This window comes from Euphorbia lathyris, chromosome 10, assembly GCF_963576675.1.
Source record: "Euphorbia lathyris chromosome 10, ddEupLath1.1, whole genome shotgun sequence".
NCBI classification, from domain to species: domain Eukaryota; kingdom Viridiplantae; phylum Streptophyta; class Magnoliopsida; order Malpighiales; family Euphorbiaceae; genus Euphorbia; species Euphorbia lathyris.
In genome coordinates, this window is record NC_088919.1 from 46106824 (window position 1) to 46178912 (window position 72089).

Consider the following 72089-nt stretch of genomic DNA (forward strand, 5'->3'; position numbering starts at 1 on the left):
TCGGACTTTTAACACTGTTCAACAGATGGACCAACGGTTCACCAGCTTTGAGCAGAATATGGACCGAAGGCTTTCGGGTCTTAAATACGTAGCGGCTGATTACTGCGAGCGCTACAACATGCCTTGGCCTTATCCCCCGGCCGATCAGTAAGTTGTCTTCTCCACCCTAACTTTTTACACTCGTATTTCATGATCTATAATGCAATGTTGGAACTTATTGCATATTTTAAGTGTGAGGAGGAGGGGTAGACAAACTTACAAAAATTGTATAAATTTTTAAATTTTTGTTACGTCGTGTCTAGTTTAGGTTTGCGTTTTGGCGTTTTATTATGTTTTTGCATGTTTAGGACCTAAAACCGTGAACCTCCTTCGAATCTAAACTTCGTTATTTGTCTTTGAGGGCTGAGAACCGAATCTAAAATTGCATGACAACTAGTTTAGGTGTGGGACACAACTCTTGTATCTGTAAAAGCATGAGCTACAGTTTGCATTTAGACCCTACTTTTGAAGAAATGCTAAAATCATTACTTAGGTATATAACTTAAGAATTGAAGGCATGTAATATTAAACTTGAGTTTGGGGAAAACTAGTAAACACAAAATTGAAACCCAAAGAATTGTGAGTTGAATTTGAGCCTAAGAGCGAACATCAAAAAGCTCTTTTTCTTGACATTTTTGTGTGAATGCTTTGACTTGTGGAAGATTACAGATTTTGCACCTAATACTGTGTTGAACCTACATGCAATGATTTGAGATGATAAACGATGAATCAGCCTCATTAGAATTAACCTTTTCTTTACCTTGTTTTTCTTTTTCATCCACTCTAGGAAGCCCCTTTGAGCCGACATTTTTGTAGTTTGTAGATTTTTCTTTCGTTCTAACCCGTTTTTACGAACCACAACTTGGTTCGCTACTTAACCTTTGTTTTTGCAAAGCTCAAATTGAGCCTTTGTTTTTCTCTAGCGCTTTATCGTTGTTTATGGCATTATAGTAGCAAGCCAAAAGGCTAAGAAGTGAATGAGCATCACTATCCCAAAAGAAAAAACAAAAAGAGAGAAGAAGAAAAACAGAAAAAGAAAAAGAAAAGAAAAGAGACGAACAAAAGGGAAGAACCCCATTCCCTAGTTCTTAGAAAAATCAAAAATGTCTCAAAGAAAACATCCCAAAAAGAAAACAATAAGGGACGAATAAAAAGCTCAATCACTTCATATTTGCTAAAGCCATTTAAACTTTGTTGTTGTAGCGCTAGAACACTTAACCTTTGTTGTACCTTTAACCCTCTAACCACATTACAACCCCAATTAGAGGCTGTTTTTGATATCATCGGAGTCATATAGCATAGTAGAGGAACTCGGATGAACGTTCAAAATCAACGTAATCCTAAGCAAGAATATAAGCCGAGAGTAAACACTTTAGCCACCAAAATTGTGTGAATGAGTGAACTACCTATGGTGAGGTGTTTTACTTAGCGATCCCCTCAAGCTCGTTCAATTGAACATGTGTTCCTTTACTTAAAACTATGACCTATTGTAATTGAAATGCGGCTTTTGGATATCGTGTCTCTACTTTGTATTTCCGAATGCATGTAATTACAGATGCTCGAAATTGTCTCAAGCACCTAGTCAAACTGGGAAGTTTTCTAGCTTGCTTGTGATGGCGGGTTTAGTTTTTTAGTTTACTTGGGGACAAGTAAAGTTTTAAGTGCGAGGAGGTTTGATAGGGGTCAAAAACCCCTATCTTTGGGTACGGTTTTAGGACGGTTTTTAGGTTTATTTGGCTAATAAGCGAGCAATTCTCGCATTTAAATGCTTTTATGTGAGTTAGTTAGAAATTGGAAGCATTCTATTTACTTTTCGTCGTTTAGGCTCGTTTTGTGATCAATTTAGGCAAATACGGCCGAAATAACACGCATAATAGAATTCCGTTATCTTTTGAAGCTAATTGGTCCGTCAAAAGTCGCACCAAACGAAGCGTTTGCTCAAAATAAGCGATTGACGGATCAATTCGGCTTTTGGACTAATGTTTTCTGGAGTTTTTATGCGTGTGCAGGTGTAAGTTCAGACGAAAAAGGGTTTGGAAGTCATCCGGTACGGATCGAGCGCGCTTCGGGCGAAAACGCTCGGCGAGCAGGGCCCCCCGGGCCATTTCTGCTCGCCGAGCAGGCCGCCAGAGGCCTGCTCGGCGAGCAGGAGCCTGCTCGTCGCAATCCTGCTCGGCGAGCAGCCTTTCCTGCTCGGCGAGCAGACCTGCGGGAATTGGTCAAAAAGACCAATTCCGCCCCCACGAAGCCACGTTCGGCCCCACGTCTTCCTACACCAACAAGGACACGAAATTAGGTCAAAACGAGGCCCGAGACGCGTCTATAAATAGGAATTTTCAATTGTAAATTAGATATCTTTTACTTTTGTAATTAGCTTAGCTTCCACCTTGAGAAATCCTCTCCACCTCCATAACCTTCAAACCTCCATTGAAGACACCTCCGAAGCTCCATTCACCGAGGATTACTCAAGCTCCATCCTTAAATCCTAGAAAGACGCCTGCATTGGTAGACAGGTTCCCTGAAAGGGATTTTTCTTCTTTTATATTCTGTCTAGCCTCTGATACATGCTATGAATTCTAGGTTTATTGTAACTTCGTGACAATTCCTTCATCTTTGATATATAATATAGATTTTGTTTATTCAACTGTTTTGATGTTTTAATCTTTGTCTTACGCTTTGTCTGATTGGTTTAACTCATTCGATAATCCCAAAATTGGGTTGGCACATATTGTGAGCTGAATCTGACCTAGTCAGTGCCTATAGGATTGACGACCCTATAGAAGATTAAGCCCAAATTACTGAGCCTTAGAGCTAGTTTCGGCCTTACCAGGGAATCACGAACTAGGGACTTTAGGAGGATAGGTCGGGTTAATCGCCTTGGACACAAGCGACTTAGTTTCAATTCAATTGCTTAAACACTCTATCATTGTTATCATCGTATTCCTTCATGTTCATTCAGTTAATTGCTTTGGTAAAAGATCAATTAGGGGTAGAGTAATTTAGTTAGGGTTAGAATAACTTAGTCAGAATTAGATAATCTAGTTAGGATTAGTGCAAACCAACCTAGGAGTAGATTAATTAAACAAAACCAACTCAAACCCCTTAAGCCTAGATAACATCCGAGACTTAGTAATTCGGTACTTGCAGAAATAAATCCTGTGGACGATAACCTGGACTTAAACCCAGAAATTTATTACTTGATAACGACGGGGTACACTTATCCCTTAGTGAGTTCCCATCTCTAACCTTAGGTGGGGACGCATCAACGATATAAACAAAGATATTTACAATGAATGCCTAAACTAACAAATCGACCTTTAGTTCGATATTGCAGAACTCACTAAGGGATAAGTGTACCCCGTCATTATCAAGTAATAAATTTCTGGTTAAGTCCAGGTTATCGTCCACAGGATTTATTTCTGCAAGTATCGAGCTACTTGGTTTCAGGCGTTATCTAGGCTTAGGGGGGTTTTGAGTTGGTTTTTCTAAGTTAATCTACTCCTAGGTTGATTTATACTATTCCTAGCTAAGTTATCTGATTCTAACTAAGTTATTCTATGCCTAATTAAGTTACTCTACCCCTAATTAAGTTAAACTACTCCTAAGTGATCTTTTACCAATGTAATTATCCGAAGGAACATGAAGGGATACAATGATAATGAGAATAGACTGTTTAAGCAATTGAATTAAAACCTAAGTCACTTGTGTCCGAGGCGATTAACCCGACCTATCCTCCTAAAGTTCCTAGTTCGTGATTCCCTTGTAAGGCCGAAACTAGCTCTAAGGCTCAACAATTTGGGCTTAATCTTTTATAGGGTCGTCAATCCTATAGGCACTGACTAGGTCAGATTCAGCTCGCAATATGTGCCAACTTGATTTTGGGATTATCGAATGAGTTAAACCAATCAGACAAAGCGTAAGACAAAGATTAAAGCATTAAAACAATTGAATGAACAAGAACTATAATATATATCAAAGATGAAAGAGTTGTCACGAAGTTACAATGAGCCTAGGATTCATAACATGTATCAGAGGCTAGACAGAATGTAAAAGAAGAAAAATCCCTTTCAGGGAACCTGTCTACTAATGCAGGCGTCTTCCTAAGACTTAAGGATGGAGCTTGAGCAATCCTCGGTGAACGGAGCTTCGGAGGTGTCTTCAATGGAGGTTTGAAGGATATGGAGGAGGTGGAGAGGATTTCTCAAGGTGGAAAGCTAAGAAAATTACAAAGATAAAAGATATCTAATTTACATTGGAAAAACTCTATTTATAGGCGTGGCTCGGCCCTCTTTTTGACCTATTTTCGTGTCCTTATTGGTGTAGGAAGTCGTGGGGTCCATCGTGGCTTCATGGGGGCAGAATTGGTCTTTTTGACCAATTCCCGCAGGTCTGCTCGCCGAGCAGGCGCTACTCGCGACGAGCAGCGCCCTGCTCGGTGTCACGGGCGGAGATTTGGCCGTAGGTAAATCTCAGCCCGTGGCTTGGACCAAGGTGTTAATATAGGCACAACAAAGGCATCGCAGAAGGTTTGCGGCAGAATTGGGGAAAATCTGGCCATCGGCGGGGAATTGCGGCAGCGGCAGGAAGATCGGGCCCGTGGAGAATTTCCACGCCAATTCTCCCAAATGGGGCAACTTTCCCCGCATGATCCAAAGGCTATAGGCTTAATATATCCTATAAGGAATCTCCCTAAAAGATTAGAACAAACGGGAACCTCTAGACGTACCTTTGGAATATTTGTGGTGTATGGGGCTTATGTGTGTCCAGCGACAGTAGGACCCGAGTTGGTATAAGACACACTATAGGGGGGGACAGGGTCTCAGGCGTCGGATCTCCACCAACCCCTGGGCCAGTTGTCGGGACTGGTTTAAGTGATCCACCCTAGTCCACTAGGGACTAGGAGAGTCGGGCATCCGGCCTTCGGGAAGGGGGGCGGATGTCTCCGTTCGGGTGGAATCCCGGCGGACACTTTGGGTGGGCCCATAGTGCGAGTTGCTTATATGTCGAGGTTTAACCATGATAAACCCCCCCGGGACGGACTACGGACATATGAATTGACGGGATGCCTTCGGTTAAAAGGGGATAGACCCCTTCGGATGGTGTTGGCTTGCCGAGACTCGGGGGAACCTCGGCGCCACAAGGGGCATTGGCTAGGCCCTCGGACGTGCCCCGTGACACTCGGCAAGCAGGCCTCTAGGGGCCTGCTCGGCGAGCAGGCATCCTGCTCGGCGAGCAGGCACAGTGCCTGGGCAGTGCCTGGACGGTGCCTGGGCTGCTTGCCGAGCAGCGCCCGGGCTGCGCGCCGATGCTCAATTCGCCGAGCGACTGCCGGGGGTCCCCGAGACACGATTTTTGCCTGAAATTGATCGTGTTTTAACCTGCACACGCACATAAACTCCAAACAACATTAGTCCAAGGGCTAAATTGACCCGCCAATCGCTTATTTGAGCAAACGCTTCATTTGGTGCGACTTTTGACGGATCAATTAGCTTCAAAAGATAACGGAATTATAATATGCATGCCATTTTGGCCGTATTTGCCTAAATTGATCATAAAACGAGCCTAAACAACGAAAAGTAAATAAAACGTTTCCAATTTCTAACTAACTCACACAAAAGCATTTAAATGCGAGAATTGCTCGCTTATTAACTAAATAACGCTAAAACCCGTCCTAAAACCGTACCCAAAAGATAGGGGTTTTTGACCCCTATCAGCAGTATAGTGCAACATCCTAACTGTTGTATAGTAAAGAGGAAAATTAATGCGTTCAATACAGATGCAGCAACAAATAAGTCATCCGGACTCACCATCCAGTGGGACTCACCACAACCCGCTCCTGCCCATTTAATACGTGTGAGGGCAGCATCAAATCCGTTCCCGTATACTGGCGCATACAGATCACGGTTTGCCCGGATCTCATTCTCTATGAGCACTCTCATCAGCTTCCACTCCTCTTGGTTATAAATGATGACATCGGCTAAAACACGAAATCCACAGTTACCATCTGCTACAACATCATGGAATCCAGTAATAAATGGTACAATGAGACCTTGAACCCGATGTAAATGGTGGTAACCGGCGATATCCGCGTCAAATCCGACTGAAAATATTAATATATGAAATTTATCAATAAAAATATATTTACTTTAACTTCAAAATATATATAAATGAAATAAAATATACCCGTCATCTGGCTGTTATGCACAGATGAGGATGAGGAACGGCCTCAACTACGACTACTCCTCGAACCTGAGGACCGTGCTCAACCTCGTGGTGCCTGACTGTACTCCCATGTACTCGGGTTTCGTTTCGTCGATGAATTTCCCTTTGGTCTACCCCTAACAGTGTCTTTGACCTCAGGTTCTTTGAAGCCACTCTGTTCCGGGTTTATCTAATCATGAATGTACATCGATATGCTACGCACCATTGAAGGATCTAATTTTTCAACCTTTTCCACAAGAGATTGAAAAAATCGGTGATCCTCAGACCCGTCAGGATATACTGGAGCAGTAACTGGTATGTCACTCAACCTTTCAAACGCAAGAGATCTCCAAAAAGGATGGATGCGGTCAACACGGGCCGATTCATCTATGTCAATATATGTTTTAAGCTCACATGCACACGGAATGCCATGAGTCATGGGCAACACGCATCCGCATTCACTTACCACATCCATACTCAATCCATGCATCCACTTGAGCTCAACATTTAGTACAGCCAAGCAGTAATATGAAACGTGTAAGTCGAGATACATGAAAGGTGCTCCACAGTGATTCACCGCAGATCTTCTTCTCGAGTCCTCGAGTGAGTATCTGATTATATACAGTGAAGGATTACAAAACTAATGTATTAAATTTTAAAAGATTAAAGCAAATAACAGAATAAATGTCTTACTTGATCGCCTCGATCTGAGCCTCAATGTCCTTGTGCACCTTCGCCCACACTGTATCGAGTGCACCAGTAGATGAATTCAACCACTGTTTCAACTGTGCATGTGAACTCTCCACTCGACAGGTTGTGGTGTTTCCTAAGTGCAACACCTTGTTCGTCCATGCTCGACAAAACTTCTCTTTATGCACTAGCCATGTGGTCTCAACGTACTCTATCACATGAGGCCAGTTGGCAGTAGTATTCTTCATGGCTACCACTGCCGCCTTATATTCGGCTACTGTCGGGGCTTCAATTATATGTTTCCATTTGGAATTCTTAAAAATTTCACCAAACCTCTTCATTCCACACAACTTGCCTACTCTATCCTCCACATCTTTATTAATATGCCATGTGCACAAAAAATGATGACTATGAGGAAATACCTCACGAACCGGCCGCATCAGTCCTAACTCCCGGTCTGTAGCAATGGCTGTCGGATGCACATCAGGTTGGAGCAAAAGCTTCAATTTTTGTAACACCCATATATAACTACCCTCAGTTTCATCCTTCATGATTGCATAGGCGATCAAGAAGTTTTTGTTTGAAGGCGTCATTCCAATGATTTCAAAGAATGGCATCTTATACTTGTTTGTTTTATATGTTGAATCCATACCAACAAACAAGTAATAAGATCGGAACAGTGTGATCGATGTTGGATGTGCCATAAATAAGTGAGTCACGACATTGCTGCCCGGCACCGCTTGCGTCCAATGTATGTAGTCCTTGTTGGAAATTAGGCTAAGGTATAGCAGCGAAAATATAAAATTTTTAACCTATTTCCATAAACCACAAGATCCGTTAACCGTTATTTCATATAAAGAGGGATAAGAAGAATTACCTCTTGATGATCAATCTACCGTTGTTAATGAAGTGCCCACAACTCTTCTCCGAGTTCCCCAACACGAAATAAAACACAGGAGGATTAATTTGGAATCAACCGTTGAATAGCAACCAAAGTAGATTGCCTCTAACTAATCAACACAAGATCAAGGATAAAAGAAATAGATGAAAATCAATTGATCAAACGAAGCCATAGAGAAATCTCGTCCTCGAACTAGGGGTGTCAAATTTTCTCTCTCTTGGACTAGGTGAATTTCGAAAATCACAAGTAGGGTATGGCTTGCTTGGATTTCGAAAATCTCAAGGGAAGGGGTATTTATAATCTCTTGTATCTAATCCCTAGTTAGATAGAATTAGGTTACTGAATAGGAATTCCATTCGGAATAGAATTCCTAATTATTATCTCACTATATATCTAATATATTAAGGATAATAATAATAATAACCTTATTGGATAATAATAATAGGAGTATATTAATCTAATTAAAACTCCTAACTTAATTATCTCTTAATTAATTTAATTCATATTCCTAATCTAATTAGGATTAACAAAATCAAATTAATTATTCATGTACATCACTACATGAATTTCGACCCCCTTATGTCCATGGGCCTTATTGGGCTCAATTGGGCTTCTATCAATTAATTAACATCTATCTCTCTTTTAGGTTCCAAGTCTTATGTGTGATCCATTAGGTTCTTATTGCTTTTAGCCGTATGCAACGTTATTAAATTAACTAGCTTTTGGCCCGTGCGATGCACGGATTCATCTTAATATATAAATATTAATAAAAATACAATCTAATAATTACAATTAATGACATAAATGTGTTATATAAATTAAATATTATTATTTGATTTTCACATTTACTTTAAATAATATTTTTATAGATAAATATAATAATAAAATAAAAACTAATATATTATATATTATACTATATTTTTTATCAACAAAAAAGGAGGAAGTGACACCTCAGTTCCATCGTTACTGTTTTATATTATATATATAGATATGTAGAGAATTAGAGAGATTTTAGGGATTAATTTAAATTCTGCAGTACTCTTAGATATATGGGATAAAATAATCTTTTTATAGATAAATATACATAATAAAATTAAAATTAATATATTAAATTTTTTATCACTAAAAAAGGAGGAAGTGACACCTCAGTTTCATCGTTACTGTTTTATATTATATATAGATTTTCAAAGAATTATATTTAATCTTTACATAACGGAATGATGTACAGAGTATGTGATTAGCAAGTCCGTAATCATTCCCCCAGAGCTATAAGAAGACAGGTTGATTCTGTCGTTAATCTTTCCGTATTAGTTACAGTATAATTCGATCCTTTATCAACTGCATCCTTGAACTGAATCTTATGACTATGGGTGATGTCAAGTCACATATAGCGAGACATTCTTTTTACTTGTACAGGCCGAGTCAACTCAAAAAGATAGGTTAAGTGAAATCTGTATTTCTTACTCTTAGCTATCACCTTGCAAGGATTTAGAGTCGAGTCTTCCACAAGCGATCCATGGATGTATCTCCCATTTATCGGGAGTGATAAATGCTCAATCCAATATATAACGACTCCGCAATTACTTCCTGTGATACCCAACGTCTACTGTTCACACCCTAGAGTCATCTCTGTTAAGGATCGTGTTACACCAGAGTCAAAGCATCACATTCCGTAATCCAGAATACCAATTAATATTCCTTTGAGTCTGAGGATTAGTTATACCTATTAATACCAATGAGATGAATAGGTGACAAGGATGAATCTACCCATCCTGTTATCTCAAATCGGATCCCCAATCCTAATGAACAACGTTTCATCGGATCTATGTAACTGTCCAGATATCTGTATATATGAAGCTTGTGAGATCAGTTTTCTGTCGGACAGAAGACATTGTTACATACAAGTCTCAACAGTGATATGTCAATCCCAAACATATCACTTGACTTGGGGTGGTTTTAAGTTTATCAGTTTACTATAAAGTTTTGTCTCACTTCATGCTTGTATGAACACTTTATAATCACTTTAAATAAACTTACGGATTTCCTTTTATTAGATTTTATTTAGTGCTTAAAAGGGATTGCCTTTATATAGTTATAAAACATATATCTCATTAAACAAATGATATAAAGAACAATTCATTTACATTAAGTTTGTATCCTAGAACAATTGTCTATAGGACACTAAACCCCAACAGTCCTTATCTATAGCAAGCCGATAAAACTGACCGATTACATCCCGACCCTCAAAGCTCTCAGTCCTGATTTTCTCACTGTAATTATAGATATGTCTTTGTGTCGGGCAATCCTCCGGATGTTTTTCTTTGATTGCAGCAAAAATAGCACAAGGCTTAGCTTGAGCTGAACTCATTTCACGAATAAGTTTTTTGGAAGCCGGGCTTAGTCCGCTCATCTGTCTGTAGCCCTGACGATATACAGCCAACTGATGACAGTGTTGTCCTCTATCTCCAGGAATCCCATTCACCACCCAACCGCCCAATTCAGCGATTTCCATAACCTTTATCTGGATTTGCAACCACAGTACTTTGTTTTTGTATTCTTCCGTAGTATAACATCCGTATCCATATCCTTTTTCCTTTTATAATTCTTAACACCACGAGCACATTTAACCAATATCCACTTTGACTTGCGCCCCGTCTTGTGCGACGTTGTGGTTAACTCGAACTCGATCCCAATTGCCGTCTGTTTTGCCCAGTAACAGCTTCATGATATGTTTGAAACGTTTGTTTGGGAAAAAACTGCAAACTGTAATCTATGCCGTTTCCGTCAAATTCTTCCCACGAAACCTCTTGTAAATGATAAATAACGAACATTACATTCCAAAACGTGACATTTGTACAACGTTTCGGTGTCTAAACCCGAAAAACAGCCACAAATATGCTCGGGCGTGTGAGCATTACGCCTCACCATGTGGTGGAGCGTATGAGTATCACGCCTCACCATGCGGTGGAGCGTATGAACATCGCGTCTCACCTCATGGTGGGACGTATGAACATCACGTCTCACCTCATGGTGGGGCGTGTGGCTATCACGCCTCACCATGTGGTGGGGCGTGATACTCATACGCCCCACCACATGGTGAAGCGTGATGCTCATATGCCCGAGTGCCGAACCAGATTTTTTTTAAAATCAAATTACAGAAATGAAAGGAAGTTCAATCGAAAAAATACCTTGACTTCAGACACAGCATCACTCCCGTCTCCTCCCGGTGATAACGGATTGCCTTCCCTCAAACGTGTTGTCTTTGATTCAGATGAAAATGTATTTGGGAGACTTTGAGAGAGTTTGGGAGGGATTGAAATTTTCAGTTTTTGGTTAAAGGGTGGTTACGTCTTTTTTCGGGGTTGGAAATGTGAAAGTGGGGCTGAGTTTAGTAACCCACTTTTTTAAACTATGACATTGAGAATCAAATCATCATTCAGTCTAAAGATGAATAATAAAATTATAATGAAAAATAATAATTCACAACTAATGAAAAATCTAAATCATTTTCAAAGATAATTTTCCAAAAAATTATTATAATATAATTTTTATCTTTAAGAACCCTTTAAAGTGGTGAATGGATTTGAACAAATATGATAGTAATCACATAAATTTAATAATCTATGATGTATTAATTATGAGTTTATTTAGATAAATTACTTTTGTTGGGTTTCTTGTGAGAAATATATGCATATCCTATTGGGGGAATGATTTACAAGCCTTTATTACCAAGTTACAAAATATTCCTTATCTAGAGCAATAAATCAAGAATTATATAGAAGAATATTCCAAACCTTTCAGGTTATGAATGTTATGTATAAAATAACTCATTCTACAGTCTAATCTACTTATTTTTCAATTATGTTTATGAAAATTGAAAAAATAATAAATGAATATGTTAGTCATATTTTACGAATATGTTAATTTTCAACCTTATCATGTGTGATTAGGGTGCGGGCGTGCTAGAGAAATTATTTTTCAATTAATATGAATAGTTAAGTTTATAGATTTGTGCGTGGAAACTTGAAATCTAATGAGACGATTGACGATGGACGGAATGATTGAAAAAGTCCCTCTTGAAATCTATAGCGCCGTTATAAAACTCTGCTAGATAATTAATCTTTTTTAATCTATTGCGGATGGATTAAAGATGAGTAAATAAATAAAGGTGCGAAATTGACACAATATTTGGCAAAAATGAATATTTATTGATGTAAATGTGAGTATGAATACATGTGTTTAAAGCAAACAATTAAGATGATTATAATTGAAATGTCTAAAATACCCTTATTAATTTACACACGATAGGGGTAAAGCAATATATAATGATATTTTAGACATTTCAATCTTAGGGGTCCCATGTTTTTAAATGGGAGAGATGAAAAAATGATGACATGGCGCATTGACTGACGTTGACCGGTCATTTTAATCGGTCATACACCAAAGTGGGAGGTTACCTATAAGTTCGTACATATTAGTGAGACAAATTGAAGGTTGTACACCAAAATATGAAATAAACGAAAAGTTGTACACCATTGATGAAATTTACCCTTCATTTGCGCTCAAATACTTTAAATATATATTTTTTAATGAATGAAAAACAACAATGATATATTTACTAGTTACTTAACCTATTTTTGTAAGTGAACAACTAAAAAGATTCAAAAAAAAAAAAAACAAAAGTAGAAAATATGAGCAAAATAGAAACACAAACATAAATAATTGGATAATTAATTTATTAGTCCCTACATTTTGATAAAACACACTGTTTAGTCCCTGTATTTTTAAAAACACATGGTAAGGTCCCTAACCTTTTTCTCAGTGAACTGTTTAGTCCTTCCACCTGTTTGTTAGATTTTTTTACCGTTTATGACTTCGGAAATAACTAAATTACCCTTTACTGTTTACCTTCAAACTTTAGAAGACGAAATCCAATTTAGAAAAAGAAGCTATTTGTATAGAGAACAAGAAAAAGAACAGGCCCAATGCTTACGAATTTGAACGATTAAGAAGAAAATCAAGAAGAAGAACACTCAAAGTTGATTTCAGATGCATTAGAGTTTAAAGGAAAGGAAAATAAAGGAAAAGAAGAACGTAAATCCAAATTGATTAACAGAATCTTCATGAGAGTCTAATGGCATGGACTAAATAGTTCACCAAGAAAAACGTTAGGGACTAAACAGTTCACCGAGAAAAACGTTAAGGACTTTACTATGTGTTTTTGAAAATACAGGGACTAAACAGTGTGTTTTGTCAAAATATAGAGACTAATAAATTAATTACCCTAAATAATTTATCGTTACTATTTTTTAAAATTGAAATATTTTTTCATTTTATGTTTTCATTGTGCTAGCAACAATGCCAACTTATCTTGGGCATGAATGGTCTTACGGGCTATGCTGTAAGTACAAAATCATATTATCGCTTTATGCAATAAAACGCTCAGTAACATTTCTTCAAGAATGATACGAGTTTCCATGTCATGGGCCTTATTTTCATGATTTTTTTTCCAAATAGAAAACCGTAATAGACTAGGATCTAAATAAATAGACAAAGTGAAGAAGTAAAAACCTCACGACTTGTCCGGATGGTAGGAAAGCTGAGGTATACTGATGACGAGCAAAATCATGGATTGCGAAATTGATCTTCTGTTCGAGTTAACAAACTCCACAACGATTAGAGGTTCTAGAAAAATATGATTTGTTGGAAGAATCATTACAGGTATTTTTGGGGCGGATTCTCGTTGAATCTCTTGATCTTGACTACCATGATCATAGAAGTTTTCATCATCCTGATTGAATTGCGAATTACAGTTGTAGAAAATATATTCATCCCCTTCTTGAGTTTCTGAAGCTTCTTCTTCCTTGATATACGATTTTTTTCATAATTTTTTTTTATTTTAAAAACTTTATATGAGTGAGAGATTCTTCTAGAATAAATTCTTGCTGAACCTCTTCCTATTGGATGCCCCCTCTTTGGAGATCTCATCCTTTTGACTAGATTCTGAATCATAGCTCCAAGAAACATCTCCCTCACCTTCTTGAATTTCTACATATGTTTCGTAGATGCCCCCGAGTGAGAAGTATCTGACAGGTCATCATCTTTATAACTGAAATCCGAATTAAGGTCATGAGATATATCTTCCTCCTTTTCTTGGGCTTGTACAACTGCCTTATTGTTCATGTCAGTACTCTTTAGAAATTCCATTACCTTCAGGGATTCACGCCTGTGGGAAACATTTCTAGAATGGATTCTTGTTGAATTGCTTCCTATTTGCCCCCCCAGAATAAAGATTACTAGAAAACGACATCATCCTCTTCATTGGATTCTGGATCATAGCTCCAAGAAACATCTCCTTCATCTTCTGGAATTTCTACATGTGCTTCATGGATGCCTCCCGAATCAAGATCATTGGAAACAACATCATCCTCTTGCATGGACTCATAATCATAGTCGTAGGGATCACCTTCCTCCTCTTGACTGTCTATTTTTGCCTCATCATCGGGAATCTTTTTTTTAGGAGTTGGACGTGTGGGAGACGACTCTAACTTTGTATCATGCTGAAATTCTCATTTTTGGATGCCCATCAAACAGCTTTTAATGGAGACTCTTAGAGCAACCATTACATTATTCACATGTTTCTCGAGTTGATCCATTATTTCTTGATATTCATCGTCCTTTAATTGATTCTCCTTCATAAGTAATGATTCAATTTCTCCATCATCTTCATCAACTTGGACTGCTTTCAGTTTTATATTAGGATTAGAATCCTCGAAATAATTTTGGTCATAGCTTATAGCAGACAAGATTTTCGTATGTCTTATGCTCGATTGGAGCTACGACCGAACTTCTTTCAAAACAAGATTGCCAACAAGGATGATGAAAATGGAGGTTTCCGTCCCTATAGTTACAAAATAACTATTTCGACAATGAGGATTACTCATCAGTAGATGCTCTCATATTTCAACATAATCAGGACCATTAGATTTTGATGGGACTCCTAAACTTGCTCCACATAGTAACCATATTGATCATCATAAAATGATGTAGGTTTTACATAAGCACGACACTCACAATCAATATTATGTTAGTCACTATGAAGAAACTCAATAGAACCATAATTGTAGCATCTAAAAATAGTGTACCAGTGGAACCACAATCCAGTTGCACGTACTATAAAATGGTGATCTCGATTGAAACCACCAAAATGCACTACTATTGTAGCATCCCTTACATCTTCGTATATTATCCCCGTTTGTGATTGCTTTGTGTCTATTGACATTAAAATGGTTATGTAGTCTTCTTTGGAGGAATTCTCCGTGAATAGTGATGAGTGAAAATGGTTAGACTAAATTTATTGTGCAAATAAAATAAATAAAGTAAATAAATACTCATATTTTGCTAGCAAATGAAATTACATGAAGTAAAAGTATGGAATAAATATAACTACACAGCAAAATCAAAAGAACATCAAGCAAATAAAGCAAGTGTAAATAATTTCTAGTAACTAAATAAAGTCTAAAGACCAAAGATGTTCTATCAAGCTAAATTACTAAAGTTCAGTTCTCGTAGTGTGAAAATAAAAATTATTGTGGAAAAATTATGGACGTGAAATACGGTAAACGCAACCTAGATGCAAGTCTTGGTAGCCTAAAGGTAAAAGACCTTCTAGTAATGTTTCTAAACTAGTATGAAATTTTTGGCGAAAATAGAGTAATAGGTCCCACTGGACGTGCCAAAAATTACTAATGATATTTTGTGAATATGATAATTTTCAACATTGTCACGTGTGGTTAGGGTGCGGGCGTGCCAGAGAAATTATTTCTCAATTAATATGGATGGTTAAGTTTATAGACTTGCGTGTCAAAACTTGAAATCTAACGAGGCGACTGTCGAGAGACGCATTGATAGAAAAAGTCACTATTGAGTCTTTGGTGCCATTATAAAACTTTGCTAGATTATTAATCTTTTTTAAACTATTGCGGATGAATTAAAGACGAGTAAACAGATAAAATAAAGGTGCGAAATTGACATAATATTTGATAAAAATGGATATTTATTGATGTAAACGTGAGTATGAATACATGTGTTTAAAGCAAATAATTAAGATGATTACAATTGACATGATTCTATATTAACATATAGCTAAATCAATTCGATGAACATAGAACAAATAAATACTATGAATATGAATTAAAATGCAATAATTACAATAAAGAAAATGAAATAAAAAAATTCAACGACAAACTCGTAGCCACAATTGACTACCTCAGTGAGGCGTTGAATTGACGTTGGCCTGGAATTCATGAACAACACGACCAGTTGGCAAACCATGGGACTGACTTCGTTAACGAATTTCTGATTCAAGCGATGTCTATGTGAATTGAAAATAGGACAAGTGGTTCAAATCAGGGGCAAATTTGGTCTAAATTTCGGATGACTTGTATGAGAGCTTACAAATATAAAATTGAGTAAAATAAAAAGCTAAAATCAAGTTCAGGGATTCAGGAATGAGTTTATGTGAAAATCTAGGACATAAGGATCATGGTAATGAAAAAAGGGGCAGATGATATAAAAGTTGGAAATAAGATATGAAAAATGTTTTGAGGTACATAGATTGGTTTGTAAACTAGGCTTCCGGATACGGAATCATGAAAAACTAAAGACTAAATTGAACTTTAGGAAGTCAGGAACAAATGTTTAGAAGGAATTGAGAGCAAAAACGGATAGTAAAGGATCATAAACAGTAACAGAAAATTATTAGACAAAAACAAATAAAAAAGCTAAATAAAAAGTGATTTTAATGGACTTCTAGCTAATGAATTGATGAGAATTGTGAATTGAATATGAAGAACCCGAAAATAAATTACTAAAGGATTGGATTAAAACTAGGAACAAGCTTGAAAATAAAATTGGAACTAGGAGTTATGAAGAACAAAGCTAAGAATTTAAGGACTCGACATTTGAGTAGGTATTTTTAGGATTGTTGGTTGGTGATTTGGTATGAGGCCATCTCCAACCCATTACGCTATTTTTATCTCCATTTTCTATTTTCTATACATCAAATCCTATTTTTTCTCCAACCCACTACATCATTTATTAAATAAAAAAGAATATTCTCTACTTTATTCCATCATACTTAACACTTTTATTATTATTTTTTTACATATATTATTATTATCAATAATCTATAATAAGTTTTAGCCACGAGCAATTTTACCCCTAACGTTCATGATTTGGGTCAATTTGAAAAATAATTTAATCTCAAATTATCAACGTTAGGGGTAAAATTACTCTTGACTACAAACGTTAGGGATACAATTGCACAATTTTAAACGTTAGGGGTAAAATTGCTCCTGACGCAAAATATTAGGAGTATTTTTATATCTTAATCCTATAATTTTTACTAACATTTAATTGAAAAACCTTTAAAATTAAACCTAAATTAACTAAATATTGTTTGAGAAAAGCAAATTAATAATTTTTATTAAATAAAATTTACTGAATTTAAAAAAAATATTAAAATATTTATTCCATCCATTTGGTGGAACAGCCAACTTCAACCAAAAATGGTTGAAGTTGGCACTCCACGCCAATGAGGTGTGGAGTTTTGGCGGTGGTTGGAGTGCCAACCACCGCCATTTTCCATCTCCAACCCTCAAATTGGTGAGGGTTGGAGATGCCCTGAAGACTTGAGATTCTATTTATAGTTTTTTGAGGTCGTTTGTTGGTTGAGTTAGTTTCCCACAATCCTTATTTTTCTCATATTTTACCCATTAACTTGCCAAATCAGCTCACTAACTTGCCCTCTTCCTATTTTTACTCCACTACCTTACCACAACATCCCACTAACTCTTTCTTTCTTGAGTGTTGGAGATTATTTGTAGTTGTGCCCATGTGTAAGTAAGTAGCTAGACCTCAAGTGTGAGCCATTGGTTCGGTTTGGTTCGATGTCTGTTGGTGCGTGTCGGATGTCCCGTATCATTGAGCCATACATGTATATTTGCTGGTATTTCAAGTCAGACGGCATGTGGGCTCGACCACATGATATGTGACTGTCTTTTACGTACATTTTGGACATTGGTCATGATCCACGCGACGTGTGGACTAGCCACACGTCATGTGAATTAAATGATTTTAGGGTAGAATTGTTCGCATGCTACCCACACGCTATGTAGGCAGCTTTGGCTTGTAGGCTAGAGATACCAATTTATTCCGCACAACGTGTGGAACATTTTCACAGTCGTTGTTTTAAATTTTTTTACTATAAGTATATTAAATTAAAAAAATAAAATTTTATTTTGTGGCTAACGGAATAAAATATTTGTCTACCATTATAGATGGACTCTATAATGTGAATCAACAAACTATAACATTTCAACATTATAACATTATTTATTTACATGTTTAATTGAATTGTTTGTATTAACTAATTGATAATAGTATTTATTTTTCATATATTTCTTTTTCAAGTTTAATAAGAACGGTCCTGCATTATTTAGATCCATGAATTTAGAGAGTTACACCAATAGAAAGGATTCAGATTCAATTGGACGAAAGAAATTAAATGACGACGATCGGTTTGCAGCTACTTTCATAATGGTTTGGATTCAAAAGAAATATGAGATTTGTTGTGTTTTTATTTTAATTATATCTTTTATACTACATCCGTTTCATATTACATGTCTTTCTAGAGACTCTTTTTTGTTTCATTATACATGTCATTTTATATGATCAGTACACATTACGTCATCGTTTTTCCTGTTATAAAATATGGGTTTATAAAAATTAATTAGAATAACGGATTTATCATAGAATAAATAAATAGTGGAATCAATAAATAAGAAGTAACAGTGTATTTTTTCTAATATCTTTAATTTCTTTATAACTTTCTAAAACGATATATAATATGAAACAAATGGAGTAGTTTTTTTTTGGCAAAAAGCATCCTGAGGCCCCTGATCTTTCATTGTTTGGTGCATTAAGCCCTCGATCTTTTATTTAGACACATTAAGCCCCTGATCTTTCATCATTTGGTGCATTAAGCCCTCGATCTTTCATTTAGACACATTGAGCCATTGATCTTTCATATATAGGTGTATTAGGTCCTTCCGTAAATCAATTAATATATAGGTTTATTAAGGGCATGTTTGGTTAGGTTTATATAACTGCAGCGTTTCACATTTTCTCTGGACATTGTAACATTTTGGAGCTTTTCACGAAAATCTCTTTTCATGAACAGTTGTTTGTAGTTACTTGTTATTGATAAAATTAACCTTCTTATTTCCACAAATGTGCTTCAGTTTTAACATTATTTTTATTTTTAGAACATAATTATCGAAAAACAAGGTTTTATTGTGTTCAATAAATTTTTTATTTTTTATTTAAATTATTTTTATTAATTTGTATAATATATTTTTTATTTTAGAATTTGTTATTTTTAGAACATCATTTGTTGTCACACCAAACACGCCCTTAATAAACCTATATATTAATTGATTTATGGAAGGACCTAATACACCCATATATGAAAGATCAATGGCTCAATGTGTCTAAATGAAAGATCGAGGGCTTAATGCACCAAATGGTAAAAGATCAGAGGTTCAATGTGTCTAAATAAAAGATCGAGGGTTTAATGCACCAAACAATGAAAGATCAAGGGCCTCATGATGCTTTTTGTTTTTTTTTTTTTCTTTGGAGGCATTTTTTTCATGAATTTTATATTAATATATATTTATGTGAGGTTTTATTTTTTAATATACTTTACATTTTGAATGATGTAAGCGTTAAATTATACCGATATAGATAATGAAAGGGTTTTAAAAGTTAATTTTATTGATAAAATAATAAGGTAATTACGTGCCTTGATTGGAAATAAAGAAAAATGAAAATCTAAGTCATAAATTTAACCTTTACATTAAAAGAAAAATTGAAATTATTAAAACATTTATTCTAGCCACCGTATTCTTTGAACCTGTTCTTACCTGTTTTTTTTTTTTTTTTGATAAACGTCCTTACTTTTACATGAAATTCATATATATAATAATATTTATTATTTAGCCAATATTGATAATTTAATTAATATAATATCAAAAGTATAAAAGTATAAGTTTTTATTTGATAAATATCAAACCTTGTAACTGTTTTAATGGATGAAGTTATAATGGGAATTCGTCTAACTGCCAACTTGACTTAATTGATAATTTTAATGGACAAAGTTATAAATAATCTTTAAAAGTTGAATTTCCATGTAATTTTCCCAAGTAAATATACAAAGAAAAAGAGTGACACCTAATGGATCGTGTAAAATCCTAGAAATACCTTCACATATAGGATCTGTTTGGTTCAGCTATTAGCAAATTAGCTGTTGCGGTTGCGGTTGCGGTTGCTATTAACAGTTTGTTATTAGCTGTTTAATTACTAGTGTTTGGAAAAATTATATTGAACTGTTGCTGTTCGAATTTAAAATGTCTAAAATGGACATGTTTTAAATTAATCAATGATGAAATTATAAAGGCCTAATACACAAATAATCCCCTGAACTTGTCCAAATGTTGCAACTGCCCCCTCCAACTTTCAATTGTAACAACTTACCCCTCAAACTTGTCCAATTGTAACAACTTACCCCTTAAACTTGTCCAATTGTAAAACACAACTCTAAATTACTGACATGGACTGCAATTAAAGAAACACGTGAAATACAAAATTTGCAACGCTCGTGGAATATGATAATCAGATCTTTAGCGTGATACGAATTCGGGAAAACTTTTTTACGGTTGCTTCAAATACGGGGTAAAAAAATTCCCAATTTGGAGTTATGTTTTACAATTGGACAAGTTTAAGGGGTAAGTTGTTACAATTGAAAGTTGAGGGGGCAGTTGCAACATTTGGACAAGTTCAGGGGGTTATTTGTGTATTAGGCCAATTATAAAAGGAAAAATATGAAAAAATGCTCATAACGTTTACAACTAGGAATAATTTTACTCTTAATGTCTAAAATGTTACACTTTTACCCATAACGTTGGCAGCTAAGAGCAATTTTGCCCATAACATTGGCAAGTTGGGTCGATTTCAAATATTATTAGAAAATATTGATATTTTATTTCTTATTACACACCAATTGCACATACAAGTGGTTCTAAAAAAGAGATTTCATATTTTTTGTGATTTAATAATAAAATTGAAAATTAATATTTATAAATTTGATTAAATATTGAATTTTTTTTTGTCCAACTCGTACAAAAGGTAATATTTTTTTTTATTTCCTTAAAAAAAAATTCATGTCTAATTATATGTTTGTGATCTGTTACTAACGATGATAAAATCGTGCACATGTGAAGTGTAGATGACAATATTCATGACCAAGAAGACAGTTTGATAAATTATTTCTCAAATTGACCAAACTTGTCAATGTTATGGGTAAAATTGCTTTTGGCTGCCAAAATTAGGGGTATAATTGCACTATTTTAAACTTTAAGGGCAAAATTGCTCCTAGCTATAAATGTTGGGGGTATTTTTGCACCTTATCCTATTATAAATAAAAAAATGTGTTACACGCATTAATAAAAATAATCTATATAAAAAATAAAAAATTTATTGAACGCAAAATACCTTATTTTTCCGGTAATTATATTGTAGAAATATAAATGATGTTAAACAATAAACATATTTTGTGGAAATAAAAAGGATAATTCTGTCAATAACAACTAACTACAAACAGCTGTTTAGGAAAAGCTCCAAATAGGAGCTTTTCGTGAAACGCTCCAAAACGTTGTATTTTCCAGAAAAAATGATAAACGATGCGGTTAGATAAACCTAACCAAACGCTATATTTTATGCGGTTTGGAGTGAAACGCTAAACGCTCCTCCGAAAAGCTGAAACAAACACCCTCGTAGTCTTTTAGCCCTATTATAAATTATATTATCGGTGCGAATGAATAGTAATTTTAGTTTAAAAAATAACAATTAATTCTAACGGTTATATTTGAAAGTTTAGTAGTAATAAATTAAACTAATTTCAAATGTGACTAATAAATATTTATTCTAATCATTAATTTTGTCATAATAATTTATTGCTAAATCAAAGCCATCGATATATACCTGGTAGATTTTATATATTTATGACCATTTGATTTACCTGCAGTTTGCTATTACGTATACTAAAAGAGCTTTATTGTTTTATAAAAAATTATTTTTCATATGTGAAAGATAAATAAAAAATGTGTAAGAGAATACCTAAAAGTTTTCATTTTGAAATGAAATAATATAAAAAATTGAGTAACTAAACACCCTCTTAGTTTCTTTTTACATATTTTAAGGAATTGAAAAAAAAACTCAAATATTTTATCGTATTTAAAAGCCTTTAATTCTCAAATTTACTTTGAATTTATAAAAATATCTCAAATTTATTGTTTCCTAGACTAACTAAGTATAAGCTTAATATTCAATCAATGTTACAATTTCAAATCACATAAATAAAATAAGAGTTTTTTATTTTTTTAATCAAATAAAACAAAAGTTATTTCATTAACAGAAAATATAAAATGCTTAATTTTAAGCTTTATTGAACATTAAAAATAGCGGATGTTAAAATTTCACTGTTTTATATATAAATGTTAAATTCTCTCCAATAACCATATAACTTTATCTATTATCTGTACAAAAAAAATATTATGAATAAAAATTTATTTTATTTTCTTCACGTGATAAATAATATAATTGAAGTTTTAATATTTATAAGTTGAACCATAGTTTAAAAGTTAAGCTAATTTTAAATACTATTGAAAAAATTGTATATATGTTCATCATCAATTATGTATTAGTTTTTTTTTTATATGTAATCAATTATGTATTTCCTTTTTTTTTTCTATTATATACTCCCTCCGTTTCATATTGGAAAAAAGACATTATCACCCCTAATTGATTGATTCCAATATTTATTTATTCTATAATAAGTCCATTATTCTAATTAATTTCCGTAAACCACGTTTTATAACGGAAAAAAAGGACTTAACATGTACTGATCATATAAAATGACATCTAATATGAAATAAAAAAGAATCTCTAGAAAGACATTTAATATGAAACGGAGGTAGTAACATTTTAGACTTTTTAATTTGTTCGTTTTTATATGTCGTTTCATATTACCAATACATTTTTGGTAATGTTTTTTCTAATTTTCCCTTATTTATAATAAAAAAGAGGTATATTAAAAGAGGTATACTATTAATGCAAATAATCTTAATTAAATCTTAAAAATTAAAAAGAGAGAAGTTTGTATAACAAGTAGAGATTTAAGAGAATGATAAATTAGTTATTTTAATAGTTTTATTAATAATGTATTCGTTTTTATTATGAAAAACCTTAAACGACTTATAAAAAAGTAAAAAAAAATAAAAAATATTAAATACTGAATTTGATATTTTATTAGCTAAATCGGTACATTACCGTTAATTCATTTATACACATATGGAGAATATATATATGGTAATAAAAATATTGATTTAAAATAATAATGATGTTTGTATCGGTAGCCGGTAACGGTGGGCATACCACCCAATTTCTCCTCCTCTTATTCCTGCAACCAAGGCCAAACGCACCCACCCAACCGCTTCCTTTCTTTACAATAAAATTCCTCATTCCCCATTCTCCCATCTCAATCCTCTCTTTTATTTAACCTCTCTTTCGCTTCTTTTTGCTCGATTATTGACTCTCCGGCGACGGACGGACTTTTCATTCTTCTTCTAAGGTTCGATCATCTCCGCTTGATCATGTAATTTTGTTTATTATTGTTATATTTTTTTTTTGTTTCATTATCTGCTCTGGTGATTCACTTTGTGATTTTGCTTTTAATTTTTGGTTAATTGTTTCTGATAGCTTTTGATCGTTGCCTTCTCGGGTAGTTTGGTCAATAATTATTATAATTTTGCTTTAACTTCGTCAATTTTTACCTCCTTGGTTGAGAAAATTTGTGGTTTATTTTGGTGTATTAGAGGCCATATAATTGTTCTTAGCTAGATTACGTTTAAGTTGATTGTGAATTTGTATCGGTAAAGTTCGTGCTCTTGAAAATTAACCGAGCAATGGACGATCATTGCTGCGATCATCCCTCTTATTTGAGAATTGGGTTTTGATTGATTTTGGATTGCTTGTTTTGGTTAGTCTTTTTGGGGATTTTGTTATGTTCGATGCATATTGTGGTCTGGGCATTCGCGCGTGTAATAATTTCTGCCTCTATGTCAAATGAGGCTGTTTCTGCATGTGTGACGTAAGGAATGATAACCTGGATTTACAATCCATCTTTTCTCGTTATATGTTAGTCTTCAAATTTTGGGCTTGTATTCAGGCTGCTTTTCCCTGTGTATTGCTATTTTCTGTGTTCATATTCATGAGTATTTAAACCAAAATGGAGGCTTCAGATAACCGTGTAATATGAGTGTTAGGAACGATATGGTACTTATCAAATTATTTTTCTGTGAAGTATTATATGTTATTATACTTCTTTTTGATTTCCTGATATCAACTGAATCATCGCTGTTGTTAGTACATGGAGCTTATTAAATTTATGCGAGTCAGGAAATAATACAAGAGGTCTTATAATTTCTTTTTGGAAAGAATCATTTAGCAGCTGATGGGAAGTATTTGTTCTAGTTTGTTGTATTTCGGGTGGTAGCTTGTTGGATGAGGGCTTGTAGTTGATTTCTTAAGTTCTAGTTAATTTGGATTACCTTAGAATCAACTAGGTTTAGATTGTTTTTCTTATGCAGGTGTAATGATCTCATGGTGTTTGTTGTTGGTCACATCTTTAAATTTGAACTGAGAGATGAATGATATCAAAGACCATGGGCAGGTGAGAAGCTTTGACAAGACATGTTCTCTCTTTATCCCGATTGTTTCTATTCTAAAATTTTAATGTAGCTTAGTTTCATCTACCTCTTGTAACTTTCTAGCTATTAGTCAAATGAGTTACAGTAATATTACATATTTTAACCCATGCATGATGCATACTGATAATACATGAAGTCATTTGTTGACTTGTTCTTACTTTTTATTTGTTTTATTTATTTATATATTTGGCTTCCTACCCTCTACCTTAGTCATTTATAGGAAGTTTAAGATCCGGTAACTTGCTTCTAGCTGCATATTCTTTTTCCATATATTCTAAATTGCAAATGGTGTTGCAGGCACTTTTGGGTCGAAGGGGCAATTGAAGGGCAGATTTGAATTTAATCCACTGTTCTCAGGATAGAGTAGCACAATATATCCAGTTATATAAGTTTTCCCATTTTGGGAGAGGAAAGTATGTGGTATTAAAGATTCTAATTCCAAGAATTATTTAGCAATTGTTAGTTGGAATTTGTTTGCCGTATCTGGTTTAATGGCCGGAAGCTGTTCTTTCTATTGATATTAAAAAAAAGCTCTTAAAATATACATGGGGATCATGAATAGAGATACTGTGTCCTATTTTGATTAGTTCTGCGAATTATTTCTTGCAGTGTGTTATGGGAAGTCTAGGAAATGACATTAATGTGGAGAGCCTATGTATGATTCAGCCTTGCAAAATATTTGGTGGGCAGTGCTTGGGGGAAGTGAAGGTTGTTTTTCAGAAGTTTTCATATAGTGGTGATCTCTTTTTGCTCACCATCTGCTTCAGTATTGAGTTTAACACTATACAGGTGTGAAGTTATAAAGTAGTGATTCATGATTGGATCCCTTAGTCATGTGTTATTGAGGGTGCCGGCTTGATAATTGCTGATGGGTTTGAGCTATTGAGCTGTCGCTTTCTAGACTTGTCTGGATGGCAGAAGTGATCTGATTTGGCCTCTTGCCCTATAAATTTGGTATCTCCAGAGATGGGTGTTACCAATTTGTTGGGGCTTTTATGAGTGTCATGGTTTTATAATGTTATCAGTAGGGGGAACTATAGTGTAAGGCCTTGGGATGCTCATGTTTATGTCAGGGATGAAGGCTTGATAATGATACCTTTACGTAGGTCATCACCATGGAGGGGAAACTTGCACTTGATATCTCATGATTGACCATCAAAGTCCGATTCTCATAAAAATCTTGCTTAGGTGGACTAAATTGATGTGATTTGGCCTCTTGCCCTTTAAATTTGGTATCTCCTAGAATGGGTTTTACCAATTTGATGGGACTTTTTCTGAGTGTCACGGTTTTATAAGGTTATCAGTAGGGGAATTATAGTGTAAACTTGGGATGCTAATGTTTATGTCAGGGATGAAGGCTTGATAATTATACCTTTACGTAGGTCATCAACATGGAGGGGAAACTTGCACTTGATATCTCATGATTGACAATCAAAGTCCGATTCTCATAAAATCCTGCTTAGGTGGACTAAATTGAAGTATCTTTTGAGAGGAGCTGATTGCTTATTAAATTTAATTCTGCTGTTGGTGAGGCATTTTTGCGGCTTATAGCAAAGAATGACCGGGAGGCTTGGGCTTTATAAGAGCTTTTATTTCATTTTAGGATATCTTCCTCTTGATTAGCCTCGAAGAGTTTTTTAATAACTTTTGTATTATGCTTTTGTCTCCTTCCTAAATTAACAGGCTAGGGTACATCTTTGTCCCTTGATTTTGTATCATAAAAGCTTCAATAGTGGACATATCTTCAATTTTATCAAAGAATATACATCTTTATGTTAGTTTTCAGATAAATGCTCTGCTAAGAATAGAGAATGGCTCAGTCTAATGTGGAAAGTTGCAATTAGTTTGGACAAGAGACTTTGAGTAATATGTATTTTGCTTTCTCAATAGGATAGTTCTAATGTTTTCTGAGTTCAGGAATTTGTTTTTGTACTAATATTGCAGTTTTTATGATTTTTTTTTTCTCTCTTGCTGATTTATGCATTAAAAAACAAGCTTATGCTTTTGTCTTCAGCATCCTTTAACCTTTGTGCTTCCCCTCATTTTGAAGTCCCATTCACAAAATGGGTATTGATTTTGTTTGACCTTCCTTTTAAACTAATGTATTCTACTGTGAAGCTGTTGATTTCTAATTAATGTTCTTAAATTTTTCATGTTAATGTTTTCAACTGGGATGCCGTGTACAACTTGAAGGCATTTAATCATTTTCCAGCCACTGGTTTTATCACTGAAGTGCTACTGAACAAATGATCTTGCTAGCTTCCTTTCTCTTGATTAATCAAATTGTTGCCATTCTTTTTAAAATTGAATTGTTTATTGGAAGTTACTACTGATTAAGGATGTCAAGTTATGCAGGTGGTAATTATAATGATCTGATTCTAAGAACTTTTGGTTTTTGTTCATTAATTATTTGTATCTAGTGTTGAGGTTTCTAACTATTATACGGTTTGCAATAAACCCTTCTAGAAAGACATCATCTTATGTGCCATGCCAGAAGGTGGTGATTGATTTTAAATAAACTCTAGGACTTGCTCAGTTATTTAAGTTAATTTTCACCAACTAAAAAAATGAAAGATAATGGGTTCACTATTTTTTTGCCCTTGCCCATCTTCTGTGCTTCCTCATTCCTTTCAAGTTTTTATGTCTAAGCTGGCCATTTAGATATTTAGATATCTTGGTATTTTTGAATTTTTTCTTCTCTCATAGTCTGTATGGATTTTTTTGAACTGATTGGGATAGAGGATGAGGGCGAGCCTTGCGCAACGGTAAACGTTGTTGTCATGTGACCGAAGCGTCATGGGTTCGAGTCTTAGGAGCGACCTCTTGTCAAAAAATTGGCAAGGGAAGGTTTGCCCCAGTACACCCTTGTGGTGGGACCCCTCCCCGGACCCTCGCTTAGCGGGGACTCGTAGTGCACCGGGCCGCCCTTTTTTTTTTTATTGGGATAAAGGATCCATATAGGAAAATTTCCAATTAGTTGAGTTAGTGTTTGGTACTTGTTGTGGTTTGTAAGGAAGTATTTAGAACTTGCATTCTTTTAGTGTCACATTCTACATGTTAAATTTATTCTACCAGTTCTAGTCCCTTTCTTAATATTACTATTATTCCTAGTAAACTTCTAGCCTTCTTGCTTTAGACTTGTCAACATATTAAACAATTATGCTGTTTCTAATTATTAGATACTTAAAGTGCATTTATTTCTACTTTTGCTGCAAGTACATTTCAGAGTTCTAATTCCTGGCAATTTGAAGAGGTAGCAACCTAGGAAGTTTCATAATTATTCCAAATGATTGAAACTTCCTATTTCTTGATTTGTGTAAGTTGTACATGGTGTTTGGAAGGGTATTATTTCTCGAACTGCTTTGTTTTGTTTCACTATTGTATTTTATTGTCTTTATTAGTTTAACAATCATAATGTGGTTCCTCAAATTTGGTGATCGGCAAAGGAGATTGGTTATGATCTTATATGGATGTTTTAATAATTTCTCAAGATGTATTCTTACATTTGGCATTTAGGAGAAGCTTCCTGTGAAAGCACCTGCAGCTGTTTGGCTGGTGAGACCATGGCCTATGTTGTTAGTTATGAATTAAGTCCACTTAGTGACATGCCTTTTAATGTTAGTAAGTAGAGTTTTTTGGTCTGTGCAATAGGCAATAGCTACCAAAAGATTCTGTTTCTGATATATATATATATATATATATATTTGTATTACTTTTTTTTTTCACCGCAGCTTTCCCCATAGTTGTATTACTTGTTTGTAGTGCACCCGAGCCTATCATCTGCAGAAAGGTTTCAAGCATATTACACATGGAAAAAATTCTCTCTCATTCCTTTATAGATCAATTCTATCTACTTCCTATGGGTTCAATGAGTCTTTGAACTGAAACTAACTGTTCTCTTCCTCCTCAGAGTGCCTGTAAAGTCGTCTCTATCCATTTTGTGGTTTAATTGTTCTCAGTTTAAGTAGCTGCCCTTTGGCATTATCCACATCTTTGTATTTGAGCATTGCTAATCATGCCTTTGCTGTTTATATGCCTTTTTTCGTTTGCGAGAATGAGGGATATTGCGATTAGCATGTTGGTGTAGTTTCTAAATGCAAGGCTTAGAATTGGATCTTCCTGTAATTTGAACAAGTGATGGTAAGTGTGAAACAAAATGCTAAAAAGTAATTCAATCTGAATTGTTGTCAAATACTATGAATGTTTTTATTTTCCTTCCACGTAAACATGTGCCCCTTGTGAGTGTGAAACTGGAAGTTTTTTTTTTTTTACTTCTGTGAGGGCGAGCCTTGGCGCAACGGTAAACGTTGTTGTCGTGTGACCAAGAGGTCACGGGTTCGAGTCTTAGGAGCGGCCTCTTGCCAAATAAATTGGTAGGGGAAGGCTTGCTCCCAGTACATCCTTGTGGTGGGACCCCTCCCCGGACCCTCGCTCAGCGGGGACGCGTAGTGCACCGGGCCGCCCCTTTTTTTTTAGTGTTTAGGTATAAATGGGATGTAGAATAAATGCTTTACGGGTCAGGTGATCTTAAGTCCATTCAGAATATAGAATGGCAAATGCCTGATATTGAAGAAATTAATTTTTTTTTGAAATGTAGTGTTCTACCCTGCTCTATGAAAAATGTCTATTCTGCTCTCTTTGAAGTAACCAGTATATCATTTGATTATTGTGGTGCTTTCGTGGTTGCAGATTCTGGCCTTCTCCTTGATTTGACTCCAGGATACAATTTTCTTTGACTTTAAAGGGTTAATCATGGGGCATAGGCACATATTCAGCACTTCTCAAATGTTTGAGAATGAACCAGATCAGAATTGGAATCATATGCATATAGAGCAACCTTATGCAGATACAGGTATTGGTTCAATTTTTGAATAAATAAATAGTTTTGGACTTCTTAACCTTCCTTTATTGCTGCTATACATGTTATAATTTGCCCAATATATGGCCATGCATGCACAATATGGTACTTGTTACAAAGGTCTTTATTTATTATTTTTATGATTTTAAAGTCCCTATTTTTGCTTTATGTTTTAATATGCCACTTTTGCAGCAATATCCCAGAGTGATTGAAGCACAAGAACTGAGCTTTCAAAACTAGGGGCTAGATTATTGTTTTTAGGTTTTACCATTGATGATTCAAATTAAAAATAAGCAGGAATAGGGTTGTTATGAGCTCCATCTGAAATTCATGAGTGAACAATCTAAAACTAACTTCATTTTTCTTGGATTTGTGCTGCAGTCAGGGCTGGTCCTGCAGAGAATGGATCTTTCTTTTATCCTACGGAAACTATGACTGTAGATGGATTGCATTTTGCTCCTCAATGGAATCCAGCACCTATGCCAAATACATATGTTTCCTCAAATCATAACATTGAAATGTCACATTATCAACCAGATGCTTCTGGACCATCTCATGCTCCATTCCTGCATTCCACAACTGCTGGGACCTTTTGCACAGCACCAGAAAACCATGCACGCCATGCGTCATCTTCCAGTTATGACAGGCAGACATTTAGTGGTGTTGAGGGTGGACTTGTAGATCTTACAATGGGTAATGGCAGAGGGCCTCATAAGCGAAAAAGCCCAGGGGTCCCTCCTGCATGTGAAGGAGGCAGTACAAGCAGATTTTATGGGGCTGGAAGTTCCTCAGATCCACCCCTTTCTTCTGAATTGCGGCAGGAGAAACCGAATTTAGATCCTCAATACATGGCATGGGAATGCATCACTATGAACCCTGGCAATCGAGGCAACCTCTCAATTAGACCCGAGGGTGCTATAAGGAATGTGAGGAACAGGCCTGCGCTTGATCTGGAGTCTAATTTAGCTAGGACCCATTTATCAAACAGTTCCTCTCACAATTCCTATCCTTCAAGCCTATCTTTTGATCATTCAGGCTCGGTGGATTTTCCAGTTCAAAATCCCAGTGGTTCAACACATGAGTGGAGCCATACTAGAATGTCTCCTGCTTCTGGAAGGCTGTTAGTTTCAGGTTTAATGACCTTTCATGATTGATTTTTTGCTGGCCATTTTATTTGCTATTATTTTCAAGGGATTATGGTTTTTTGTTGCAGATGCTAGCAGCTATAATCATGAGCCGAACCACTTCATTGTTGGAAGCAGCATTACTAATGCTCCTGTAGACGTTAGGGGATATCACCATGATTTCATCCCAAGTCGAAATCCTGTAGCTCCTCAGAGTTTCCATGGCGCATCAGCACATTCCATTAGAGGTGTTCGTAGCTACAGTCAAAGACCTAACCCAACTTTCAGGGCTTCATCAAGCAGTTTGCGTTTGGGCCATGTGGCTTCCTCAGATGATGGTGTGCCGTTGGCTGCAGAAAATTTCCCCTCCAGACAACCAAGGATGCTATCTGCAGTAGCTTGGCGTAACGGTGATAGGAGTGGGAGATCCAGGATTTCTTATGAAAGATACCGATCACTGTCCAATGACCCCAATCTTCATGATCGATATTCATCCGAGGTATAAATTCAAAACTATTTGATTTGGCTTGTAAGAAAGGTGTGCTAGACGGTGTTCGTACCTCTACTTCTGCAACAAATCCAGATTTATGAGATTTTGGTTCCAGCTTTTTGTCTGTGCAGTGTTCGAATCCAAATTTGGATAACACTTGACTTTCCTTTAGCAACTCAGATGTATTTTGTTATTGGTTTACAGGGCTTTATGGTTTTGGACCACCGTTCCGCCTTCTATGGATCCAGAAATATGTTTGATCAGCATAGAGAAATGAGGCTAGATGTTGACAACATGAGCTATGAGGTAATTACTATTTATTATTTTGTCTCTGTTACTTTGTTATCGCTCCTGTCAAATGAGCCTTAACAGTTTCTGAATGTTTGGACCAAACAGGAACTACTTGCACTAGGTGAAAGGATCGGGAGCGTTAATACAGGATTGTGCGAAGATCTGATATCCAAGTGTTTGACAGAATCAGTGTATTGTTCTTCAGGCCAAAGCCAGGACGAAGGCAGTTGTGCAATTTGCTTGGTAAGAACGTTATCCGGTGTACATAATTCTTGTCACGAGTTATGAGCCAAAAAGGCGAAGCAGGCCCCTGTCTTTTTGGGATTTTGCCCCAAAATGGGGCTCTAAATGAGGATTTATCCTCATTGAGAGCCCGGTTAAACATTTTGCCCACTGTGGGGCTTGTTTAACCGGGCTCGAAACCGGAAGACAAACTTCCGGTTTCAAATTGCAAAGAAACCGGAAGTTTGTCTTCCGGTTTCTATTTTTAATTTAATTTTTTTTTATTTTTTTAATAATAAAAAATAAAAACCGGAAGCTTGTCTTCTGGTTTCTATTTAATATATATATTTTAAAAACTTCGAATAGTCCACTTCCGCTTTTTGAAAAATTTAATGGAAAATTTCAAAAAAGTCCCTCTAATTTTTTTACAGTTTTTACATTTTAAATTATAAAAAAACTGTAAAAACCGTAATTTAAACTGTCAAAAATATAATTTCAAACATTTAAAAGAATAAAACATTTTTAACCGAATTAGATATTTACAACCAACTAATTTGGTAAGGAAATGTTTAATTAATGAATTTAAAAATAAATAGTTAAAGATTGAAGATAAATTGAAAGTTTAAAAAAGATACTTTTTTGAAATTTTCCATTAATTTTTTTCGGAAAGCAGAGGTGGACTATTCAAAGTTTTTAAAATATATATATTAAATAGAAACCGGAAGACAAGCTTCCGGTTTCTATTTTTTATTATTAAAAAAAAATTAAAAAAAATTAAAATTAGAAACCGGAAGACAAACTTCCTGTTTCTTTGCAACTAGTTTTACACCCGTGCATTGCACGGGGTTTTGTTTTAGATTTTTAATACACGTTTTTATTTATCTTTTAGGGATGAGGATAAAATTTAGCCAGGACTGGCCTTGGCCCAGGCTGGGAGTACGTCGGCCTAGGGTTAAAGCTGTAGGGGTTCAAAAAAATTTAGATCTATAAATATTTGGAGTAATTTTTTTAATACATATATTAATATTATTTAGACTTTAAAGGGTCCAAATAATTGACCCTTTAGACTTCAAAAGGGACCCAAATTGATTTTTTTTAATATAGATTAAGAGCTAATTTAAAATAAATTGTGAAACATCTTTTTGATTTTGGGATAAATAAAAGTATATTTAGCAAACGTAATAATATGAACAATATAATTATTAATGAAATACTTTTTTTATTTATTATAATATATTTTAAATTTTTACGTAGATCTTTTTTTTTTTATTAATGTCTCTTATTTCGCCAAGAGTCCATAAATTGTTAAGACCGACCCTGAATTTAACCCTAACGTTTTAAAGGAAGTGCGGATTTAATCTTAATGTATGAAATGATGCATATTTAATGTCTTATGTTATTGAAAATTAGAGAAACTGGTTTCATTGGTATTTAACATCTTCCAAATATCAAATATGTTTAAGATATTTAATGTATTACTAACAAAATTACAAAAATTCTGTTAAAATTCTAAAAGCTAAATCTGCTATCTATAAGTCAATCCCAATTTTTTTTATCAAACAGTCTAAGGGGGTATTTGGTTGCTCCCTTTTCACATCCTGTTTGTCTTTTCACTTTAAACTTGAATCCCTTGTACTCTCAGAATTCCTAGGACAGCCTTTAAAAGTGCCGCATCCCGTTCAACTCCCTTTTGTCTTATGAGGAGAATTAATGGACATTACAATCTGAGTTTGTCATGCATCCAGAGCAGCTATTCCTACAAAAACACAGTATAAGAACGGAAAATTAACCTAAATAAGGTTATACATTTATTTCTAAAACACATAGATAACCTCTATATATTACTCTATTAGAGTAAACAATTGATAATTTTCAAATTCTCAGAGAATATTACAAAAGTAAATAGTGAAGGTTCACTGTTTCTAGCTCTTCACATACTGCACTTGAAAGATCAATGTCATTCCAGAAATCATACTAAAGTGATTAGAGAAACTTAATATCCAAATGATGCATTAAAGCTAACATTCTTTTAGAACAACTATATGCTTTTAAAATGACTCTATTTTGCACACAAAATTTGAAAAGGAAGTTGTTCTCATTCATTAATCTATTACTATAATATGGTTTAACCAAATGGGAAGCACAACCATGCTATGTAAGAGAGAAAAAGAAAAAGTCAAAATTGCAGCACTTAAGCAAAAAATACATAGGTTTTGAATTAAGAAATGTAATTTAGGTTTAATTATATGTAACATAATCTAACATGAAGAAATAATGAAATCTAATCTACCATGAAGAAAATGGTGGTCTTACCAGGAGTGATATCGAGACCTGCCATAAGAATTCACATTCCTTTCATATCAAAGAGTCGATTGAAAAGATTGGTGAAAGAGAGCCCTATCTTCTTATCTCAACTGAATACAAAATCACGAAACTAATATAAGAGTATGCACATTAACATTTTCAAAAATATCATCATTCAAACAATTGACATGGATAAATTATAAGTTAGATCTGCGGATTTCGAAATCTAAAATCCCAAATTGAACCAAGTTTGAGTAAATCATTGATTGTGTAAGATCAGAGAAAAGAGATTGCAACAACATTCAAATTTAACCCAAAATCCATAGAACAGCACTAAATTAGGATAAGAACTATAAATTAAAGAAAACATGGATAAAGAAGAGGAACACGGACACCTTCAGCTAACGAAAATAATCCAAAACCAAAACAGAGGAAGAAGAAATCACTAAGTGTTGCTCAATCCATTCGGGTGAATTAAATCCATCTTGGGATCTTGCAAGAGGCTTGCCAAATAAAACGCCATAGACGTACATCTAAAATTAAACTGGAGAAGTGGATAAAGATGAAAACTCCCAATTATACAAAATCTACAAACAAATTGATTTTCGAAACGCACACCTTAAAAAAAAACTGAACCTGTAACTCTCCATTGAATGTAAGTTAGAATTGTTGAAGTTAAAATTAAAAGATAGGAAAAAAAAAGCACATAATTAAGCGAAAGCAAAAATACCCTGCAAAATGGGAATGGAAAATAACCATGGAATGAAAGCGTTAGACTGAAGTGGAGATCCAATAAAGTGAAGATCGAACCAGCTGCTTGGAACTCTATAACCAACCCATGAAAGTAGCTGGATGGAGGTGTATGAAACCGCTAGAGGAATCTCAATTTGAGATATTTGGAACTCTGTAATTTGCACCACATTAACTTAACAAAGGAAGATTACAAAGTGATGGTAGAAAAATCTTCAAAATTTCATGCATGCAATAATAATTGACTAAGAAACAAACAAACATCAAATGACCATTAGATTATCTAATAAACCAGAGAGGAACTGCAAAGTTTGAAGCCCCAAAATCAAACTTTTGGAATAACCTAAAATTTTAAAGCAAATCAATAAGAAAACTTACCCTTGAGAAAAGTTAAGCAGAGGAATCTGAAAATGGGACACATTGAATTCTTGGGACAATGTGGTGAGGGAGAAAGGGATGGCAGGATGTTACAATTTCGACATCTAGGTCTTACAAACTGATTTAGATTTAGATATGGTTTGAGGGAAGCAGTTGAGAAAGATCGTGGAGATTGAAAGCAGTGAAAACTCCTCATAAACTGTAATGCTAAGATTAAATAAACCGTAATTCTAAGATTAAATTGAAATAATAATCTTAAAATCTGTAAAAATTACATTTTCAGCATTCAAGCTCTAATTTTCTGACACATCAGCTTTTAAGTTTACTTTTGGGTTTTTTTTTTTTGTCAAATTGCTGACTTTAAAGCCTTCATACTTCATCCCTAGAACTTTTATTTTATGATGGCGCACCCCTAATGGTCCCATAACATGTGTCTTTCACATTTGTTAAAACACGAGTGAATTAAAGTAACTATCACATAAGAGACACATATGGCTCTGTTGACAGAAAATCTTCCTAGCATTTCTCATGGAAAACCCGGGAAAATATGTGCTATATGATTCGTATGGTAGCTCTCTCCACTGCAGTAAGTAAAGGGGCCATTTTTGTTTTTTTTACCTGGGTCTACAAACATATGTACTCCAGGAATCTTGAGTACTAGGAAATGTCCATGGATTTTGTTGTGTTTGCTAATAATGTAGGGTGGTAATTATGGATCAGACCTGCCAACACGAATGTAGTGGATTAGTGTTCTGTTAATTAGGGAACGAGTCATTCTTTAGTTGATTCGAAACTGATACAAATATTTTTTTTTTTTTTTTGTGTCGGATTAGGGGTGACCTGCTAACCCGAAATCGATACCAATAATATATGAAAATATTACTATATCATCCTATCATTTTCACGTAGTCTTTAATAGAGGTAGTAAAATTACATGAAATCCATTAAAACGCCATAATCCTCCTATATTTTTGTGTCATCATTTAAAACGATAGTAAAATTAAGGGTTTGTTAAATAGGTTTTGGCCCGTCATCATTTAATTGAAACACTTAGCCTGATAGTCCACACGATCTGAACACGACCAACTTGCACAATTGTCACAATATGAACACGATTTACTTGGCTCAACTAATATAATGTAAATGGTTTTGTAATATCGCAGGAAGAGTACGAAGACAGGGTCGATGTGGGATCACTGAAAATTTGCAGGCATGATTACCATGTAAGCTGCATCAGGAAATGGCTATCAATGAAGAACTCGTGTCCAATCTGCAAAGGTTCTGCTGTGCCTGACAACATGAAAGAATAATAATAATAAGTTTATTTTAACTTTGTCATAAAAACCATTTATGAAATTATTTTGAAGGGAAACTATTTATGTTTCTTGTATATAGTACCTTGCCGGAAAAGAAGAAGAAACGAACAGTCAAAACTGATATGTTGTCTGGGGAAAATTTGTAAATGAATGTTGGTCAAATGTTTAATCCATTTGTTGTTTGGCTCCCTTCTCATTTGTGGAGCCTTAATTGTTAATTTAATCGGACTCTTCCCGAGTTTACGTTTTAGTGACCGTTCTTTTTCGTAGTTTCTTTTTGTTGTTTTATTTCTAACAGTAGATATAAAGTGCGTGTTTGCTTAGAGTCAAGAAATTGTAGATATCAGTCGAATGGCTGTGGCTGGACCCTGAGCGGTGTTCGGGCTGGCTTGAGTGAATGTCTAAATTTCATTTTTTTTTGTCCATACAATCCATTTAAGTTTATATAAATTTATTTTTAATACTTTTGGTGATTTTTTAAAATTCTTTTGGCCTAAAACACTATTGGTCCTTACCTATTCAAAATTTTGGAAATTTTTGGCTGTTATCTATTATTTGGTAATATTTATCATTTGATCTGTTTAAAATGTTTTTCTGGTAATATTTGTCATTTGATCTGTTTAAAATGTTTTTGCTCACTTATCTATTATTTGGTTGTATTTTCTTATGACCTATCTAAAATTTTTGGACTGGTTAAGGACAAATGCAACCCATGCAACCAAATAATATGTAATAAAGGTACAAAAATTAACAAATTAACATTTTGGATAAATCATGAGGTAAATATTATCAAATAATAGATTCAAAGTGTTTTAATTCAATTCTTTTTTATGGTTTAGTATGTCACTACTTTATTGAACTAAAAAATGAAGTTCAAGCGAGACTGCACTTCCTCAGCCGGTGTATCTTTTGCCAGACAAGAATGAATTAAGGGTTAAAATGGTTTCTAAATCTGAAAAACATGATAAGTTTATAAGTATTAATTTGATCGTTGTATTAATTTATTAATTATTACTAATTATTATCAATTTTAGGAGCAAATTAATAACAAAATTTTGATTTGAGTTAAAGGGACTTTGTTGACTTCAAAGGGTGATTTGACTCTTAATTCCAATAAGTTACTATCTATCCAGTTATTGTCAAATGAGTTGGAATTATCACTACATGCATATTTGTACTTATCATAATAGTCATTTGGCATTGTAAGATAATCATAAATGCTAAAAAAGATAAAAATAAAAGAAAAACATGTGGAGTAATAAGAATCCATGTATTGTGACCACATCCTCCATTTCTAGGTTCCACCACTTAGTTTTAAAATATTCCTTTTCTCTCATTTCATATTATCACTTCCACATCATCATCATCTCCCAGTTTCTACTAATTTCACTCACTTTCTTGTTCTTGTTCAAGTTCTTCAATGGCTGATCAGCATTCTTTATGTGTATTAACAGTGATGGATAGACTATGGTTTGATGAAATCATACTTTTCTCACCAGATTCATCATCTTCAAATCCTCTTCTTCACTTGCCTAATTTAACTCATCTTCAACAACAAGAACAAACTCCACCCCAAGAAAATCCCATCTCTCATCATTCTTCAGAGGTAATTAATAATTTTCAATTCTTGTTAGTGTAGTGAGATTCTTTATTCTGATTGATTCTGAAGGAATTCAATTCTATTTCCTAAAAAAACCATTTAGAATATGTTTGATGAAGCTACTAATTTTCATTTTTTTTTCAATAAAATCACTAGATTTCCTATTTAATTTAATTTGTGTATAAAAATTAATGATACAAAAAAATAATTGACTATATACATACAGTGGCGAAACCACAACCAAAATCTGGGAGGGGTTTCGATGAGTAAGAAAACATAATTATTTTTGGTGTTTCAGAATCAGTGACGGAAATATCCATCTAATTATGTAGTATCGCCGAATTTGTGACAAATTATGTCAATAACGAAATTACCGATGGAATATTTATGTTTAGTGGCGAACACTCCAGTATAAATTTTTCATTGTTTTCTCATGGATTCACGAATAGTATCCAAAATCCGCTGTTTTCGATTATCTAATAAATCACTTAATGGAAGTAGATGAGTCAGACTCAATAGAATTTGATCAATCCTTTTTTCTATCAGTAAGGTGGAGAACTTAACCAAAGTTCTCTTTCTTTATCATCAATCGAATCAAATTCACGTTTTTTATTTTTCGTATCAACGAATCTTTATGACCTCTTATAGTTTGGCTCCTGACTATATACCAACAAATGACGAGTTTGACATTGCTTTCTAAGCCCTAAAGCAACAATTGACAAATGCAAAATTGTTTTTCTTAAAAAAAAATTGTTTTCATAAAAAGCTGAAATTTAGCTTTGGAGAAAGTAGCCACTTGCAACTAATGAGAACGTAAAGTTTTTGGGACAAAAATAGCTATAACTTTCAATATAAATTAAGGTATATATTTTTTATTTTTTAACTTTTAGAACTTTTACTACGTATCTAGCAAATACTTGTCACATTTTTCTCACGACACTTTATTATATGGTAAGTTCTCTTGCCACAACAATATCAAATTGGCCCAAAGCTTGGATAAGAATGTAACTTTTTAAAGTTTTTACGCATAATTGTCACGTTTTTAACACATCCGCCCATGTGACATATATAGAGTACTAGGCTTAGTTAAAATACAATGAAGTTTTACGTGCCACTGAAAAGCCACGTCAAAATTTCAGTGAGTTTTTATATACAAATTGTCTATAATAACTTTATTGAAATCTAATATTTCATTTTTTGGTTATGAAATAATATTATATTTGTTGTTAATTTGCTAAATTAGGAGGAAGAAGAAGAAAAGAGACGAACAAGAACGAATAAACTTTCCACCACCAGAAGTCGTCGTTCACATTCTTCATCCATCATGAGACGGTCATCCTCAATGAGAGCAGTAGAGGTATACTCGATGAGTTGCCGAAGCTTAAGATCCGAGTTAGAAATGGAAGAAGTGAAAGGTTTTATGGATCTGGGATTCAATTTCAACAAAGAAAACATCAGTCCAAGAATGGCAAGTGTAGTTCCTGGATTGCTCAGACTTAATTTCAAATTTCTCGAATCATCGGATTCCGACAAATTTAATGACGACGAAGAAGATGAAGATGAAAACGAAGACGAAGATAGTGATATTGTTAGAGATGAGGAGGAAGAAGAAGACGACGACGAGAAAGGGATAATGAGGCCATATTTATCCGAAGCATGGTTAATCCGGAGACCGAATTCACCATTGTTGAATCTTAAATTACCAAGAGGAGATTCAGCTGATTCTGACATGAAAAAACACCTCAAATTTTGGGCTAAAACTGTTGCAACTCATGTTATTCACCAAGATTCTTGATCATCATTTTTGAAGCTAAGTCTTTCTTAGGTAAATCGGCTCAATTCGGTTTTTTTAGTTCGCCTTTTTAACTTTTCGATTAAGAAATGGTTATAGTTTTAGATATATTTCGGTATTTCAGCTTGGTATGGAAAAAATGTAAAAAATCCCCAATCATATTATCCATATAATGTATATATACACATATTTGCTCTTAGAAGTTTTGTTTTTTCATTATTACTGTTGAGATGATAATTCAAAATAGGTTAAGTTTTTTAAATTTTGTTTGTCATTGAAGCAAATTCATTGAAGAAATATAGTAGTTTTTAATTTTATTTTATCTAAATTCAATTTTTTTTCTGTTTAAAACCGAAATAAATGTTTTCGTTCAGTTATATTTTGATTTTACATGCTATTTGATTCGGTATCGTTATTAATTATTTTGTTAAAAATGGTATTATATTTTTGGGTTTGATTCGATTTAATTAAACCAATGCACACTACTAAGTGTTATTTCGGTTACGTATGATAAAATTTAAAATTAAATTTTAAAAAGATAAATACTGAATTTTAAGTGGTGAATATTGTAAATGCCAAAAGTATTAAGGCTCTGTTCTTTATCGTTGAAAAAAACTGAACTGAACTGAACTAAATGCTACTGAATACTAAACTGAACTGAATTGAATTTAACTGAATGCTATTGAACTTAACCGAATGTTACTGAACTTAACCGAATTTAACAATAATGATGATATTAGACTTTAAAATAATTTTAATGATAATATTGGACATTAATAAACTTATAATAATAATAATAATAATGGTTCTTTTTTTTTAAGCAAATAGAAATTCATTCCTTGAATCAAATCAGCAGAAAGAGATCTTTGCAATCAATCCGGAGCAGAAAAAGATACGAACTCGCTAGCATTGGACAGGGCATGCCGTGCAACGACATGAGCCCCCATGTTCGCTAGACGTGGAAAAAAGGACACTGTATAATCATGTCGTCTACTTAAGATAAACTGACAGTCCTGAATAATGGACCCATAAACTGACAAGTCTATACCAACAAAATTAACGCTATTGACCACAAGCAAAGAGTCGCTTTCAAACAAAACATTAATGCAATTGAGATAAACACACCAATACAAGGCCTCACGGAGGGCTAATGCTTCAGTCTCCCTGGTATCGTCGATGAGTGGGAATAGGCGGCTATGGTAGGCCATGAAAGACCCATCGGATGAGCGAAGTAAAGCCCCCACCCGGCTACGGAACTCAGCTCTGAACAAAGCCGCATCACAGTTACATTTGATGAAGCCAATAGGAGGTCAGAGCCAAATGATGTTCCGCGGTTGGGGGCGCTGCAGTAGTCTATTCGCAAGGATGAACAACAAGGTTGCCAGTTGCAAGCTGACGTAGCAGGGGCGGCCTGCTGCGATTTGCGGCAGCGGGGGCAGGGGCGGTCTGAAGTGTCGGGCAAGCGGCAACAGCAGAAGACAGCGGCGGCTGGACGGCGTGGACAACATTAGCTACGTGCGTCTGAGCTGTAGGAGGTGCTCGAGTAGTTAGAACAGCAGCAGCTAGGTGATCATCGGCGGACATAGCAGCAGGGCGAACAGCAGCAACGCCGTCAGCTAGGTGAGCAGTAGGCGAAGCAGCAACATGTCGGACAGCAGAACCAACAACATTTAGGCGAGCATCGGGTACAAGACGGCGACGAACAAGATCAGCAGCACTGAAACCGGCAGCAGCAACAACATCAGTAGAGGATTCAGCTACACTTGAATGGTCCCTCACCTGAGACAGGCGCCAAGCAGCAAGATAATTGACCGCAAGGGAGACCGCTGTTTCCGATAATTGGACTTTGCTCTCCCACATGAGTTGATTCCTTTGGTTCCAAATCACCCAAAGCGTCATTGCCACCTTGGTTATGAACTCCTGGTCATTGGATATCAGTACTTGCAAAACAGAACTCGTTAGATACTCAAGTTGGAATACACCCGTATTGATCCCGGGATAGGTTCCAACATTCCTAGGCGTAGATACAACCCACAAAGAGGTGATAATCGTGCTCGATATCCGTATGACAAAATGGACAATGCGTTGGGATTGACAACCCCCTCCCTGCCAGTCTATGCCTAGTAGCCACACACCCCGAAGCCAACTTCCACACAAACATTCTGACTTTAGGAGGGACGTGCATCTTCCATATTCTGCTCCAACCATTATCCTGATTCTCACCTCCATAACCATCACAAAGAGCTCTATAAATAGATTTGCTTGTATATGTGCCATTTTTAGTGAAATTCCACATAGGTCCATCTTCAACCTCTCTGAGCGGCAAAATCATCCTGCAACACAAGACGAGCATCTGTCTCGGTTAACAATTCCTCAACCTTGCCTTTATCCCATATCTTCCGACCCTGAACAAATAGGTCGGCTGCTTTGGTATCACTCTGCTGCATCTAAGCATCACCCTGAACTATGAACGGGGCCATAGTATTAATCCAAGGATCCTTCCACACAAAGATAGACTTACCATTCCCAATTCTCCATCGAACTCCCAATTTCAGTACATCGATTGCTCTCCAAACACTCCCCCAAACGAAACTAGGATTATTGTCCAATTTGGAGGAAAGAAATGGACCTCTAGAGAAATATTTAGCTTTGAACATCTTCCCCACCAAAGAGTTTGGAGTAACCAATAACTTCCAAGCCTGTTTACCTAATAAGGCTAGATTGAATCTCTGGAAGCTCCTAAAGCCCAAGCCTCCCTCTCTCTTATCCTTGCAAAGCCTGTCCCAACTCTGTCAACGAATCGATCTCCTACTTTGTGGTTCTAATAATAATAATAATAATAATAATAATATCAATAATAAATAAATATATTATTAAAGATAAAACTAAATTGAATATCAAATAAAAACCCGGCTCAATAAAATCTCGGCTTGATAAACGCCTATCAAATTAAATAAAAATGAGTCTAATTTAAATTAAAAATACAAATTACATACAAACACAAATTTACATACAATTTAAAGCCTATGAAATTAAATACAAACAGTAGTGCTCACCTGGACCCTGAATGACCAAATGAATTTGGTCATTCACCGTTAGATCTAAGTTTATTAAATTTATGCCTTATGATGATTAACATCTCCACCACATGATCCTAATAAGCTTGGATCTAACAGTGAATGACCAAATCAGGGTCCAGGTGAGCACTACTGTAAATACAAATTTTCATATAAATACAAACTCTTAACTTTTTATTACAATTAAGGGTTAAAGTGCAAAAAAATACCCCTAATGTTTTGTGTATTTTACCTCTAACGTCTAAAATAGTGCAATTTTATCCTCAACATTGATAAATTGGGTAAATTTGAGAAATAATTCATCAAACTGTCTTCTCGGTCTTGAATCTTGCCATCTACACATCACACGTGTGTCATTTTATCAGTAACAAATCACAAACATATGTTGGCTACCAACGTCAGGGATAAAATTGCTCATGATCCAAAACGTTAGGGGTATTTTTGCACCTTGACTATAATTAATTGTAAAGCTTATCCCATAAATATAGTTTTGTCTATTGATAATTGAAGGGAAAAAGAGATGCAATTCCTAATTTTCAAATATGGACGTATACTTTAATTTTATTTTTTTTATTAAACGATGTATACTTTAATAAACTACCATTTATTGACTTTTATAATTTATAGATAATGATAAATTATAGATAAATTATAGATAAATAATAATAATAATAATAATAATGATAATAATAAATTATATATAAATAATAATAATAATGATAATAATAATAAATTATATATAAATAATTATAATTATAATAAATAATGATAAATTACTGAATGCTGAAATTGAATGCTGAACTGAATTGAACTGAATTGATTGTTACTGAAATTAAGTAATAAATAATAGGGCCTAAATGATATAAATGTTTGATAACATTTAAAATCAAGTGTTGAAAAAATAAGTACTGTATTTTAAATGGTGAATATTGTAAAGGCAGAAAGTATTAAATGGTGTAACTGTTTGATAAATACTGAATTTAAAAATATTAGTCGATACTGTTCAACTTACAATTTTAAAATTAAATATTTTAACTTAGGGATAAGAGGTAAAAAAATGCCACTTAATGTTTACATGCAGGAGCAATGTTACCCTTAACGTCTAAAATAATACAATTTTACCTCTCACATTGGCAGCCAAAAGCAATTTTACCCCAACGTTGGTAAGTTGGGTCAATTTTAGACGTTATTATAAAACACCACACATATTTTGTTCTTTATTCTACACCAGTTGCACGTAATTTGATTCTAAAAAAAAGATTTCATATTTTTTCCGATTTAATAATAGATTTGAAGATTAATATTTTTAAATTCGGTGAAATATTTGAATTTTTTTATCAAACACGTACAAAATACAATATATATTTTTTAATTTATTTTTAAAATTCTTCCACGTTTAATCATATGTTTATGATATAGTATTACTAATGAGTGATAAAATGACGCACATATGAATTGTAGATGACAAGATTCATGACGGATAAGACAATTTGATGAATAATTTCTCAAATTGATCCAACTTGTCAATGTTATGAGTAAAATTGCTTTTGGATGCCAATATTAAAAATAAAACTACAACATTTTAAACGTTAGAAGTAACATTGCTCCTAAATGTAAACATTAAAGCTATTTATTTATTTATTTATTTATTTTTTTTTTTTTTGCACCTTATCCTTTAATGTAAGGAAAGAAATTGTAATTCATATAGAACCTTTTGTTTATTTGGAAAGTCCAACGCTCAGAAAAGTACAAATTCAGTCATGAAAACTTTTAATTATTAGAAAATTGACCTGAGCAACTTTTATCTTCAACTTGTCACGTTTGGCCAAATTCCATTTTGAAATATTCCGAACTTGATAGATCAAAGGAGGTGGTATTCTTTTGTTTTAGGTCTAATACATAAATAATTTCTGAACTTGTTTAAATATTGCATCTGCCCCTTTCAACTTTCAATTGTAACAACTTACCCCTTAAACTTATCTAATTATAAAACATAACCCCAAATTGGGAATTTTTTTATCCCGTACTTGAAGCAACCGTAAAAACGTTTTTCCAGATTCGTATCACGCCAAAGATCTGATTATCACACGGAGTGTTGCAACTTTTGTATTTCACGTGTTTCTTCAATTGCAGTACATGTCAGCAATTTGGAGTTATATTTTACAATTGAACAAGTTTGAAGGGTTATGTTTTACAATTGGACAAGTTTAAGGAGTAAGTTGTTACAATTGAAAGTTCGGGAGAGCAGTTGCAACATTTAGACAACTTCAGGAGTTATTTGTGTATTAGACCTTTGTTTTAATGATTTGATTTTTTATTTCTAGATTAAATCTAAGGGATATTTATGTGCCAATTCAGGATATTAACAATAAAATAAATTTAAATTGATCAGACATTTTTTTTTTTGGTAACAAGGAAGGCAAAGCCCGGAAAAACAGAAAGAAAAACTAAGATAAAATAATTCTTTTCGTAGACCTGCCTAAGCGATCTTCGTCAAGAATTTTCTGGAGGCCTACAGGAGGCACATCACACTCGTGATAACCCATTACAACTCTTCCTGCGAAATTTGCCATCCAGTCGGCAGCTTGATTACCCTCTCTATCCATTAGCTCACGACATTTCCTGATTAGGTCGGCTTGAGGATTGTGGGCGTTGTCTTCTTCTTCTAAGGTTTGAACGACATTTTTGGAGTCAACCTCGATTAAAACTTTTTTATAACCTGCTTGCCAAGCCATGCTTAGACCATAGAGAATTTCTCAAAGTTCAGCTGCAAAGGCTGAACACGAACCCAGGTTGGCCACAAAACCCTTAATCCAGGCTCCTTGGTGATCCCTGCATAATCTCCTGCTGCTGCATTATTCAGTGTTCCTTTACATATCCCGTCCGTATTTATTTTGATCCAGTTCTGGTCCGGCGGGTGCCACTGAATCCATTTTTTAAACCCTATTTGACTGTTTGGTATCTAAAATCTAATCATTTGTCTTATCGGTATCATTCAATAAAATTTATCCTACATGGTATTTTTATAGGTGAGATTGAACCCATTTTACTTTTATCACAAGATACAATTTTTAACACATAACATATATGTGACAATTATTTTAATTTTTTTCCATGTACACCTTTTTTTTAATCAATTTTCATGTACACCTAATATGTGAATAATAAGAAATTATTTGTTTCTAATTTATCCACATATTAAGTCTATATAGAAAAATAATTAAAACAATTATCGTATCTACATGACATTTGTAAAAATTGAACAATATATCAAAAATTAATAAATCAATTAACTATTCATCTAAAATGAGTTAAATCTCAGCTATGAAAATAGCTCAAATGATAAATATTACTACATGAATATGATACATGTAGGATAAGTGATGAAAGTTTAAATACCACAAAAATCAAACAGACCTTTATGTTTTTTTTCTTCTATTTAGACTTGAAATCTCTAATTTAATGACCAAGTCTTTTTTTTTTAACTCCATGTTTAGAATTGAAATTGTTATTTTATTTTATTTACTATTATTTATCTCGATTTATGGAATTCAGATGGATAAAATAAATCAATGGCTACTAATATCTTTACATAAAAAATTAGAGTGCATAACAAGTTGGTATAATATGATGTAGATATTATCTATTTTGGTTAAATTTAACAACTTGATCTTTACGGTTTCAAAATACGTCCATATCTATTTGAAATCCACCTTACTAATAAACTATATTCACTCCTCTTCAATTTTTAATGCGAGATTCAGTTCAAAAATCAGAATCACCCATTACTCAAACCTTCTACCACGATTTCACTCATTTCGGTCTGAGCCGTTATATAGTGGATCTGTATCCAACATTTGCATTTTGATTCTTAAATTAAGGTCACTAGATGAGAGGAAGAGAGAACAGTTGAAAATAGAGAAGAGAAAGTGTGTCATGTCTATTTGAAGGGACTATATCGTCCTAATATCTCTATTGAAATGATGACATGTGTCTCTCATAGTAGTATTTAGAACACATGTCAATAATATCCCAATAAGAGTCCTTATAAGAACTTAACCCTTCCAATAAAATTCTCTATTATGTAATACATTCTTCTTATATATGGTATTTCTATCGTTATCTGGCGGAATCTAAAGCATCTATTGGATTGCTGTCCTTTTTTGGATGGTTGGAACAAGTGCCGAAATTGAAATCTTAATCTCTACAATGTACATTGAAGCACGTTATCCCATGCACGTGGCATGTCTAGTCGGGCACATGTGGAGATGAGTCATATGAAAGATAGATTTTACAGACATCATTGGTCCATGTGGATGATGGATCATAGATGGAACAATATGATTGTTGTTAGGCATTACTTCCATTTCATTATAATTGTCGTTTTGAGGAATTCTTTGTTTCTAATCATTTGACGTTTTCACTTCTCAATGAGCATTACGTGTGTTTTTTCCAACTTTGTTCTCATATGATAAAAGAAAAGATATTTATAGTGAAATTTAACTATTAAGAGCATCTCCAAGACACTTATTTGTTGAGCTCTTAAATTAAATTTTGAGATTCTAAATCAATTCTCAAATTAATAAGAGTCTCAATTCTCTCTATTAGGAGCTCCTCTCCACTCTTAATCACTCATTATTTTATTTTTTATTAATAATTTATTATTGATGATTCTCTCTCTTTTCATTATTGGTAAATATAACAATACATAATAAGTTTAATGAAAAAAATAAATAAGGAGTGAGTATGAGAAGTGTGGTTGGAGATGACATCTATTTTGATACTCTTAGGGGGTGTTAATTTGTTTCGGCTTTTCGGAACAACGTTTAGCGTTTTACTCCAAATCGCAAGAAATGATAGTGTTTACATTAGGTTTAAGAAAACAGTAGCTTTTAGTTTTTTTGGGGGAAACATGTGTTTGTAGTTATTCGATATTGGCAAAATTATCCTTCTTATTTTTTATAAAATATGTTTTTTAACACTATTTTTTTTATCTCTATAACACCACTACCAAAAGAACAAGGTTTTGTTCCGTTCAACAAAATTCTATCTTAATTTCATTTTTTTAGTTTGTGTAATATGTTTTTTATTTTATAATTTATTTTACATACTAACAACAAGAGTTTAACATAATTTTTACCTAACACTAATAATTAAATAACTAATAACAAATAACTAACAACAACAACTATTAGCTAACAGTTGAACCAAACATGCCCTAAGAGCCATTTGGCATTGTTGTGGCCAACAGAACCTGTTATGGAGGAAAGCGCTATGGGAAAAAGTAGATGAATGTTTGGTAAAAACACAATAAAAGTTCTAAAAATCAAGAAATAAAAAAAATATTAAATTATATTAAGACTTATGACTATTTTTGTCCGAACAAAATTTAATATCCGCTTCTTTCATAAGTTGTGATAGTTAACTACACATTGTAATTTTTTTTTTTTTTACCAAAAGTTACCTTTAGCTAGAAAAGGAATGTCAAACGCATCTTAAAAGTCTTTTAGAAAAACCCTAACCATAAAAAGGTAATATGATAATATTAACTACTATTTCTTTAGGTTTCTTAATATTGATATAGAAACCTAAACAACAATCAAAATGAAACAAGGAGAGTAAAATATAGGGACCCCTGTTAATAATATAGTAGCTCTTTTTCTCAAAAATAAAAAATAAAATAAAATAACATAGCTCTTAAATTTGAAATTTTGAAGTAATTTTTTAGGGTTAAGGTACAAAAATACCCCTAACGTTTTGGGTTAGGAGCAATTTTACCCCTCACGTCTAAAATGGTACAATTTTACCCCTAATGTTTGTAGCCAAGAGCAATTTTACTCCTAACGTTGATAAATTGGATCAATTTCAGACACTATTATAAAATACAATCATTTTTTTTCTTTATTTTGCATCAATTGCATATTAATTTGTTCTAAAAAAATGATATAATGTTTTTTTGTAATTTAATAATAAAATTGGAGATTAATATTTATAAATTCGGTGAAGTTTTTGAATTTTTTTGTCTAATTCGTACAAAAGACGGTATATTTTTAATATTTTTTTCACATCCCAACATATGTTTGTGATTTATTACTGATAAAATAACCCATGTGTGAAGTAGATGACACGATTCATGACCGAGAAGACAGTTTGATGAATTATTTCTCAAATTGACCCAGTTTATCAACGTTAGGGGTAAAATTGCTCTTGGCTTCCAACATTAGGGGTAAAATTACACCATTTTAGACGTTAAGGGTAAAATTGCTCCTGATCCAAAACGTTAGGGGTATTTTTGCACCTTAACCCAATTTTTTTATTAAAGTCAAAATCAATTAATATCTATTAAAAATTTAATTAAATAATAAATCTAATAAATTTAACTGCATCATCCACTCTTATATTTTATCAAGTCATTATAAATTATGGTAAAAATAACTATTCGTTTTGATACTTTTATTTTCAATTTTTTCATATATAAGCGTAAAACAATTAATTAGATCGTTGTTTTCTGAAATTGGTTCAGTATTTTTAATATTAGACTCAACCATTAATATTGTTTGCAATCAAATTGTTTCTTTAAGCATATATCAAAAAAATTATTAAATTACTATTTAATGATATACGTTATTTTATACTTTATTAATAATACAATTTCATCTTTCAAAGTGCTAATTTGGTGAGCTGGGCTGGTTGGACCCGATGTTTAAGCCCAGAGGTCCAGGTTAGTCTTACTTACGAGTTTTTATGGTGAATTACTATACCTAGCCACAAATTTCTACCTCTAGCCTCATGAAAAGACCGAACTACCATTTGTTCAAAAATTAAAAAAAGACAAAACCTCTCAAATACTCTATACACTCTTCGATCAAATCCGGACTAGTTTTTGAACTAAATCATGGATCGTGAAAGAGGCCGTAAAGGGAAAGTGAAAATGGTAAGATTTACGGTTTTATTTTTTTGATTTAAGCTTCGAATTGAGATCTGTGGGTGTTTTTAAAAAAACGTCGGAATCGCAATTGGGCGTATGAATATCACGCCCGACCGGTGGTTCCGGCGTATGAACATCACGCCCGACCAGTGGTGCGGGCGTGATAGGCAAACGCCCGAACCATAGGTCGGGCGTGATGTTCATACGCCCGCACCACTGGTCGGACGTGATGTTCATACGCCCGAGGTTTTTTTTTTTTTTTGAAAAATTATAGTTACATTCAAATTAATTTAGTGTAATTTATAATTTATATGTTACAATTTTAGATTAATTTAGTGTAATTTTTTGTAGACGGAGCGGCCTACTATCGGGGGGAAATCCATCCCGTCATCTGCTCGTCATCTAGATATGGACGACGAGGATGATACACTACGACATACGAGATTGCGTGGTATTGATATATCTGGTCGTAGGCGGAGAGGGGCTGCGACGGAGCAGGTGCGGAGGGTATTAGACCTGATAAAGCAGTACGACCATGGATGTCTTTATTGTACAGGCTCACGCATTCATCTGTCACAGTTGAGGATACCTGACGGAGATTTCCATCGGCTCGGGGTATTGATCGGAGGAGATGCCGACCAGTTGGATACGATCCCATTGCCTGTGATGCTGCTTACATGGACTGGTATATGCGATATTCGCATCCTCATCTCCTTCATGCACCACAGGATGGACCGGTCCAGTATGCTCGCGCCAACAACGAATTTGTAGGTTTATTATTATTTAATATTATTATTTAGTATTAGTTTATATGTGTTTATTTTGTAATATTTTTTTTTTTTTTGCAGTGGGTTAGCTGATTGTGGCGTGTCACCCAACGAGCGGCTACCCACCGATCCGACGAGGATGCTCCACTCATTAGGAGGGAGATGGATGAGTTTATGGACGCGTGGCGTCGGGCGAACTAAATGCCGTAATTATATGTACTCTTTTATTACATTTTAACACTTTTGATATTATATGTACTCTTTTATGTTTATTAATTTTTATTTTAATGTTTATGTTGTTAAAATTTATTTGTTAAAGGGTAATCCGAGTTAAAATGCCGTAATTTTTATTTCTAAACGGTTAATTTGAGTTAACCACAATCATCAACAACTAAATTTTTTGGGGATTTATTCATTAGGGCGTGAGGTCCAATTCATTATGTGTGTGCAGTCTGCTTGTCAGCCTTTAGCTTTTTATATACATAGGATAAGTGCAAAAATACTCCAAATGCTTGTAAAGAGTATTTGGACTAATTTTCGACGTTACTAACAGATTTATATATATAGTTAATTTTTCTGTTTTATTAGTCCATCTTTTTGACACGTGATTGAAAGTTTTAAAACATCCTACTTTTATTATTTATTTTATAATTACTTTCTTCTTTTAAGAGCAACATAAACCAATAAATGCAAAAACAAATCTCTCTTAAAAAACCTAAAAATCCAATTTAACAAAAATTAAAGAACCTCACCGTATAAATAAATTTCATAAATCACTAAAACAAACTTATCAAACAAGAAAAAAGAGAAAAGGAATCCAATTTTGTAAAATCACATATTTCCCAGCTCTCATCCGTGTCTCATACCACTGTTCTGGTCCGATCTACAATTCAATCAGACAAATGGATGGAGAAAATGAAAAAGTTAACTATATATAGATATATTAAAAGTATTTTTACACTTTATTTTTTTTTTATCAAAAGAATATATGGATGTGGATTTTTTTATTTATTAAAAGAATAGATATATGCATGTGGGATATGGTTAAATTATTCCTTTTAACATTATTAGATAAAAGCAATTTTGTTCCTACAGTATAAAACAGACTTGTTCATAAATCCGTTGACTTGTCCAGTCCGCTTTTAATAGATTAGGTTTAGATATTCATGTTTAATATTTGACCCTATCAGATCCAATCTCGCTCAAACCCAAACATAAATGGATTGTGTTTGTGATTTATCTTAAAAACTCAAGCTAATCGGCCTGGTCTGCACTTTTATATATATATATATATATATATATATATATCAATTAGTTAGACGGATTGGGTTTGTGAATTAGTTCTCGTAATTTGGTTCAACTCGATCCGAACCCTATATAAATATAATGCAGAATAGACTAGACTTGGATAAAGTAATTATGTATCAAACGAGTTAGACCTGGGGATTTGGACGAGCTAGCTCAGAGCTTGATGGTTGGTCAAATGCCCCTAAGACTGGCCCAATCCAGCCCAAGTTTAGTATAAAATAGTTGAATTTTAACAAATGATAAATAAAATTTAGCTCGATTTTATTTAATGATAAATTCTCTAGTTTAATTGTCTTTTGTTAAGTAAATACCAACAAAAATTGGTATTAAATTTTAGGGGGTTAAGGTGTAAAAATACCCCTAACGTTTTGGATCAGAAGCAATTTTATCCCTAACGTTGGAAGTCAAGAACAATTTTACCTCGTATATTGATAAATTGAGTCAATTTCAGACACTATTATAAACCATATATATTTTTGTTCCTTACTCCGCACTAATTGCATAAAAATTCATTCTAAAACAAGGATTTCATGTTTTTTATAATTTAATAATAAAATTGGAGATTAATATTTATAAATTCGATGAATTTTTTTGTCCAATTTGTACAAAAAAAAACAGTATATATTTTTTTCACATACCAACATATGTTTGTGATTTGTTACTGATAAAATGACGCACGTGTAAAGTGCAGATGGCAAGATTCATGACCGAGAAGAAGCTTGATGAATTATTTCTCAAATTGATCCAATTTATCAACGTTAGTGGTAAAATTGCTCTTGGTTTCCAATGTTAGTGGTAAAATTGCACCATTTTAATACGTTAGTGGTAAAATTGCTCATAATCCAAAATGTTAAGAGTATTTTTGCACCTTAACCCAAGTTTAGGTGTCATAAATAAAGGGTGTTGTTAAACTTAGCCCTTATTTCACACACTTAGCCTAAGGGAAATGATGTAACTGCCCTTATTGTTTTTGGGAAGCAAATTTTGTTTTTCTCTCTGCGGAACGCGGGCGTGTGAACATCACGCCTCACCACGTGGTGAGGCATATGAAGGTGATGTTCACACGCCTACGTGTGAAATTCTGTTTTTTTACAAATTTGAATTATAATTATTCTAAAGAATTCTAAATATTATAATTATTAACATTATAATTTGAATTAATAATTATTAACATTATAATTGAAAAATATACATTAAGTATTAAATATGTATTAAAATTTGTTAAAAACAATAAGTTCTAAAGAATTCTAAATATTAAAAAATTACAACAAGTCAATTCGCCCGGTTCTATTTCTCCATAATCTAATATAGATCAGTCCTAACTAGTGGAGCCTGCTCAGCGGGCACGAGTGTGATCGCCCGCTGAGCGATTTCTACCAAACGGCTAACCCACTGCACAAAATTAAATGTTAGAAAAATAACATAGGTAAAATAATAATAAATAAATAAATAATAAAAAACTTACATATTCGCTGTTGGAGCGAGTATGGTGGACCGACGCATCCTGAGGGGCATGAAGCAAACGAGGATGTGAATATCGTCTGTACCACTCCATGTACCCTGCAACACAAGCACCAGGATCGGCTCCAACTACCTGGCATCTCCTCCGATCAACGCCACGAGTAGATGGAAATCTTCGCCAAGTATCATCAACTGTCACTCCGGAATGCGCGAGTCTGTACAATACAAACTTCCATGGCCGAAATGCAAAATCAGGTTTAATATGCTCAGTCGGGATAGTCTGAACATAACCGACATGACGAAGTATTTGGTCGGACATATATGGCTCAACAATATCTCTACACCGTATCCACCCAGCGTATGACACTCGAAGTTGATTGTCATTGGCGACTGGACCATAAGGTTGTTGAAACACCTTTCCACAAGATTTTGATTTGACAAAATCATTTAAATTTAATCCATGATTAAGAGACAATTAAATTTAAGTGCTTTGATTTAATTGTACTAATCCGTTTGTTCAATATTGAGTATAAATATAAATGCAAAAGGAAATAAAAATCAAGACAGGACAAAGTCAGCATTAGAACACAACACAAGCTGAGTGAAGAGCAACTCAGCACAAGAGAAGATAAGTCATCTTCGAAACAACAGCTCAAGAATGAAGCTGATCAAAGAAGCTGAGTGGAACGAAGCTCAACATAAAAGAAGTCTGTTTCAGAACTGGATCTTGCAGAACGAAGCTGACCATGGAAGCTGAGTGAAAAAGAACTCAGTATGAGATTTGGTGACAATCAAAGACAATGACTATCGAAGTGAAGCTGAGTGATCTTCAGGACAACATGAATGATCCGTTAGCTAAAAGACAAATCCGACAACTGTCTGCACCAATAGTTGAAGCCTTGGAATTACGCAAAAGCCAAATTCCGAGATGCATGGGTCAACTGTTCGTTGCTATAAAATAAACTGCCGTAGGAAGACAAAGCCTGTAGGAAGAAGACAAGCCTGACATCTGAAGAAATCAGAAAACAAGATTGGCCTGCACATCTGAAGCTGACCAGAAGGTTGTCCCCCAAAAGAGCCATTTTGGATTCAACGGACAAATCAAATTCAAATCATTTGATCCTCAAAATACAACTATAAAAGGACAAACAATTCTCTTGGATCATCGCCGAAATATAGAATATACAAGAGAGAAAAATACAAGCTAAAAGCACTCAAAAACAAGAAAGAAATCTTACACCAACTTTCTATTCCTGTGTAAATGCTAGATTGATTGTTTTGTAATCATCTAAAGTGTTCTTTAGCTGAAAAAGAGCAAATTGTATCAATTGTGAATTGAGAGTGTTGTGCTGAGTATTTGGTTGTAAATACTCAGTGGTAGAGAAATCTAGGTGCTGGGTTGTAGCACTTAGTAGGAGTTGAGTAGACGAATAGAGGAAGGTACTCTTGCATATTCAATTGCCTTGTAACCGGTTTGTGCTCTACCTTTAAAGAGCTCAGTATTGGATTCTAAAAGCCCGGAGGAGTCTGGGGACTGGATGTAGGCAGAGAAGCCGAACCAGGATAAGTGATACTGAGTAATTTCTAACTCTCTCAAAATATATATATGTGCATGTGTTGCTTGTTATATTTACTCAGCATATAAACTGTTTAAAGCTGACACTGAGTAAATTAGAGTGCTGAGTTGGAAGCTGACCATAAAAGTGTCAATTCCCAACTCCCAAGTGAAACAGTCTTAGTCAACATCTGACTAAAGCTGTCTTACATTAAGATCAGCCAAGCTGACCAAAGCTGAGTTAATAAACTCACCAAAATTATCAAGTCAGCAAGATTAATTAGCGAAAAAGTTACATTAGTTCCTAACCTCCCCTTGGAACTAATCATACGGGACCAACAAGTGGTATCAGACCCTAAGCTCGCTACTCAAAGATATAACTATCTTGAGCTGATCCCAATAAATGGCTGAGAACAACACTCGTTTCCTTCCAAGGAACCAAACAACGCAGATACTCCCTGAGGGATTATTAATTAGTCGGCCTCCCCTATTCTTTGGATCTAATTATACATTCTGGAAGAATAGGATGAAGAACTTTTGTTAAGCCCAAAATATACCTAAAATATCATTAACATTTACATCATTTTTATTACGAATTTGTGTTATTTATATCTGTTTAGATTACTTTTACTTTCGAATATCTTTCTTTCTTGCAAGGTACTTGAATATTTGGTAAAATCCAAATAGGAACGAAAAAGGATCTAAAACAGAAGAAAAACCCTACAAAAGGAGTCAAAGACGACGTAAATCAAAAGCGCCAAGTCGAGGACATGAACGAAAGCAAGAAGTAAGAAAACCTGCCGGGCCGCGACAGTGGATCCCAGACCCGCGGCCGCGACACGCGCGGTACAACGAATTCTCCCCTTCGTCCGTCGCTCAAGCTCAGTGCTACGTCATTCACGGCCGCGGATTACTATCCTCAGTAAGTGCAGAAATTCACCAAGAGCATTTAACACATGCTGAAAATCCAAGAAACGCGTTCGTTCAAGTGGATAAAGACGTCCTTTCATAACGGACACGACTCTTAACCAACGGATACATCACTTCAAACACAACCCTTCAACATCTATAAATAAAGAGTTGATGTTGAGAAAAAAGTGTAATGAAATGCTATAATATAGATATAGAAATCAGAGCATAGAACTTATGTCGAAGTTCTAAGTAAAAACATTTCGAGAGTTAGAAATTAGATTCTGTACAAAACAAGATGAGGTACACATATTGTTTATAGTTTAATTACAACTCAGTAGCCTTTAGATATTGTTCCAGTTTTAGTTTGCATCATGGTAGTGGCCGACCGAATCCCTATTACGAAGTTACAGCGAGAAGATTGAGTAAAGTGTTCGCCCCCGAGCCTGACAACCTCCTAGGAAACCCAAGGAAGCGGAACCGATCAAGCCCTTCACTTGCATGCCCTCGAAGAACTCGATGCTCCTTATTCTCTGTAAACTTGTATCAATTTATATTTCATCTAATAAAGTCCGTTCTATTCGACAAATCGTTATGCAGCACTTATGGTAACCAATCCAATATAAGTGAGGCTGGTGTTTTCATTAATATGCACTTGAATTCAAAATCATTACAAGGAAACTTTGTTGAACACTTAGGCAAATTATCATCTCGAAAGAGTGTTAATTTGAGTAAGGGCAACTATCCCGAAAGGGTTTTGTCGCGTTCAAAGCCAATTAATTAGAGGTTCCGTCATTTATTTCATCATCATAATAATACAAAGTTTAAGTTGTTTTCTTTGCTTAATGCAAATGAACAAATTCATTCCTTTTTCTAATAAGTTCTAAATGTTCTTGTTTTGTAAAATTCATCCTTAAAATCAGAAGATCTTTCTAACAATCGATTTATTCTAAATATATAATCTTATTCCAGCATTTTCAAATACTCAAAGTTTTCAAATTCAATCAAATAAATTTCCTAAATTCAATTAATCCAATTTTCACTTTTTATTTACATTTTATAAATCTAACAAGTTCGAAATTAAAGATTCAAAAATAAGTTTTTCGTTAAAAAACGTATCTCTGTGGGATCGATATTTTTATTACTACAAGCGAAACCGTGCACTTGCGGAAATCGCTCAACAAGTTTTTGGCGCCGTTGCCGGGGATACGCCAAAATTTTTGACACAATTTTTATTTTTCGCATTTTATTTTCGAATCTAGGTTTATACATTATTTTTATACAACTTTTATATTTTATTTATTTTCAGTTTTATAACATATTTGCTTTCAATTTTGTTTTGAAGGTAGTTTGGCTCGTGTTACAATTTCAAGTTGATGCGCAGTTCACGAAATTCGGGCACGCCACCAGATCCTTTTGATCCAGAAATTGAAAGAACACTTAAGAAAAACAAGAAAAACAACAAAAAAGACAAAACACCCTTAAAAACAAAAGTAGACCAGCCAGAAATTATGGCCGATCCACCGACACTTATGGATTACGCTAGGCCAGGAATGGCCGGTGTAACTAATAGTGTAGTTAGACCCCGTATAAACGCAAATCAATTTGAAATTAAGCCTGCTTTGCTTAATATGTTGCAAAACAACGTAACGTTTTACGGATTGCCTAACGAAAACCCTAATGCACATTTGACAAATTTCTTAGAAATTTGTGACACTTTTAAAATTACTGATGTAACAGCCGAAGCAATCAAACTTCGCCTCTTTCCTTTCATTTTGAAGGATAAGGCAAAAATTTGGTTAACTTCTATGCCTGCTGCAACATTTGAAACTTGGGACCAATTAGCCCAAGCATTTTTACAAAAATATTTTCCTTTAGCAAAAACCGCAAGAGTCATCAAAGAGTTGACATCTTTTACACAAAATGATAATGAAACTCTTTATGAAGCTTGGGAACGTTTTAAAGAACTTCAACGTTTATGCCCACACCACCAATTGCCAGATGCACTTTTAATGCAGACATTCTATAATGGATTAAATCCTACGACTAGAGGTTCATTAGATGCTATGTCTGGAGGGTTATTTATGAAGAAGACGTCCGCCCAAGCAAGAGAACTTTTGGAGGAAATGGCAATCAACAGCAGTATGTGGCCCGCAGAGCGTGGACATATACCAACGGCGAAACCATCATCCTCATGTACATCATCGGTTAAAGGTATAATGAATCTTGATCTTGTAGCAATGTTACAAGCCCAATTTTCTGCCTTATCGCACAAAATTGATAAATTTATGGCACCATGCGATCCTAATGATCCGATCCAGAGAGACATTGACTACGAAGGTATGAATGAGATAGAACAGGTAAATTTTGTCCAAGGACAAAACCAAACTACTAATCCTTATTCTAATACTTATAATCCTGGATGGAGAAATCATCCTAACTTTAACGGGAAAGATGGTAATAATAATAATAATGCAAATGCTAATCAATATCGTATAAACAATTATCAAAATCAAACAAGAGATACGATTAGCACTTTATCTTCAAAAATCGACAAATTTATAGATGCTATGAATGTAAAGGTAAGTAATCAAGACGATGGTTTTAAACGGATCGAAAATAAATTCGATCAGCTTATCAAAAACCAATCATCTAGCATCCATAATTTGGAGGTTCAAATTGGACAACTTGCTAAATCAATTCCATCCCGCAAAGAGGGAAGTCTTCCCAGCCAAACGGAAGAAAATCCGAAAGAGCATGTTAAGGCTATCACTCTTCGTTCGGGGAAAAACTATTTAGGTCCGGAAATGCCCGGAATTTCAACTTTACCTGGAAATGATTTACCAAAATCCAAAGAAGATACATTAAAACAAAAAGATACACCAATTGACTCTAATCCGAAACCCTTTGTACCAAAGCCACATTTTCCACACAGGGTCCGAAATAAGGACCATGATAAACAACTGTTATCATTTTTGGACAAACTTAAAAATTTACATATAAATTTAACATTCATGGATGCGATTACGCAAATCCCTAACTATGGAAAATTCTTGAAAGATTTAATTTCAAAAAAGATTAGTTGGGAAGGAATTTCATCCATTTCTCTTTCTGAAGAATGTAGTTCGATAGTATCAAGCAAATTACCTACTAAACTCAAAGATCCCGGATGCTTTACCATTCCGTGTACATTGGGAAATATGGAATTCCCAAGTTGTCTTTGTGATTTAGGAGCTAGTATAAACTTGATGCCATTGTCTATTTTTGAAAAATTAGGTTTAGAAGAAGACATCAAGCGTACCAATATGGTTTTGCAATTAGCGGATCAATCCACTAAAAGACCATATGGTATAATTGAAGACGTTTTGGTAAAAGTTGACAAATTTATTTTTCCTACTGATTTTGTTATCTTAGATTTTGCTTATGATGCTAATTGTCCGCTAATCTTTGGTAGACCATTCATGAACACGGGACGTGCTCTAGTTGATGTGTCGGAAGGAAAAGTAGTTTTACGAATAGGTGACGATAAGATCGATTCGATATGAATCAAGCGATGAAATATCCTATGGAGGATTTCGCTTGTATGAAGCTTGATTTAATTGAAGAATGTGTTAATGACATTGTTCAAAGAGAAGAAATAATAGAACCTATAATGGGCGAAGAATTAGAAGATAAGGACCCAGAGCCTTTGATTCGAGAAGATGGACCAGTTCCGCCTTTAGTAATAGTTCCACCTAAATTAGAACTTAAAGAACTACCAAACCATCTGAGATACACTTTCCTAGGCGGAAGTGACACTCTACCTATAATCATCTCTAACAAATTAACAGAAAATCAAGAAGAAAAATTGAAAGAAGTTGTTAGAAATAGAATAGGAAGTATGGGATGGCAGATTTCAGATTTAAAAGGAATTAATCCTAGTATTGTAATGCATAGGATTCACTTAGAAGAAGATAAGCCACCTAAAGCGGATAGACAAAGACGTTTAAATCCGAACATGAAAGAAGTAGTCAAAAATGAGATTACTAAACTTTTAGACAATGGAATCATTTATCCTATTTCGGATAGTGAATGGGTTAGTCCAATCCATTGTGTACCCAAAAAGGGAGGTATAACTGTAGTAAGGAATGATGAAGGTGAATTAATACCTACGCGAACCACCACCGGTTGGAGGGTTTGTATAGATTATAGGAACCTAAATAAGGCAACTAGGAAAGATCATTTTCCTTTACCTTTCATCGATCAAATGATCGAGAGGATAGCCGGTCATGCATTTTATTGTTTTCTCGATGGTTATTCCGGATTCTTTCAAATATATATTTACCCGGATGACCAAGATAAAACAACCTTCACACAGCAACTTTTCAACGTTGCATGACTGCAATTTTTAATGATTTCATCGAAGATATCATGGAAGTATTTATGGATGATTTTTCAGTTTATGGAGATTCTTTTGATGCATGTTTAAAAAACTTAGATAGAGTTCTTTCTAGTTGCGAAGAAACGAATTTGGTATTAAATTGGGAAAAATGTCATTTCATGGTCGACGAATGAATTGTTTTAGGTCATAAAATATCTGAAAAGGGATTAGAAGTGGATAGAGCAAAAACTTCAGTAATAGAAAAATTACCCCCACCAACAACTGTCAAGGGAGTAAGATCTTTTCTAGGACATGCAGGTTTTTACAGACGATTTATAAAAAACTTTTCTGTGATTTCCAAACCACTTACTAATTTACTTATGAAGGATTCAACCTTCGACTTTAATGAAGATTGTATTAAAGCTTTTGAAACATTGAAAACAGCCTTAGTCAGTGCGCCCATAATTGCTAAACCCGATTGGGATTTGCCTTTTGAAATCATGTGTGATGCAAGTGACCTAGCAGTAGGATGTGTTTTAGGTCAAAGAAAGGATAAAAAATTACACGTTATTTATTATGCAAGTCATACATTGTCCGGTGCACAGTTAAATTACACAACAACAGAAAAAGAGATGTTAGCCGTAGTATTTGCATGTGATAAGTTTAGGTCATACTTGTTAGGATCTAAAGTTATTATTTATACAGATCACGCAGCTTTACGTTATCTGTTTGCTAAGAAAGATGCAAAACCGCGTCTGATTAGATGGGTTTTATTGTTACAAGAATTTGATATAGAAATTAAAGACAAAAAGGGGGTAGAAAACCTTGTCGCCGATCATCTATCGAGACTAGAAGATGAAAACGGTCCTATAGGTGAAACTGTCGGTATACGAGATGATTTCCCCGATGAACATCTCTATCAAGTAGAAAGTATCATGACACCATGGTATGCAGATTTTGCTAATTGTCTTGCAACCGATATTGTTCCGGAAGGATTATCTCCCCAACAGAGGAAGAAATTTTTCTTCGATATTAAACAATATTTTTGGGAAGATCCCTTTCTATTCAAATCATGTGGTGACGGGATAATTAGGAGATGTGTTGGAGAAAATGAATATGAATCTATAATAACAGAATGTCATTCCAGCTCGTATGGAGGACATAATGGAGTTAATAAAACGGTAGCTAAAATATTGGAATGTGGTTTCTATTGGCCGACAATGTTTAAAGACGTTGGTTCCTTTATTACTCGTTGTGATAAATGCCAAAGAACGGGTAACTTAGGAAGGAAAGATGAGATGCCCCTCACAAACGTGTTGGAAGTCGAAATCTTCGACATGTGGAGAATTGATTTCATGGGACCTTTTCCGCCTTCCAATGGCAAAACTTACATATTAGTAGCCGTTGATTATGTTTCAAAGTGGGTTGAAGCAATTGCAACCCCTACGAATGATTCTAAAGTAGTTATTACTTTTCTTGACGATATATTTTATAGATTCGGTTGTCCTAGGTACGTTGTTAGTGATGGCGGTACCCATTTCATAAATAGGAATTTCGATATGCTTATGAAAAAATATGGAGTACGCCACCGCGTGTCAACGCCATACCATCCTCAGTCGAATGGTCAGGCGGAGATCTCAAATAGAGAACTCAAATGGATTCTAGAGAAAACTGTTTCGTCATCAAGAAAAGATTGGTCACAAAAACTCAATAATACGCTATGGGCATACCGTACTGCATTTAAATCACCAATAGGAATGACTCCGTACCGTTTGGTGTATGGAAAAGCATGTCATTTACCAGTTGAATTAGAACATAAAGCCTATTGGGCTATTAGAAAACTTAATTTTGATTTACAACAAGCAGGAAAGAAACGTTTGCTCGATTTAAATGAGTTAGATGAGTTACGTCATCTAGCGTATGAAAATGCGAGGATTTATAAAGAAAAAGTGAAAAAATGGCACGATGCCAAGATTAAAGTCAAACACTTTAATGTTGGAGATAAGGTGCTGTTATTCAATTCACGGCTTCGTATATTTCCGGGAAAACTTAAGTCTAGATGGGACGGACCGTATTTAGTCGTCAAAACGTTCGACTATGGTTCTTTGGAACTTGAGGAAACTAATGGTAAGCGTTTCAAAGTTAACAGTAATCGATGTAAAATCTATTACGAAAATATTTCCGAAATAGGACCTAGTTTCGTAACAAGATTTCCTGACATTTAAATCATTTCATTTTTCTTTTATTATTTTTATTTTTATTTTTATTTTTGTTTTGTTTTAGATTATATCATTTTAGAATTTTAGATATAGAAATATATATTCGAGTCATGATTAATTTTTAGGAATTTCATAAAAATTAGAAAATTCAGTGATTCTCAGTTGAGAATTTCAGATTCTCAGTTGAGAATTCACATATATGAAATTCTTAATGGGGTAGAAATATTTCTGGACTTATAGAGAATTTCAAATGCTCAGTTGAGAATTTAGGCATGGCTAGAAGTCAGGAAAATTTCTGGACTTGTAGAGGATTTCAGATTCTCAGTTGAGAATTCTGATTGAAAATTGAAGGGAAAAATTTCTGAACTTACCGAGGATGAGGATTCTCGGTAGAGGATCAGGAGTTTAGAGTTTTAACTAATTAATTGATTAATAATTAAATTTCAAGTTCCTAACATAAGATTCATTTAACTTAACTTAATGAATGCACATAAATGTTTCAATTAATTTTAGTTCCAACCCTTTCATATTTCTAATTTTAACATTCATTAATTAAAGCATTTTCATTTATTTTTTTTTCTTTCATTAATAAGGATAAACCTTTGGTTTTCCTTATCATTTAATGATTTTCATTTATGTTTTAAGTACAGATTTCATTTTTCAATAAGTTCAGGATATAATTTATCAAGAAAATGCACGAAATGAAGTAAATAAGCTGAATTTGGATAGCCACGAGGTGATCCGCGACCGCGGATGCGCTTCCACGGTAACATCAGAAAAATCCAGAAAATTTCAGACACAAGATTCGCTGCCCAGCGCGATTCGCGGCCGCGAATGTTGGATTCTCGGTAACTTTAGATTTTTCTTCTCAAATTTCAGAGGATATGTTGGTTGAAAAACGCGATCCGCGACCGCGGATATACATCCACGACCGCGACACGCGTAATTCAGGCACTCCAGGTCCGGTTTTCGACCTATTTTTCCATTCTTCCTATACCTTTTCCTTTTCTATTTAACCTATACCTATTCTTCTTCCTATTCATCCTCTATTTACACCTTTTCCTATTCAACCTCTAACTATATTAATTACTCTTCCTATTTCAACTCTACCTATTCCAATTCCTATTCCTACTCTAACTATTTACCTTGTTATTTAAACCCTATATATACCTATTACTTACACAAACCTTACATCACCTCCAAATTTAACCAATCCCCTACTCTTACCCCTTCCCAATACCTTACTTTTCCTTTTCCCAATTTCCTCATTACCCTTTTCAATCACCTACACCTTTCAATTCCAAGAATTCACAACCATTCTACTTCATCTTCAACCTTAAGCTTTTCTCTCTTTTCATCTTTTTCTCTAAAACCCTAACATTCATAACACATAAACACCATAACCATGCCTAGAGCAAAGCGTGTTGGACACAAACCGGCTGTCACTGAGGCTAATCGCCTTAGGGTTAGTTGCGGGGCTTATTTCGACATTCATTCTGAAGAAGAAGTTGGACGTTTCAAGCACTTTTCACACGCCAATCGCAAGTTCGTGGATATGCAGTTTCTTGACTTTGATTCGGTAAGGAAGTTGAACTTCACTACACAAATTACTGCTTTTATTGAAACTTTGGGATGAGAAACTTTTGCTTCTATGCGTTTTCCACAAATTCAAGAGTATGTGGTTGAGTTTTTGGTTACTTTGACGATGAACAAAAAGAGGACAGAAATTTCTTTTCGGAATAAGGGTATTACCTATACAGTTGATTATGAGGCTATGGGTAATATGTTTGGTTTCCCTACTAGTGACTTTTATGATAAGCCTCAGGATTTTGATAATAACTCTTTTTGGCAAACTCTGTCTGACCAAACTTCTTTTGATTCTAAGAACACTTCGAGCAAGTTAATTAAGGATAATTGTGTGTTCTTCTTTCACAAGTATTTGAGCTTTTCACTTTTTGGTCGTGTTGAGAGTTCAAAAATTCAAGTCCGGGATTTGTTTGTTTGGGATTGTTTGTTCAAGGGTTTAAGGGTGGATAGCATTGGAATGCTTTTTGATAATTTGTATCGTGCTTCGAGGGCTCATACCACTCAAGTCCCTCTCGGTAATTTGATCACCGCTATTGTTTTGGGAGCACGGGATGAATTGACTAATTTTGATATGTCCGCCTACCATGGATATGTTCCAGTTTTGGACATTGCGGCTCTTGAGCGGGCTCATTTATTGGTTTCTGTGGCTCCTCCTGTTTTTATTTCGTATGCTACCTGTATTGCACATCTTCGTGGCACTATGGGTGGAGGTGCTTCTAGTTCTCATAATGTAGGTACCGATGAAGAAGGAGTGGAGGAAGGTGGAGACGCTGCACCACAAGCCCAAGCAACACAAGATAATGATCCGGTGGATTTAAGGCGGATTTTGAACCAAATCAACGCAAATAATCGACAAATGAATTTGCGAATTGATGATTTGGTGGAGAACAATATGGTGATGAATGACAACCTCAATACTTTGAGGCGTGCGCATCGTTCAACTCGGCATCGGATGCTTTCATTTTTCCGACGCCGAAATGTGGAAACTTCACCAACACCTCCGGATTCCCCGCCACATGCTTAGGTTTTATCTTTTATTTTTATCTTATCTTATTTCAATTTCAGTTTCGTACATTTTTCTCTTTCTTATGTTTCGTACAATTTAAGTTTTAATTAATTTTCTGATGAATGTTTTTGCTACATCTTTCGTTTATTTCCGTTTGTTTTATCTTTAATGTTTTATCTCCATTTTTGCCCTCATGAGGACATGGTCCAATTTAAGTGTGGGAGGAGATATATTTTTCACAAATCTTCGACACGATTTTAAGTAAAATTGTCTCGAGTGAATGTATTTAAGTAAAAATTCTTTATTTTTAATCTCTATTTCATATCATGAAATTCATGATACAATAAATCTTATTTTAAATTTTCAATTAGGTTTATAGGCATTAAATTTGAACTAACAAATTTTTTAGCTCGGTTTTGATTTTGTCTTACATTAACACCAATTGAAGTTTTTAAGGAAACTATAGCCATAATACATGTTGAATTTTAAGTCAATATAGGATGAATGTGCTAATTTTCTTTTTCCCAAGTTATAATCAATAAATCGTATTCTTAACTTTTGGCCACGATTGAGACCAACCTTATCACAATCGAGGTATGAAAGGGAAGAAATTAATAAGTAAAGCGTACTTTTGGCCACGGTTGCGACCACCCTTATCACAATCGAGGTATGAAAGGAACGTTTAAATTAGAAAAATTAAGCGTGTTTAAAGTTTAAAGTAACGATTGCGTCCACCCATGGCATGGTCGGTACCTCTTAAGCGAACACAAAACAAATGCATATAAAGTTACGATCGAGACCACCCTTATCACGGGCGTAACTAAGCAAATAAATTAAAACTTAATAATTCAAGTTTGGGAAAGGAAATTTGGTGCTTTGAAATGCCTTGAGATGAAAGACTCAATAGCATGCGTGCTTACATCGTCCTGAATACTTCAATTTAAAAATTGAAATACAAGACGAATGATATATCGTATTTATACTAAGTTAGTTTGATATTTTGCGTATAAATTTGCCATGTGAAGTTAGTCTTTTCGGCTTAACTAATTTAAAAGGTAAACACAAAGATATATGTTTTATTTTTTATAAAGAGATTAGTTAAGGAATAAATTCAGTGAAATTTTGCTCGGGACTAGCAAAAGATTAAGTGTGGAGATTTGTTAAGCCCAAAATATACCTAAAATATCATTAACATTTACATCATTTTTATTACGAATTTGTGTTATTTATATCTGTTTAGATTACTTTTACTTTCGAATATCTTTCTTTCTTGCAAGGTACTTGAATATTTGGTAAAATCCAAATAGGAACGAAAAAGGATCTAAAACAGAAGAAAAACCCTACAAAAGGAGTCAAAGACGACGTAAATCGAAAGCGCCAAGTCGAGGACACGAACGAAAGCAAGAAGTAAGAAAACCTGCCGGGCCGCGACAGTGGATCCCAGACCCGCGGCCGCGACACGCGCGGTACAACCAATTCTCCCCTTCGTCCGTCGCTCAAGCTCAGTGCTACGTCATTCACGGCCGCGGATTACTATCCTCGGTAAGTGCAGAAATTCACCAAGAGCATTTAACACATGCTGAAAATCCAAGAAACGCGTTCGTTCAAGTGGATAAAGACGTCCTTTCACAACGGACACGACTCTTAACCAACGGATACATCACTTCAAACACAACCCTTCAACATCTATAAATAAAGAGTTGATGTTGAGAAAAAGTGTAATGAAATGCTATAATATAGATATAGAAATCAGAGCATAGAACTTATATCGAAGTTCTAAGTAAAAACATTTCGAGAGTTAGAAATTAGATTCTGTACAAAACAAGATGAGGTACACATATTGTTTATAGTTTAATTACAACTCAGTAGCGTTTAGACATTGTTCCAGTTTTAGTTTGCATCATGGTAGTGGCCGACCGAATCCCTATTACGAAGTTATAGCGAGAAGATTGAGTAAAGTGTTCGCCCCCGAGCCTGACAACCTCCTAGGAAACCCAAGGAAGCGGAACCGATCAAGCCATTCACTTGCACGCCCTCGAAGATCTCGATGCTCCTTATTCTCTGTAAACTTGTATCAATTTATATTTCATCTAATAAAGTCCGTTCTATTCGACAAATCGTTATGCAGCACTTATGGTAACCAATCCAATATAAGTGAGGCTGGTGTTTTCATTAATATGCACTTGAATTCAAAATCATTACAAGGAAACTTTGTTGAACACTTAGGCAAATTATCATCTCGAAAGAGTGTTAATTTGAGTAAGGGCAACTATCCCGAAAGGGTTTTGTCGCGTTCAAAGCCAATTAATTAGAGGTTCCGTCATTTATTTCATCATCATAATAATACAAAGTTTAAGTTGTTTTCTTTGCTTAATGCAAATGAACAAATTCATTCCTTTTTCTAATAAGTTCTAAATGTTCCTGTTTTGTAAAATTCATCCTTAAAATCAGAAGATCTTTCTAACAATCGATTTATTCTAAATATATAATCTTATTCCAGCATTTTCAAATACTCAAAGTTTTCAAATTCAATCAAATAAATTTCCTAAATTCAATTAATCCAATTTTCACTTTTTATTTACATTTTATAAATCTAACAAGTTCGAAATTAAAGATTCAAAAATAAGTTTTTCGTTAAAAAACGTATCTCTGTGGGATCGATATTTTTATTACTACAAGCGAAACCGTGCACTTGCGGAAATCGCTCAACAACTTTATTCAAGCCACAAACATGAGTGCATGGCTTGCAATAGTTCAAGGCCCATACGTGCCATATAAAACTGTTAACAATGAGAAAGTTGTTAAGAGTGAAACTTGTTGGAAATTAGGCTAAGGTATAGCAGCAGAAATATAAATTTTTTAACTTATTTCCATAAACCACAAGATCCGTTAACCGTTATTTTATATAAAGAAGGATAAGAAGAATTACCTTTTGATGATCAATCTACCGTTGTTAATGAAGTGCCCACAACTCTTCTCCGAGTTCCCAAACACGAAATAAAACACGGGAAGATTAATTTAGAATCAACCGTTGAATAGCAACCAAAGTAGATTGCCTCCAACTAATCAACACAAGATCAAGGATAAGAGAAATAGATGAAATCAATTGATCGGAAAGAAGCCGTGGAAAATCTCGTCCTCGAACTAGGGGTGTCGAAATTTTCTCTCTCTTGCACTATATGGATTTCAAAAATCTCAATAGGGGATTAGCTCTCTTAGGATTTCGAAAATCACTAGGGGAGGGGTATTTATAATCTCTTGTATCTAATCCCTAGTTAGATAGAATTAGGTTACTGAATAGGAATTCAATTCGGAATAGAATTCCTAATTATTATCTCATTATATATCTAATATATTAAGGATAATAATAATAACCTTATTGGATAATAATAGGAGTATTATAATCTAATTAAAACTCCTAACTTATTTATCTCTTAATTAATTTAATTCATAATCCTAATCCAATTAGGTTTAACAAAATCAAATTAATTATTCATGTATATCACTACATGAATTTTGACCCCCATTTGGTCCATGGACCTTATTGGGCTCAATTGGGCTTCCATCAATTAATTAACATCTATCCCTCTTTTAGGTTCCAAGTCTTATGTGTAACCCATTAGGTTCTTATTGCTTCTAGCCGTATGCAACGTTATTAAATAAATTTTCAAAGAATTATATTTAATCTTTGCATAACGGAATGATGTACAGAGTATGTGATTAGCAAGTCCGTAATCATTCCCCCAGAGCTATAAGAAGACAAGTTGATTCTGTCGTTAACCTTTCCGTATTAGTTACAGTATAATTCGATCCTTTATCAACTACATCCTTGAACTGAATCTTATGACTATGGGTGATGTCAAGTCACATATAGCGAGACGTTCGTTTTACTTGTACAGGCCGAGTCAACTCAAATAGATAGGTTAAGTGAAATCTGTATTTCAAGTCTTAAGCTATCACTTTGCAAGGATTTAGAGTCGAGTCTTCCACAAGCGATCCTTGGATGTATCTTCCATTTATCGGGAGTGATAAATGCTCAATCCAATATATAACGATCCCGCAATCACTTCCTGTGATACCCAACGTCTACTGTTCACACCCCAGAGTCATCTCTGTTAAGGATCGTGTTACACCAGAGTCAAAGCGTCACATTTCGTAATCCAGAATACCAATTAATATTCCTTTGAGTCTGAGGATTAGTTATACCTAGTAATACCAATGAGATGAACAGGTGACAAGGATGAATCTACCCATCCTGTTATCTCATATCGGATCCCCAATCCTAATGAACAACTTTTCATCGGATCTATGTAACTGTCCAAATATCTGTATATATGAAGCTTGTGAGATCAGCTTTCTGTCGGACAGAAGACATTGTTACATACAAGTCTCAACAGTGATATATCAATCCCAAACATATCACTTGACTTGGGGTGGTTTTAAGTTTATCAGTTTATTATAAAGTTTTGTCTCACTTCATGCTTGTATGAACACTTTATAATCACTTTAAATAAACTTACGGATTTCCTTTTATTAGACTTTATTTAGTGCTTAAAAGGGATTGCCTTTATATAGTTATAAAACATATATCTCATTAAAACAAATGATATAAAGAACAATTCATTTACATTAAGTTTGTATTCTAGAACAATTGTCCATAGGACACTAAACCCCAACATACTCCCACTTGGACTAAAGCCTATTGTTTCTAAAACTTATCCCAGTAGAAGTTAAATGACGATCATGTACTCTCTGGGTTAAAGGCTTTGTCAACGGATCTGCAACGTTGTCCTCTGTAGGTACTATTTCTATTCTCACATCTCCTCTAGCCACAATCTCTCTAATGATGTGGTATCGCTTAAGGTAATGCTTGGACGCATTATGAGACCGTGGTTCCTTTGCTTGCGCAATGGCTCTATTGTTATCACAATACAGTGTAATGGGATTTACAATGTCAGGCACCACACCAAGTTCTGTAATGAAATTTCTTATCCAAACCGCTTCCTTTGCTGCTTCGACAGCTGCGATATACTCTGACTCGGTCGTAGAGAAAGCTACGCTTCCCTGCTTGGAACTCTTCCAACTAACCGCGCCCCCATTCAAGATAAACAGGTATCCTGATTGGGATTTAAAATCATTCTCATCTGTGAGATGACTTGCGTCTGAAAATCCTTCTATTTTCAGATCACCTTCTCCGTACACTAGGAACATATCTTTAGTTCTTCTCAAGTACTTAAGAATGTTCTTGACGGCAATCCAATGCTCGTCTCCCGGATTCCCTTGGTAACGACTCGTTACAGATAACGCGAACACTACGTCAGGTCTAGTGCATAGCATAGCATACATAATCGAACCGATTGCACTGGCGTACGAGACTACAGCCATTCGTCTTTTGTCATCATCGGTTTTAGGACATTGATGATTGTTTAACTTTACTCCATGTAGCATGGGTAAGTTACCTCGTTTCGATTCAAGCATGCTAAACCGATTTAGCACCTTTTCAATGTATGTAGCCTGTGAAAGACCAAGCAGTCTTTTCGATCTATCTCTGTAGATCTTTATACCAAGTATATAAGCTGCTTCACCAAGGTCTTTCATTGAGAAGTTGCCAGATAACCATACTTTTACCGACTGTAGTAGAGTAATGTCATTTCCCATTAATAATATATCGTCCACATATAGTATGAGAAATGCTATAGAGCTCCCACTTGCTTTCTTGTAAATGCAAGCTTCTTCGCAATTTTGTTCGAAACCAAATTGTTTTATGGTTTCGTCAAAATACTTATTCCAGCTTCTTGATGCTTGCTTGAGTCCATAAATGGATCTCTAAAGTTTGCAAACTTTATTTGCATCCTTCGATATGAAACCTTTAGGCTGCATCATATATACATCCTCAAGCAGGTTTCCGTTTAGGAAAGCTGTTTTCACATCCATTTGCCAAATCTCATAATCGAAATGAGCGGCAATTGCAAGCATGATTCTGATTGATTTGGACATAGCCACAGGAGAGAAAGTTTCGTCATAATCAATTCCTTGCTTCTGACGATATCCTTTCGCTACTAACCTAGCTTTGTAGGTGCTAACCTTTCCATCCATGTCTGTCTTCTTTTTGAAGATCCACCTGCACCCAATGGGTATTATCCCTTCGGGTGGATCAACCAAAGTCCACACTTGGTTAGTATACATGGAATCCATTTCAGAATCCATGGCCTCAAGCCATGCTTTAGAATCTGGACTAGTAAGAGCCTCTTCGTAGTTTTCGGGTCCGTCGTCTAACACGAGAACCTCATTATCATCTCCCACTAGAAAACCATATCTAACTGGGAGTTCACGAACTCTTTGTGATCTACGAATAGGTGGCACTGGAGTCTCATCTAATGGGACTTCTTCGGGTACCTCAACCGCCTCTGTTGTTTCAGTCGGTGTTTCTTCTTCTTGAACTTCGTCATGTTCAATCATGCTTCCTTTTTGTGTTTCTTCGAGAAACTCTTTCTCTAAGAAGGTTGCGTGCTTGGATACTATTACTTTCTGATCATCTGGATGATAGAAGTAATATCCCATAGTTTCCTTAGGGTATCCAATGAAGAAACATTTATCAGATTTCGAATCTAGTTTGTCGGATGCAATCGTTTGACAAATGCTGAACAACCCCATACTCTCATAAATGAAAACACGGGTTTCCTACCAACGAACAATTCATATGGTGTGGAACTAACGGATTTAGTTGGTACTCGATTTAGGGTGAAGAGGGCAGTTTCTAAGGCATAGCCCCAGAACGTCTTTGGAAGTAAGGCCATGCTCATCATGGACCGTACCATATCTAGTAGGGTACGGTTTCTCCTCTCGGATACACCATTGTGTTGTGGTGTATAGGGAGGTGTCCATTATGAGCATATCCCACATCCAGTTAGATAATTCAGAAAATCATCTGAAAGATATTCGCCACCTCGATCAGATCGAAGCATCTTTATTTTCTTTCCTAATTGATTTTCTACTTCATTCTTGAAGCATTTGAATTTCTCAAAAGCTTCTGATTTGTGCTTCATCAAGTAGATGTAACCATATCGGGT

The 72089-nt window shown here is 34.6% G+C and overlaps 2 protein-coding genes and 1 non-coding gene across 14 annotated transcripts; 2 read left to right on the plus strand and 1 right to left on the minus strand.

The window, feature by feature from the left end:
• The first annotated feature begins 23419 nt into the window (after window positions 1–23419).
• Window positions 23420–36700, plus strand: LOC136208514 (probable E3 ubiquitin-protein ligase HIP1). 12 transcript variants are annotated; one of them, XM_065999435.1, is made up of 10 exons: window positions 23420–23579; window positions 24598–24680; window positions 25015–25137; window positions 25327–25425; window positions 29407–29569; window positions 29957–30706; window positions 30789–31198; window positions 31394–31495; window positions 31586–31723; window positions 36298–36700. In XM_065999435.1, exons 5-10 carry the CDS (start codon window positions 29470–29472, stop codon window positions 36442–36444), a joined length of 1647 nt encoding a protein of 548 aa, XP_065855507.1. In that variant the 5' UTR covers window positions 23420–23579; window positions 24598–24680; window positions 25015–25137; window positions 25327–25425; window positions 29407–29469; the 3' UTR covers window positions 36445–36700. The 12 variants fall into 12 exon arrangements, with proteins under 12 accessions (XP_065855507.1, XP_065855504.1, XP_065855501.1 ...); XM_065999432.1 differs by having other exon boundaries at window positions 25015–25130; XM_065999429.1 differs by having other exon boundaries at window positions 25015–28272.
• A 1009-nt stretch (window positions 36701–37709) lies between these two features.
• Window positions 37710–40088, plus strand: LOC136209108 (uncharacterized). The gene is made up of 2 exons (XM_066000487.1): window positions 37710–38056; window positions 39294–40088. Exons 1-2 carry the CDS (start codon window positions 37871–37873, stop codon window positions 39843–39845), a joined length of 738 nt encoding a protein of 245 aa, XP_065856559.1. The 5' UTR covers window positions 37710–37870; the 3' UTR covers window positions 39846–40088.
• A 17648-nt stretch (window positions 40089–57736) lies between these two features.
• Window positions 57737–57843, minus strand: LOC136210280 (small nucleolar RNA R71). The gene has a single exon (XR_010677986.1). It is a non-coding gene; the product is annotated as a small nucleolar RNA R71 (small nucleolar RNA).
• Between the last annotated feature and the right edge of the window lie 14246 nt (window positions 57844–72089).

Coding starts and splice junctions, on each gene's coding strand:
- LOC136208514 (XM_065999429.1), top strand. CDS start 29,470: ATGGGGCATAGGCACATATTCAGCACTTCTCAAATGTTTGAGAATGAA. Junction 30,707..30,788: donor TGGAAGGCTGTTAGTTTCAG/GTTTAATGACCT, acceptor TTTTTGTTGCAG/ATGCTAGCAGCTATAATCAT. Junction 31,724..36,297: donor GCAGTTGTGCAATTTGCTTG/GTAAGAACGTTA, acceptor GTAATATCGCAG/GAAGAGTACGAAGACAGGGT.
- LOC136209108 (XM_066000487.1), top strand. CDS start 37,871: ATGGCTGATCAGCATTCTTTATGTGTATTAACAGTGATGGATAGACTA. Junction 38,057..39,293: donor TCTCTCATCATTCTTCAGAG/GTAATTAATAAT, acceptor TTGCTAAATTAG/GAGGAAGAAGAAGAAAAGAG.